This window comes from Salvelinus fontinalis, chromosome 24, assembly GCF_029448725.1.
Source record: "Salvelinus fontinalis isolate EN_2023a chromosome 24, ASM2944872v1, whole genome shotgun sequence".
Taxonomy (NCBI): Eukaryota; Metazoa; Chordata; class Actinopteri; order Salmoniformes; family Salmonidae; genus Salvelinus; species Salvelinus fontinalis.
Window position 1 is genome coordinate 40,114,740 of NC_074688.1, and position 71,849 is coordinate 40,186,588.

The following is a 71,849-nucleotide window of genomic DNA, read 5'->3' on the forward strand; positions in this document are numbered from 1 at the left end:
ATGTTGGATAAGGTGTCCTTAGTCCAGAATAGTCGTTGTTTTGATCTGGAACGGCAAATATCCCTCTTCATTTAGCATGGGCACTTGCCAAGTGACACGGATTACTCCAACGTCAACAAAGTTAGAGAACGGAACACGGCAAAACTCCCGAAAAAGTTTCAATAATCTGATTAAACTATATTGAAAAAACATCCGTTACGATGATATGGTGACATGTATGAAATAAAATCTAAGACGGAGATGTTCGTCGTTCATAACGACAGCTAAACAGAAGGCATATCCATGTCCTCTTTCGCGCGCTCCAGAAACAGGATATGGACGGTCACGTCAAACAAAGAGCTTTTATTCCACCTCAGACCAAGATAGACACGAAATTTCTTCTCTCACCAAATCCTGACAACCAGGGGAAGGCGTAGGAAGTGTTTGTAGACTCCTACGTAACACGCCCATGTATAGGCATGCAGTTGAACAGAGCATAGATTTCTGACATTTCACTTCCTGGTCAGGAAAAGTGCTGCAGAAGGATTTCTGTTTCACTCAGAGAAATAATTCAAACGTTTTTAGAAACTAGAGAGTGTTTTCTATCCAATTGTAATAATAATATGCATATTGTACGAGCAAGAATTGAGTACGACGCCGTTTGAAATGGGCACATATTATCTGGCTACTCAATACGCCCCCTGCAGCCATAAGAAGTTATGATGTTTTTCTAATATGTATCAAATAAAAACAAAGCCGGAGATATTAGCCGTGTATACAGAACGCTTATCAGAAGACAATAGGAAGGTCCTTCCCGCGCCTAGGTAGAGAAAGGAAATTGTGGACACGTCATTCCAAGAGCTCTTGTTCGACCTCAGATCAAGCTAGACACCCCATTCCACCTTCCACTGCCTGTTGACATCTAGTGGAAGGCGTATGCAGTGCATGCAAATCCTTAAATATAAAGCAATTCAATAGGCAGGCCCTGGAACAGAGCATCGTTTTCAGATTTTTCACTTCCTGTCTGGAAGTTTGCTGCCAAATGAGTTCTGTTTCACTCACAGATATACTTCAAAGAGTTTTAGAAACTTGAGAGTGTTGTCTATCCAATAGTAATAATAATATGCATATTGTACGATCTAGAATAGAGTACGAGGCCGTTTAAATCGGGAACGATTTTTTCCCAAAGTGAAAATAGCGCCCCTACACACTAACAGGTTAGTCACATCAGCCTACATTAGCTCAACCGTCCCACAGGGGACCCAGCAATCCTGAAGAAGTGAATATCTATTGTCAAAATGAATATATTGCCACGGCTGAATTTCTGTAGTTCAATGTTTCCCATGTTTCCCCTTCTGTCGATAGGGATAAAATGTGCGGTTTCAAAATTCATATAAAAAACGTACAAAGTTGGAAAGACGTAGGATCCGTAACAAACTTTAAAATGAATTTCCAGGCACTAGCATTTCACCCCATCCTAAATGGATTTAGACATGATTGTTCCTCCCTCTAGCTCAGTATATAGAGAAGTATGGTGTCTCCTGTTGCCTTGGAAGAGGTGGTCGCCACTGATATATCGCTTAACCCTTGAACCGCTGGGCCTCAATGGAACCCCCTTCACGCTAATGAGCAGTCATTCTAACCGTAACATTCTAACAGTGTAGATAATATATTTAATATACGCAATCGCAAACATAATAATTTGGTTGTGTTTATGAAGGCCTTGGTTAATATTAGAATACAATGATTGAGACCACTGTGTTTTTGGGGACCTTCAATGATGCAGAAATGTTTTGGTACCCTTCCCCAGATCTCTGCCTCAACGCAATCCTGTCTTGGAGCTGTATAGGCAATTCCTTCAACCTCATGGCTTGGTTATTGCTCTGACATGCACTGTCAACTGTGGGACCTTATATAGACAGGTGTGTGCCTTTCCAAATCATGTCCAATCAATTGAATTTACCACAGGTGGACTCCAATCAAGTTTAAGAACATTTTAAGGATGATCAATGGAAACAGAATGCACCTGAGTTTAATTTTGAGTCTCATAGCAAAGGCTCTGAATGCTTATGTAATAATAGTATTTCTGTTTTTATTTTATTTTTTAAATAAATCTGCTAAAATATCTAAAAACCTGTTTTCACTTCATCATTATGCGGTATTGTGATGTCATTATGGGGTATTGTGAGGTCATTATGGGGTATTGTCTGTAGATTGATGAGGAAAATATCTAATTTAATCTATTTTAGAAAAAGTCTGTAACATAACAACATGTGGAAAAAGTTAAGAGGTCTGAATGCTTTCCGAATGCACTGTATGACCATTTTATAAATGGTATAATTGCATGATGTGATAGTATTTTGCCAACCGCGCTTCCTGTCTCCCCAAGACAAAGGATTTTCACCACTGACCTTTTGCTTCACTCCACGCTCAACTGCTTTGGTGTCACATCAACAATTATCTTGACTAACCGTTGCACCCGCACATTGACTCTGTACCGGTACCCCCTGTATTTAGCCTCACTATTGTTATTTCACTACTGTTCATGCAGTCTACATGTAGAGGCAAGTCAGACAATTTTACCCTATAATGCAATAATATATTGTAGTGACCATCAATGGTCATGACATGACAAAAGTGATCCGCTCAAACGTGCCCAGGCTCTCTCTCTCTCTCTCCCTCTCTGTTCTTCTCACCACCAGTCCCCGTAATCTTCTCAGTCACAATTGAATGTTTTGCATTAATTTCCCCCAAAGGAAATTGCTGACAGTATTTCAACGTCATTTCATGTCCTAGAGAGGAGATTCACATGTAGGTTCCACCTCGAAAGAATGATGAAGGCTACTTATACATGTTCAGGGATTGGGTGTGGGAATTTTCACGTGTGGTGGTGTTGGAGGGGTTGAAAACAAATCTTACTTAGAACTCAGCACTGTATGTGTGTGTATATTGTACAATCAATAACTGAGAGAGAGCCACAATATCACATTCATTTGAAATGTTAGTGGCCGCATATGTCTCTTATTGGTCGGGACGGCCCTGCACATGTGCTGCGTTTGGTGTTTAATATGGGAGTTGGAGACATTATGAAGAACATCTGTTATAAACCACGGCAACGCTGCCATGTTGATCTGAAAACTATATCAGTGTCCGACTTCCGGCTGTCGCAGATGCAACCTCCAGCAACTTCTCTCTTCAACGTTCGTCTACAGTCGGCTGCTTTCTCCTTAAACACACCCATTTTCTTTCTCTAAACTTTCAGTTGTCTCTGAGCTGTACCAGTGAAAGCAGGTTATGGTGGGGGATAATTACATGTAATTGAAGAATGACTGTGACACTGAAGTTAATCACTGTAATTTCTACAGGCGCTGAGCACATGAGGTCACACAAGTCACCCTATTATCACTCTGGCCTCACGCATCACTCTGGTCTCTCTCATCACTCTGGCCTCTCCCATCACTCTGGTCTCTCTCATCACTCTGGCCTCTCCCATCACTCTGGTCTCTCTCATCACTCTGGCCTCTCATCACTCTGGTCTCTCTCATCACTCTGGCCTCTCTCATCAGTCTGGCCTCACTCATCACTCTGGCCTCTCCCATCACTCTGGTCTCTCTCATCACTCTGGCCTCTCTCATCACTCTGGTCTCTCTCATCACTCTGGCCTCTCTCATCACTCTGGCCTCTCTCATCACTCTGGCCTCACTCATCACTCTGGTCTCTCTCATCACTCTGGTCTCTCTCATCACTCTGGCCTCTCCCATCACTCTGGCCTCTCTCATCACTCTGGCCTCACTCATCACTCTGGTCTCTCTCATCACTCTGGTCCCTCTCATCACTCTGGTCCCTCTCATCACTCTGGTCCCTCTCATCACTCTGGCCTCACTCATCACTCTGGTCTCTCTCATCACTCTGGTCCCTCTCATCACTCTGGTCCCTCTCATCACTCTGGTCTCTCTCATCACTCTGGCCTCTCTCATCACTCTCCTGTGGTGATAACTGACTCTGAGGAGGGACAACAGCACACTCCTGTGGTAGATAATGGACTCTGAGTAGGGACAACAGCACACTCCTGTGGTAGATAAATGACTCTGAGGAGGGACAACAGCACTTTCCTGAGCATGGGTAAACCTCCCAAGATGTACACCCATTCGTTGAGAGAAGATGGTGATAATTGCCAGAGTGAGCCCATTGGTTGAACAGCAAGCGTGAGAATTGTGACTTGCTTATAGACTATAAGGTCAATAGGTGAATGACATTCAACACATGGCTAATAGGGAAGAGGAGAAACAAGACACTATGATTATGTATATTTTTTAAATGTAACCTTTATTTAACTAGGCAAGTCATTTAGGAACAAATACTTATTTACAATGATGGCCTACCCCGGACGTCACTGGGCCAATTGTGCGCCGCCCTACGGGACTCTCAATCCCAACCGGATGTGAACCAGGGACTGTAGTAACACCTCTTGCACTGAAATGCAGTACCTTAAACCCCTGCGCCACTCTGGAGAACATCATGATAATGATATGTTTGTATTCATTCTCACTGTGATGATGATACGCTTGTATTCATTCTCACTGTGATGATGATATGTTTGTATTCATTCCCACTATGCCCCTAGAATAGGAAACAAAAAGGTATGTTATGTTACACTTACTAGACATAGTTAAATGACCATTCATTTCCTGATTGAACTTCCTGAAACTACATTATAATTTCCACACAATCTAAATCAGGGAGGGGCCACAAAAAATCTGAACTCATGTGGGGCAACAGGAGCTCGCGGTCTGCCTACCCACATCCATACCCACACATGCAGAAGTATTTTTTTAGGGCCCTAAGTTACATTTAGTTGGGAGGCCCCCCCCCCCCCCACCTTGCGAGACAATTTGTATTTATTTTTCGACAGCAGAGAAAAAGTTTAATATATTTTGCCATTCGGCGTAGAGAAAATGGTGCAGTTTTAAAGCAAGTTTGCTGCAATTCTAAACATTTTAACATGTGGCAGAAGGAAGATTTAGCAATTTTACAGCTATTTTCCTGTAATTCCACACATTTTGCTATAGGTTGTAGAGAAGTGTTTGCAGTTTTCAATATGATATCTGAATGAGAGTGGTAATTTGACCAATTTTATGATAGCTGGCTAAAGCAATCTAGAAAATGTTAGCTGACATGGGCTAATTGAGAGACTGTCAGTGACTGACACAACAACAGGAAAATGCTGACACAGAACCACATTTCTAAATTTCACCTTGTGTATTCTACCATTCTTAATATTCAATATTAAGTTGATAACCCAAAATGTATCAGTTTTGTAAAATTGATCCGCTGGCCTACAAAAAGGGGGGGGGGGGGGGGTGTCAGTTGCCTGTCCCTGATATAAATGATAGACGTTGTAAGATCCACTAGAATGTCTTGTCAGGTGCAGACTTGGCCATGAGGTGTTTCCTGTTGTTCTTCTCAGGCTTCAGCAGAATGATGTAACATTTGGGCAGGAAGAGGCAGGTCAGCAGGCCGAAACTGGAGCCCAGGATGGCGAACACCTCCGTGGCCGTGGAGTACTTCCCAGGAGAGCTGACGTAGGCAGGGATGAAGGAGATCCACACGGCACAGAATATCAGCATGCTGAAGGTGATGTACTTGGCCTCGTTGAAGTTGTCTGGTAGTTTCCTGGCCAGGAAGGCTAAGAGGAGACAGAGGGAGGCCAGCAGGCCGATGTATCCCAGCACAAGGCAGAAGCCCAGGGCTGAGCCCTCATCACATAGGAGGATGACACAGGCACTCTCACGTGTCATCAGTCTGCGTGGGCTGGGAGGGGAAACAGCCAGCCACACAGCACAGATCACCACCTGGAGGAGGAAAATAATTATCATGTTGATAAGTCCAACAAGGGTGCATGATACGAAGAGAACAACTGGGTCAATGTTCCTACCTGGACCAGAGTACAGAGTGAGATGAAGGCTCTCTGCTGGAGAGGCCCAAACAATTTCATGACATTACTGGCTGGAAGTGTAGCCCTGAAGGCCATCAACACCACTATTGTTTTCCCCAGAACACAAGAGATGCAGAGGACGAAGGTGATCCCAAACGCTGTGTGACGCAGCATACAGGACCACTCAGAGGGCCGGCCAATGAAAGTAAGAGAACACAGAAAACACAGAGTCAAGGAGAAGAGCAGCAGGAAGCTCAGCTCAGAGTTGTTGGCCCTGACAATGGGGGTGGCGCGGTGACAGGCGAATATGAGGACGACTGTGGCAGTGCAGAAGGACCCCAGGAGGGCCACGGAGAGCAGAGCGATACCCATTGTGTCACCGTAGGACAGGAAGTCAACCTGCTTGGGGATGCAGGCTGTACACTCCTCATTGGACCAGAACTCAGGTAGGCAGCGAACACACTCTATAGCATCTGGGGAACATGGAGAAGACAAGACATATTTTCTGTAGTGAGGCTGGGTTATGACAACACACGCTCACATCCATACAGGCTGTAGACTGGCCTCACCTGTCTGATTGCTAATCTCCCCTGCTGTACAGACCACACAGTCAAAGCAGCAGATAGGGAAGTGAGGCCTGATGGCCCTCCGAGTGCCTGGATGACAGCTGCTACTGCATACTGACAGAGGGACCTGGGAGGGAGATCACACACTGCTTCAGTCAGAATTAAACATGAATGCGTAGGAACACACACGAGAGCAACAGAGATACAAAAATAAATACAAAATACAAATCCAACTTAATTAATGTATTATTTGACCATATTCCATGACCATGGAATTCAAAAGAATACATCTGAAAAGGAAAACTAAACTACTGAATGCAATTTCTTACAACAACAAAATAACTTTTAACAGACATCATAGTTGGATGCAGTTTAAGGAAATGAATGTTTTTTGTTGCATCCATCTCCTCCAGTTATTCTTTGTCTCCTCATTTTCTAAGAAATTAAATCTATTTTTTCCAAAGTAATCTAACTAGGACAGCATTTTTTTAAAGAATATTAAGAGATTAAAAGGTAAAAGTTCAGACATTTATGAGAGCCTTACTGTTGTCTGGTTTCCATTCCAAATGATGTCCGTTTTCTGGATGTATAGTTTCTTCCCGCCCAGGCTGGTAGTCTCGTCAAACCTCCCCACTGTGACAAACTCTACTTGGCCCTCTGCCCCTAACTGCCAGTTCACCAGGTCATACACAGCCACTGGGTCCCCGTTCACATCAAACTTAGTCTCATCACCAAAAGAGTTAGAGAACTCCACCTGCTTCAGGTAGTGCAGGAGCTGAGGAGAAAAAGACAATCGGGGCATACATTCAGAATGTTTCAAATGTAACCATTTGTTTTGTTTAAAACTATTTTTAAAAGTAACTACTTTTCTTTCTTAAAACAACATATGAAAGTAAAAAAAAATATTTGTCTAAAACTTTATTTAAAAGTAGAAAAATGTCTTGTTTAAAACATCAGTACATTTATCTGACCAGTACCAGTCCTGTACCTGCCATGGCTGTACGCTGTCAGTATTTGGGCAGGCATGCAGAGGAAAAGGTCCTCTTCCTGTCTCACAGCTCCTCATAGCATGCAGTGCGTGGGCGATGGCGTACACAGCCTTGTACACATTATAGGATATCCTCAACTGAGACACGTCAGAGTAGATATTCCGGACACTGCCCAGGTCCTCAGACCCAGAGCACAGAGGTTTACCCCCCTGACTATCTCCAACCCCATCACCCTGCAGGCTACACCTAAACACCTCCTCCCAGAAAGGGCGTAGGAACGGGTCCTTGGAGGCGTCTGGGCTGGAGGGGTGGAGACGCAGCAGGAACTCCTGTAGTCCAGGGATGTGCACAGCTCGGCGGATGGCAAAGCCCATGGAGCCCTGGAGGATGGGGAGGAAGCGGGGTGGGGTGGAGAGAACTGAGGCTGTACTCCAGGCTTCGCTGGCCAGCCACTGCACCCCTGTCAGACCCTGTCGCAGGGCCTCGTCAAACAAAGCTCCAGCATCCTGCTCCAGAGCAAACACCAGAACCACCCCAGTCCCGGAGGACCGAATACGGGCAACGATGGAGGCCATAGCCCCCTCCGCGTGGTTTTTGGGGATGATTTCATGGAGGGCCATGCAGGCACCGAGCTTCTGCACCTAGAAAGGTATACTATGGTCATTTAGCAGACACTTTAAGCCATAACACATTCACATTGTGTATTTATCCACACAGGAGAAAATGATACAGTATATCCCACAAACCTTCTCAGAAAATATTTGTGCTCCCCCACGACCATATGCATCGTCCCCGGCAACCACACCCACCCATTTCCAGCTGAAGTGCTGGACGAGCTGCACCAGAGCATCCACCTGGAATCAGACATGGATCAACCTTTTCCCAACAGTCAATTGGTACTAGAGTAGAGATTCGATAGGAATTAGATCAGAGAGAGAAAGTGGAGAAGTTAGTGAGTTACATGGAATGAGAAGTCACCTGGAAGAAGTCACTGGGCATGGTCCTGAGGAAGGCTGGGAACTCTGCCTTGTTACTGAGACATGCACAGCTAGAGAAATAACTGACCTGAGAGAGAGAGAGAGAGAGAGAGAGAGAGAGAGAGAGAGAGAGGAGAGAGAGAGAGAGAGAGAGAGAGAGAGAGAGAGAGAGAGAGAGAGAGAGAGAGAGAGAGAGAGAGAGAGAGAGAGAGAGAGAGAGAGAGAGAGAGAGAGAGAGAGAGAGAGAGAGACAGAGAGAGAGAGAGAGAGAGAGAGAGAGAGAGAGAGAGAGAGAGAGATGATTAGAGGAAAAAGTAACTCTTTAGCCAATGTACTTCTGTTAGTAACACCCTTAAACTGTGAAGAGTAGTGTTTACTGTTAAATGTAAGTGGTCAGTCTGCCTACCTGAGGTACTCTGAAGACTCCCAGGAAGCGAGCAACCACCAGAGACAGAGTGGAGCCTCCATCCCCGATGACAACCGGAACCTGGCCACGACAGAATCCCCCCTCCACCTCTCCTTCCCCTTCTCCCCCCATCAGTTCCACAGAAGCCCTCAAGGCGTGGTAAGGAGTACTGCACGAATCATATATCTTATATCCCAGAGTGAAATTGGGGAGCAGATGATCTTCTCTGTTGATCTCCTCGATGGCGAACATCATGGTCTGCATCCAGCGGAATGTCCGGAAGTTAAACCTGCGTGGGAGAGGAGAGGACGGAGGGATGAGTCTTACACCGAGGAGAGGACAGAGGGATGAGTCTTACACCGAGGAGAGGACGGAGGGATGAGTCTTACACCGAGGAGAGGACAGAGGGATCTGTCTTACACCGAGGAGAGGACAGAGGGATGAGTCTTACACCGAGGAGAGGACAGAGGGATGAGTCTTACACCGAGGAGAGGACAGAGGGATGAGTCTTACACCGAGGAGAGGACAGAGGGATGAGTCTTACACCGAGGAGAGGACAGAGGGATGGTGACGGCCATAGTCTAGAGAAGTAACTCAGACCCTCACCCGGTGCAGCGTGTGCTGGCTGGTTTGGAGGTGAAGGAGAGGACAGGCTGCAGCATCATGTCATGGAGGGAGAAGAGGCCCCCTAGCATCACATCCCCCTCCCTCTGTAGCATAGGCAGGGCAGAGGGAGCCGTCATCAGTCTACACTGCTGAAGCTTGGACTGAGGCTGGGAGGAGATGAGACAGAACAACTCCAAGCACAGCACTGTCACACAAAGGGACCCTGATCTCTTCATTGTCTCCACACTGCCACCATTTGCTTACATAAGTCAAAAATCTATATACCAGTTTATAACTTGTACATCCAACAAAGTCACACCAAGACTTTGACAGTTCCTACTGTACTATAATCCATAAGGACACATATAATTAAGCCATGCAGTAAAGAGAGTTGTTAACTCACTACAACAGCCTGCGTTCCCATGAAGAGAGATTCCTCCAGTTTTAGAAAACACACCCTACTAAACCGTAACATATTGCATATCCTCATAAAGTCCTAGAATACACCTGCCCAACTGCCAAAGACATACAGCCAAGCTGAACCCTCACAGACAGTACAGCACACAGACCCACACACATCCTCACCCACTCATTGTGGGGTCACGGCAAGAGCCCTCTTTATATGTTGCCTACCTGACTGCCCCCCCCCCTCCCTCCTCTCAGATCACCTCCTGTCAGATAGCTCTTATCTCCCCAGGGATACCGGTCAATGGAAAGACGAGAGCATCTGCCAGTTTCACAGCAAGACAGTGACAATAACAAACTTCTGCCATGCACATCGGGACCATAATGGAGTGAGACAGGAGACAAACACCATTTGCCATTCTGCCTGAGTGAACCAGCTGATCTTACAGCGATGTGAGGAGGTAGACGGCTCACCTCACCTCCCTGCAGACAGGTACCTGCTATAAGTCTCAGACCTCTAATTTACACACTCCTCAAGGAAGAATGTGTGTCTCATTGGAGTTATGACAAAATAATGATATAACACTGCTGTTGTCATGGCAGAATAGGAGCAAAACGGTAAGTTTTGTTGAAAGTCTTCCATGTGATATACAGTACGTATATGTTAATAAACAGTACCAGTCAAAAGTTTGGACACACCTACTCATTCAAGGGTTTTTCTTTATTGTTGCTATTTTCTACATTGTAGAATAATAGTGAAGACATCAAAACTATGAAATAACACATATGGAATCATGTAGTAACCAAAAAATTGTTAAACAAATTATTGAAAGTAGCCACCCTTTGCATTGATGACAGCTTTGCACACTCTTGGCATTCCCTCAACTAGCTTCATGAGGTAGTCACCTGGAATGCATTTCAATTAACAGGTGTGCCTTGTTAATTTGTGGAATTTATTTCCTTCTTAATGAGTTTGAGCCAATCAGTTGTGTTGTGAGAAGGTAGGGATGGTGTACAGAAGAAAGCCCTATTTGGTAAAAGACTAAGTACATAATATGGCCAAAACTGCTCAAATAAGAAAACAGAAATGATAGTCCATCATTAATTTAAGACAAAAAGGTCAATCAATCCGGAAAATTTCAAGAACGGAAAGTTTCTTCAAGTGATGTCGCAAAAACCATCATGTGCTATGATGAAACTGGCTCTCATGAGGACCGACACAGGAAAGGAAGACCCAGAGTTACCTCTGCTGCAGAGCATACGTTCATTAGAGTTACCAGCCTCAGACATCGGCAATTAAATGCACCTCAGAATGCAGCCCAAATAAATGCTTCATAGAGTTCAAGTAACAGACACATCTCAACATCAACTGTTCAGAGGAGACTGTGTGAATCAGGCCTTCATGATCGAATTGCTGCAAAGAAACCACTACTCAAGGACACCAAAAATAAGAAGAGATTTACTTGGGCCAAGAAACCTGAGCAATTGACAGACCGGTGGAAATCTGTCCTTTGGTCTGATGAGTCCAAATTTGAGATTTTTCCTCGCCGTGTCTTCGTGAGACGCAGAGTAGGTGAATGAATGATCTCCAGATGTGTGGTTCCCACCGTGTAGCATGGAGGATGAGATGGTGTGGGTGTGCTTTGCTGGCGACACTGTCTATGATTTATTTACATTTCAAGCTACACTTAACCAGCATTCTGCAGCGATAAGCCATCCCATCTGGTTGGCTTATCGCGGGATATAATTTGTGGGATATATATAATTTGTTTTTCAACAGGACAATAACCCAAAATACATCTCCAGGCTGTGTAAGGGCTATTTGACCAAGAAGGAGAGTGATGAGTGCTGCATCAGTTGACCTGGCCTCCACAATCACCCAACCTCAACCCAATTGCGATAGCTTTGGATGAGTTGGACTGCAGAGTGAAGGAAAAGCAGCCAACAAGTGCTCAGCATATGTGGGAACTCCTTCAAGACTGTTGGAAAATCTCTGGTTGAGACAATGCCAAGAGTGTACAAAGCTATCATCAAGGCAAAGGGTGGCTACTTTGAAACACTTTTTTGGTTACTTCATAATTCCATATATGTTATTTCAAAGTTGTGATGTCTTCCCTGTTCTACAATGTAGAAAATAGTGAAAATAAAGAAAAACCCTTGAATGAGTAGGTGTGTCCAAACTTTTGACTGGTACTGTAAACAGTGCATTCGGAAAGTATTCAGACCCTTTGACTTTTTCCACATGTTGTTACGTTATGGCCTTATTCTAAAATGGATTCAATAATTTTTTCCCCTCAACAATCTACACACAATACCCCATAATGACAACGCAAAAAAATATATATATTTTTTGCAAATGTATATTTAAAAAAAAAATGTATGAAATATCACATTTACATAAGTATTCCCTCTACTCAGTACTTTGTTGAAGCACCTTTGGCAACGATTACAACCTTGTGTCTTTGGTATGACGCTACAAGCTTGGCACACCTGTATTTAGGGAGTTTCTCCCATTCTTCTCTGCAGATCCTCTCAAGCTCTGTCAGGTTGGATGGGGAGCATCGCTGCACAGCTATTTTCAAGTCTCTCCAGAGATGTTGAATCGGGTTCAAGTCCGGGCTCTGGCTGGGCCACTCAAGGACATTCAGAGACTTGTTCCAAAACCACTCCTGCATTGTCTTGGCTGTGCACTTAGGGTCGTTGTCCTGTTGGAAGGTGAACCTTTGCTCAAGTCTGAGGTCCTGAGCGCTCTGGAGCAGGTTTTCATCAAGGAACTCTCTGTACATTACTCCATTCATCTTTGCCTTGATCCTGACTAGTCTCCCAGTCCCTGCTGCTGAAAAACATACCCACAGCATGATGCTGCTACCACTATGCTTCACTGTAGGGATGGTTGCATGTTTCCTCCAGATGTGACATTTGGCTTTCAGGCCAAAGAGTTCAATCTTGGTTTCATCAGACCAGAGAATTTTGTTTCTCATGGTCTGAGAGTCATTTAGGTGCCTTTTGGCAAACTCCAAGCGGGCTGTCATGTGCCTTTTACTGAGGCTTCCGTCTGGCCACTCTACCATAAAGGCCTGACTGGTGGAGTGCTGCAGAGATGGTTGTCCTTCTGGAAGGTTCACCCATCTCCACAGAAGAACTCTGGAGCTCTGTCAGAGTGACCATCGGGTTCTTGGTCACCTCCCTGACCAAGGTCCTTCTCCCTCAATTGCTGAGTTTGGCTGGGCGGCCAGCTCTAGGAAGAGTCTTGGTGGTTCCAAACTTCTTCCATTTAAGAATGATATAGGCCACTGTGTTCTCGGGGACCTTCATCGCTGCAGAATTTTTTGGGCACCATTCCCCAGATCTGTGCCTCGACACAACGCTGTCTCAGAGCTCTACGGACAATTCCTTCAACCTCATGGCTTGGTTTCTGCTCTGACATGCATTGTCAACTGTGGGACATTACATAGACAGGTGTGTGCCTTTCCAAATCATGTCCATTCAATTTGAATTTACTACAGATTGACTCGAATCAAGTTGTGGAAAAATCTCAAGGGTGATCAATGGAAACAGGATGCACCTGAACTCAATGTCGAGTCTCATAGCAAAGGTTCTAAATTCTTATGTAAATAAGGTATTCCTTATTTTATTTTTAATTAGCAAAAATGTCTAAAAGCCTGTTTTCGCTTCTGTTAATGAGGGGTATTGTGTGTAGATTGATGCGGACATTTTTTTGTTCAAACCATTTTAGAATAAGGCTGTAACTTAACAAAATGTGGAAAAAGTCAAGGGATCTGAGTACGATCTGAGTACTTTCCTAATGCACTGTACTGTACATGTGTAGCTGATTCATTCAGGACACAGTGTTGCTCTTTTCCCTTCATGCCAGCGCTGAGTCTCTTAGTGCAGTGAAGCATGCGTACATAGTATTTAGAGAGTTGGCACAACTTTTAGAGTTTTAAATATTGTTCTAATTATAGATATTGTCACGATCGTGTGGCGGATTAACGGACCAAAATGCAGCTTTTGGAAAATAAGCCATCTTCTTTTATTATAACACGAAGATGAACACGACACAAAAACACTTTAACAAAACAACCGTGAAGCTACAAACGTTGTGCACAAACATACAGGCTATCATACAGGACTGAGGGACTGCAGCTCCGGACTGAGGGACTGCAGCTCCGGACTGAGGGACGGCCCATGGCTGGCTGACAGATCTGGCTGCTCATGGCTGGCTAACGGATCTGGCTGCTCATGGCTGGCTAACTGATCTGGCTGCTCATGGCTGGCTGACGGATCTGGCTGCTCATGGCTGGCTGACTGATCTGGCTGCTCATAGCTGGCTGACGGATCTGGCTGCTCATGGCTGGCTGACGGATCTGGCTGCTCATGGCTAGCTGACGGATCTGGCTGCTCATGGCTAGCTGACGGATCTGGCTGCTCATGGCTAGCTGACGGATCTGGCTGCTCATGGCTAGCTGACGGATCTGGCTGCTCATGGCTAGCTGACGGATCTGGCTGCTCATGGCTAGCTGACGGATCTGGCTGCTCATGGCTAGCTGACGGATCTGGCTGCTCATGGCTAGCTGACGGATCTGGCTGCTCATGGCTAGCTGACGGATCTGGCTGCTCATGGCTGGCTGGCGGCTCTGGCAGATCCTGTCTGGTTGGCGGCTCTGGCAGATCCTGTCTGGTTGGCGGCTCTGGCAGATCCTGTCTGGTTGGCGGCTCTGGCAGATCCTGTCTGACGTACGGCTCTAGCGGCTCCTGTCTGGCTGGCGGCTCTAGCGGCTCCTGTCTGGCGGACGGCTCAGTGGGCTCATGGCAGACGGGCGGCTTTGCAGGCTCATGGCAGACGGGCGGCTTTGCAGGCTCATTGCAGACGGATGGCTCAGATGGCGCTGGGGAGACGGATGGCTCAGATGGCGCTGGGGAGACGGATGGCTCAGATGGCGCTGGGGAGACGGGCAGTTCAGTCATTGCTGTGCAGACGGCAGACTCCTGCCGGCTGAGGCGCACTGTAGGCCTGGTGCGTGGTGCCGGGACTGGTGGCACCGGGCTGGGGACACGCATCTCAGGGCTAGTGCGGGGAGCAGCAACAGGACGCACAGGACTCTGGGGACACACAGGAGGCTTGGTGCGTGGTTTAGACACTGGTGGTAAAGGGCTGGAGACACGCACCATATAGCTAGTGCGTGGAGGAGGCACTGGTGGTACTGGGTTGGGGCGGGGAGGTGGCGCCGGAAATACCGGACCGTGCAGGCGTACTGGCTCCCTTGAACGCCGAGCCTGCCCAACCTTACCTGGTTCTATGCTCCCCGTCGCCTGACCAGTGCGGGGAGGTGGAATAACCCGCACCGGCCTATGTAGGCGAACCGGGGACACCATGCATAAGGCTGGTGCCATGTACGCCGGCCCGAGGAGACGCACTGGTGACCAGATGCGTTGGGCCGGCTTCATGACATATGGCTCAACGCTCAGTCTAGCCCGGCCGATACGTGGAGCTGAAATGTACCGAACCGGGCTATGCACGCGTACAGGAGACACCGTGCGCTCTACTGCGTAACACGGTGTCTGCCCGTACTCTCGCTCTCCACGGTAAGTACAGGGAGTAGGCGCAGGTTTCCTACCTGACTTCGCCACACTCCCTTTAAGGCCCCCCCCAAGAAATTTTTGGGTTGTACTCACGGGCTTCCAGCCTTGTCTCCGTGCTGCCTCCTCATATCGCCTCCTCTCGGCTTTCGCTGCCTCCAGCTCTTCACGAGGGAGGCGATATTCTCCAGGTTGATCCCACGGCCCCTTACCATCCAGTATCTCCTCCCATGTCCAGAAATCCTTTGTGGGTAGGTCCTGTTGCCGCCTTCCATGCCGCTTGGTCCTATGGTGGGTAATTCTGTCACGATCGTGTGGCGGATTAACGGACCAAAATGCAGCTTTTGGAAAATAAGCCATCTTCTTTTATTATAACACGAAGATGAACACGACACAAAAACACTTTAACAAAACAACCGTGAAGCTACAAACGTTGTGCACAAACATACAGGCTACTAACGTTCTTACATAGACAATTACCCACAACCAATGAGAGCCTATGGCTACCCTAAATAAGGCTCCCAATCAGAGACAACCGAAATCAGCTGTCTCTAATTGGGAACTCATTCAGGTAACCATAGACTCTCCTAGATAACTAACCAACATAGACAACGCTAGACATATACACTCAACACAAAACCATCTACTACACCCCATAACCCCTTTACCAAATAAACACCCAAAACCAACAAAACATAAACATTACCCATGTCACACCCTGACCTAACTAAAATAATAAAGAAAACAAAGAATAATAAGGCCAGGGCGTGACAGATATTCAGTTACATTGCATTGTTTAAATATTCCCCGTGTCATGTTAATAGGGCGCTAACATGTCTGCCGTAGAATGTTGTGGTGTCATGGAAACGCATCATAACGCGAAAAACCTCAATGTCCAAACTCTCTAAATACAAATCTCTGCTGTAAACCTGTGGAGTAATGACTCATTAAGGCCCGCTTTGTGTAATAATGTGCTCTGGTGTTGGGGAACAGATCATTAAGACTAGTGCTGCAGGCTATGTGACACAGAAAGGAGGGCAGAGAGAGGAAGATGTAAACAGATAGAATGAGTGTTATGTCGCCTCAGGCTATAGTTTGGCTCCTCTTAACTAATTGCCTCCCTTTGTGAGAAAGAGAGGGGAGGGGGAGGATGGCGAGAGAGGAAGGGAGGGAGGGGGAGTGATGGAGAGGTGTGTTGTGGCGCTCGAGGTAACAGTTTCCCCTCCTCTCCACTAATATCTCCCTGAGACTACCTCTGCTTAGTAAGTAGGGTCATAACAAGATGTCCCAGGTTGCACCTCTCTCAGAGGAGGACCTGTTCAGATGATAATGAAAACAATGTGGTGAGAGCGAGAGCAACACTGAGAAAGTTGCTGTATCACTGAGCTCCTCCAGGGAACAGGCAGGAGAAAGAGAGCAGTAAGATTTAATCAGGCGGTGTACAGATGCGGTCAAATATATGTATATTGGCACTCTTGCATGATTCACAATTTCTTCTGAAAGAAGTTATATTTGAAAAAAAAATTATGCTAACACATGCTTTTGTTTGATTTACAACTGTGCAGGACCACCCCTAATTAAAATAAATAAACAAATAAATAAACACAATAATAATAACTAAACTGAATAAGATATGTTTAACTTCAAAGTAGAAAAAATGACTTGGACTAAATGATTCAACATTTCAATTCATTTGGTTGGAGGTAATGATTCTTGTTTACTGTGTAATTTATCTTACATAATGGTAAATTGCAGGTTCCTACAGGGTAAAAATAGCCATTCAACCAGTTTTGAAAAGAAAAAACAGAACATTATGGTCCATTGCACTCCATTGTAAAGTTAAAGGGTGACAATATATTAGCATCTGTAGGCTATGTCTAAATCCAGGACACTAATAAAAGGTTTGGTAGCTAACTCAGAACTTGACTTGATCAGCTGACATTACTGTTTATGACTTCTGTCATATCATCAATTTAACACTGATATGGACTAGGCATATAGAACACATAAAAAACACCTAGAAAAAATGTCTAACTGGCCTCTTGGAAAGAAGCCCTTTATATCCTTATCAGACAGCACCAAATATTCTGTAAACACCAGCCTGGGAGGCTTGTAGGAGGTGAAAACAAATATTCTGTAAACACCAGCCTGAGAGGCTTGTAGGAAGTGAAAACAAATATTCTGTAAACACCAGCCTGAGAGGCTTGTAGGAGGTGAAAAAAAATATTCTGTAAACACCAGCCTGAGAGGCTTGTAGGAAGTGAAAACAAATATTCTGTAAACACCAGCCTGAGAGGATTGTAGGAGGTGAAAACAAATATTCTGTAAACACCAGCCTGAGAGGCTTGTAGGAAGTGAAAATAAATATTCTGTAAACACCGGCCTGAGAGGCTGGTAGGAAGTGAAAACAAATGTTCTGTAAACACCAGCCTGAGAGGCTGGTAGGACGTGAAAACAAATATTATGTAAACACCAGCCTGAGAGGCTTGTAGGAAGTGAAAACAAATGTTCTGTAAACACCAGCCTGAGAGGCTGGTAGGAAGTGAAAACAAATATTCTGTAAACACCGGCCTGAGAGGCTGGTAGGAAGTGAAAACAAATGTTCTGTAAACACCAGCCTGAGAGGCTGGTAGGACGTGAAAACAAATATTATGTAAACACCAGCCTGAGAGGCTTGTAGGAAGTGAAAACAAATGTTCTGTAAACACCAGCCTGAGAGGCTGGTAGGACGTGAAAACAAATGTTCTGAAAACACCAGCCTGAGAGGCTGGTAGGACGTGAAAACAAATATTATGTAAACACCAGCCTGATACGCTTGTAGGAAGTGAAAACAAATATTATGTAAACACCAGCCTGAGAGGCTGGTAGGAAGTGAAAACAAATATTATGTAAACACCAGCCTGATGGGCTTGTAGGAAGTGAAAACAAATATTATGTAAACACCAGCCTGATAGGCTTGTAGGAAGTGAAAACAAACATTATGTAAACACCAGCCTGAGAGGCTGGTAAGAAGTGAAAACAAATGTTCTGAAAACACCAGCCTGAGAGGCTGGTAGGAAGTCAAGGCAAATGTTCTGTAAACACCAGCCTGAGAGGCTTGTAGGAGGTGAAAACAAATATTCTGTAAACACCAACCTGAGAGGCTTGTAGGAGGTGAAAACAAATATTATGTAAACACCAGCCTGATAGGCTTGTAGGAAGTGAAAACAAATATTCTGTAAACACCAGCCTGAGAGGCTTGTAGGAGGTGAAAACAAATATTATGTAAACACCAGCCTGAGAGGCTTGTAGGAAGTGAAAACAAATGTTCTGTAAACACCAGGCTGGTAGGACGTGAAAACAAATGTTCTGTAAACACCAGCCTGAGAGGCTGGTAGGACGTGAAAACAAATATTATGTAAACACCAGCCTGATAGGCTTGTAGGAAGTGAAAACAAATATTATGTAAACACCAGCCTGAGAGGCTTGTAGAAGTCAAAACAAACGTTCTGTAAACACCAGCCTGATAGGCTTGTAGGAAGTGAAAACAAATATTATGTAAACATCAGCGTGAGAGGCTTGTAGGAGGTGAAAACAAATATTATGTAAACACCAGCCTGATAGGCTGGTAGGAAGTGAAAACAAATGTTCTGAAAACACCAGCCTGAGAGGCTTGTAGGAGGTGAAAACAAACATTATGTAAACACCAGCCTGAGAGGCTTGGCCAGCAGCATACCACCCTGCATACCACTGCTGGCTTGCTTCTGAAGCTAAGCAGGGTTGGTCCTGGTCAGTCCCTGGATGGGAGACCAGATGCTGCTGGAAGTGTTGTTGGAGGGCCAGTAGGAGGCACTCTTTCCTCTGGTCTAAAAAATATCCCAATGCCCCAGGGCAGTGATTGGGGACACTGCCCTGTGTAGGGTGCCGTCTTTCGGATGGGACGTTAAACGGGTGTCCTGACTCTCTGAGGTCATTAAAGATCCCATGGCACTTATCGTAAGAGTAGGGGTGTTAACCCCGGTGTCCTGGCTAAATTCCCAATCTGGCCCTCAAACCATCATGGTCACCTAATAATCCCCAGTTTACAATTGGCTCATTCATCCCCCTCCTCTCCCCTGTAACTATTCCCCAGGTCGTTGCTGCAAATGAGAACGTTTTCTCAGTCAACTTACCTGGTAAAATAACGGTAAAATAAATAAAATAAATAAATTGTAGGAAGTGAAAACAAATGTTCTGAAAACACCAGCCTGGGAGGCTTGTAGAAGTCAAAACAAATGTTCTGTAAACACCAGCCCGAGAGGCTTGTAGGAATGTGAAAACAAAAAGAAAGTTACTTTTAGCTGCTACAGAATCCCACAGTATCTAGCGACAGTTCTCTATGGAAATATTCTCAAATCTGCATATACGTATATATATTTTTAATCCCTCCAGATTCATGTTTCCAGCAAACGTACCTGTTGTGGATAAAAGTCTGTGCTTGATGATGTAGTGCACATACAAATCACTTTCGTGGTTAAGATCCCACGTACTGAATAAAATACATAAGGTAAATGGTTTCCCATTGCATTTTCAAATCTGTCAATGGTTTTGTCACAAAAACTGTTGCGATGGACAGCAAACTTGCCCAATCTGGTTTTGGCCCGTGCTCTCTAGACAAGAGTCCGCTGATAAAGTGTGATGAGATATGGATAAGAGCTAAAGCTCGGATAATCATGTCATCAGCTTTCAAATAATAGCCTACCCTCGATATTTAGCCTATTGGAGATCTGCATGATCACTATGCGCTAACCACCATGTGTTGTTCATCATAATTTACTTCATCTGCCGATAAACTTTTCATGCTATTCCAAGTCGTGGTGGAAGGCCTACAATGTAACATATCATCACGTGACTACAACTTCTTTGATCTGATGGCTATTATATCAATACTTGCGCATAAAGGTGTTTCCACCGTCTTCTCTCGCATACTTAATTTTACTGTCAAAAACAAATCCCACCATGTCGAATGAACAAATTGTCTGTCGACATTTATGAAATTGTAACTGGGAATTCCTGTTTCTTTCAGCCCTGTCATTGCTTTTTTAATGCATAAGTAAAGTTATTCGCATGAAATGGTTGAATGGAAACCTGGTTACAGTTCACAGAATGTCATCAGTACAATATAACAGTGAATAATCGTTGTGTTGATCTATCACGCCCTGACCTTAGAGATCCTTATTATTCCCTATGTTTGGTTAGGTCAGGGTGTAACTCGGGTGGGATATTCTATGTTTTCTGTTTCTTTGTTTTTGGGCTAGTGTGGTTCCCAATCAGAGGCAGCTGTCTATCGTTGTCTCTGATTGGGGATCATACTTAGGCAGCCCTTTTTCCCACCATTAGGTTGTGGGATCTTGTTTTCTGTTTAGTTACTGTTGCCTGACAGAACTGTGCGATTTCGTTTTTGATTTTGTTATTTTGTTAGAGTTTTTTTAAAATTAAAATCATGAACACTTTCCAAGCTGCTCCAAGCCGTTACAGAAGATCCCACCAAAAACGGACCAAGCAGCGTGGCCAGGAGGAGTGGACATGGGAGTACATCCTGGATGGAGAAGGACCCTGGACGCAGGCCGGAGAGTATCGCCGTCCAAGGGAGCAGATGGAGGCAGTGAGAGAGAAACGGCGATGATACAAGGAGTTAAGTCAACGACGGAAGCCCAAAAGGCAGCTCCCAGTTTTTTTTTGAGGGGGGTACACGGGGTGATTGGCGGAGTCAGGGTTTAGACCTGAGCCAACTCCCCGTGCTTACCGTGGGGAGCGTGTGACCGGTCAGGCACCGTGTTATGCTGTGATGCGCACTGGAGACACAGTGCGCATTCACAGCCCGGAGCGCTCTGTGCCAGCTCCCCGCATTTGCCGTGCTAGAGTGGGCATCCAGCCAGGACGGATTGTGCCAGCTCAGTGCTCCTGGTCTCCGGTGCGTCTCTTCGGCCCAGGATATCCTGCGCCAACTCCGCACACTATGTCTCCGGTGCACCTTCAGAGCCCAGTGCGTCCTGTGCCAGCGCCCTGCAGTTGCCGGGCTAGAGTGATCATCCAGCCAGGATACGTTGTGCCAGCTCTACGCTCCAGACCTCCAGTCCGCCTCCACGGCCCAGTATATCCTGCGCCGGCCCAATGCACTACGCCTCCAGTGCATCTTCAAAGCCCAGTGCGTCCTGTGCCAGCGCCCCGCACTTGCCGGGCTAAAGTGAGCATCCAGCCAGGACAGGTTGTGCCAGCTCTGCGCTCCAGACCTCCGGTGCGTCTCCATGGCCCGAAGCCTCCAGTGACGATCCATGGCCCGAAGCTTCCTGTGACGATCCATGGCACGAAGCCTCCAGTGACGATCCATGGCCCGAAGCCTCCAGCAACGGGCCCCGGTCCGGAGCCTCCAGCGACGGTCCCCAGTCCAGAGCTTACAGTGGGGGTTCTTACCCTGGAGGCCCCGACGACGATATATGGTCCGGAGGCCCTGGCGACAATCTCCGCAACAGAGGCGCCTCAAGCGGAGCGGGGTCTGCGTCCCGCACCGGAGCCTCCACCGAGAGTAGATGCCCACCCGGAACCTCCCCTATAGGTTCAGGTTTGCGACCGGAGTCCGTACCTTTGGGGGGGGGGGGGGGGGGGGGGGGGGGGTACTGTCACGCCCTGACCTTAGAGATCCTTATTATTCTCAATGTTCGGTTAGGTCAGGGTGTGACTCGGGTGGGAAATTCTATGTTTTCTGTTTCCTTGTTTTTGGCCGAGTGTGGTTCCCAATCAGAGGCAGCTGTCTATTGTTGTCTCTGATTGGGGATTATACTTAGGCAGCCCTTTTTCCCACCATTAGGTTGTGGGATCTTGTTTTCTGTTTAGTTACTGTTGCCTGAAAAAACTGTGAGTTTTTAAAATTAAAATCACGAACACTTTCCACACTGCGCCTTGGTCTACTCTTTCTATCCCCAACAAGAGCCGTTACATGATCAGGGATCTTACATTTCCCTATTACAAATGGAAGCATTTTACATTTCTTCTACTCAGTTATTGCAATTGCACTGGGTCCACTGAGAGCGATAGTTGCCCTGTGACATGGATAGGGTTCTGAGAGATATTCATATATTATATGAAAGGTGAGGCCTGGCAGAAAAAGAGAGCAAGACCGAGGGGGGAGAATGTTGTAACACTGTACATTTACTTGGTTTAAAGTATATAGTATATATACAGCTGTATACCACACGTTAGCTCTAGAGTACGGGTAAACAAACAGCCCCCAACTTATTTTAAGGATGAGCTGTTATTATTTTTGACATTCAAAATCCCCCCTACCCTTTAATGAAAAGCATGTGGGTGGAGACGCCAACCATAAGATTTTCTCTCCCTGAGCTGCCACGGTTTCAGCTGAGGGACTCTAAGTGGAAAAAAAACACTAACTAGCAGACTGGCGAAGAAAAACAATTACAGAGAGGATTCCCTGGAGAGAGACAGGGAGGGTTGTTGTGAACTTAGAGAACCGGAAAATCACCTGTGTGCCTCTGCAACACCCCAGCCTTGCCTGGAGCGCTGTTTTAACAAGCCGCGTTAGGCCAGATGTAACGAAGCATGACAAAGACTCGATGAAGCGGTTAAACGTGGCGCTTAAGGATGGGCACCAGTGAGAACACCTTGCCCCAGACCTGCCAATTTACGATAAACCCAGGGGGTGCAGGAGGAACGGAGAGGCCGGGCGGGCAGGCGAGGGCAGGTAGGTGTTTCATACACAGGTGATGACATCAGGGCCGGGGGCGATGAAGCGAGGGTTCACCAGGTGTGGCGCAGAATCATAATCAGTCTCCAGGCCTGGCAGAGTAATGGGGGAAGTGATTAGGAGATGCATTAGCAGATGCAACAAGCTGGCAAGAGACATTCAGAGGGGTAACTGTTGCTCTATTCAATGATCAACACACTCATTAGTTATGGGCTGGAGCAGACTTGTTTTATTTATAAAATAAACAATGTTCTATGTGCTATAGAAATGGAGAGATGAAGTAACATTTTCTGAAGACATTGAAATAGTCATATCCTTACATGTTGCAAGTTAATAGAACAATACTGTGAGGATGACAGTCAGGTGTGTAATGATAGATTGCAATGACTGTGCTAGGCTGATGTACAGATTGGCCTGTGTAACAGATAGGGTCTTTCCAGGAACCAGGTCATCAATATGGGCTGAGGTAGCCTGCTGTACGAGCACGTATCTCAAAGTTAAGAATACATCTACCATTCACATCACTACACGATTTACTCACAAATTTTTCTAGTTAGGGATTGACCCTCTCTATCTTAAAGGGCCAATCTGTAGGTGACACGATAGCAAAGTGCTTACACCGCCACTTTTTTGGTAAAAAGCTGAGGGATAGGCCTGGAGAAATGTAACCACTCTCAGATGAATAGACAGAGAGATGGAGGCAAAGACTGACCATCCAGGATATTAAAATGATAGTTTTAACCATGTTTTTTTTTTACATTTACATAGTTTACAAATATTGGAATAAAATAAGTTTATATTTTTTTCTGATGTGGTAAAACTATATTCTTCAAGAATCAATTGGAATATATCAGTACTTTATGACCCAAAAAATGGATGTAGCAATTGCAGATTTCCCCTAACCTTTTACTGCCGTAGGCTAAATCAGGGTCACAAAAGTATACGCCTCACACACATGGTTATGGGCTTAAAGAAAATTAGACACCTGTACCATGTCAGATATAGATTTGAAATGTATTACATTTTGAGTTTGCATCCCAATATTACACTTTATATACATCAAAGAAGACTGAAATGTAACAAAACTGTTTGACATAGAAAAACCACATTTCTGCAGTTTCTGTTTCATAATAATGTTTATTAATGATGAAATGATGAAAAATATTAATCATTTTCCACCCATGAGGCCACTAGAGGGCGATTTGGTCAGTTGATTGCAGGAAAGGGTTTTAACCGAGACTTGGCAAATAATGTTGAGAATGTTAATGCACCAAAGACTGTCCATCCAGAGTAGACTTAGATACAAACCTGGGAGAACATCATCATTTGTTGTAATAATCAAGTTAATAATAGTGATTAAAATAACATTTATTTCCCACCCGATTAGGAAACTACAACCCCTGCTAAATTATATGCCAGATAGTATAACCTGCAGTCAACGTCAGATTGATGGAGAGGATGCTTCTGCATGTTGTCATTGACTAATAGTGATCTATAGAGGCTGCTCCCAGTCAACACAGTCAGTGGAGGGAGACAGAGTCCATGATAAGGCCCTCTATTCCTCTCTGTCACACTGGGATAGTAGTCAACACCTGTGTCTAGGCAGAGAGGCTCATACATACTCTGAAACCAACACCTAACCCCTAGTCCATGCCAGAATGGACATATGAAAGGATTGGATGGGTTAGGTTTAAGTAATATGGTGGAAACTCCATCAGGTCTGCTGAGGTGTATTTCATGTTGCTTACATTCAATCTATTTTCCTTTCATAGAGTCCAGGGATAGTGGTAAGAAGTATGACTGTCCCATTGTCTAAGAGCAATCCAATACTGTCCCATTGTCTTACAACAGTCCAAGACTGTCCCATTGTCTAAGAGCAATCCAATACTGTCCCATTGTCTTACAACAGTCCAAAACTGTTCCATTGTCTAAGAGCAATCCAATACTGTCCCATTGTCTTACAACAGTCCAAGACTGTCCCATTGTCTAAGAGCAATCCAATACTGTCCCATTGTCTTACAACAGTCCAAGACTGTCCCATTGTATTAGAACAGTCCAAGACTGTCCCATTGTCTTACAACAGTCCAAGACTGTCCCATTGTATTAGAACAGTCCAATACTGTCCCATTGTCTTACAACAGTCCAAGACTGTCCCATTGTATTAAAACAGTCCAATACTGTCCCAGTGTCTTACAACAGTCCAAGACTGTCCCATTGTATTAAAACAGTCCAATACTGTCCCAGTGTCTTACAACAGTCCAAGACTGTCCCAATGTCTTACAACAGTCCAAGACTGTCCCATTGTCTTACAACAGTCCAAGACTGTCCCATTGTCTTACAACAGTCCAAGACTGTCCCATTGTCTAACAACAGTCCAAGACTGTCCCATTGTATTAGAACAGTCCAATACTGTCCCATTGTCTTACAACAGTCCAAGACTGTCCCATTGTATTAGAACAGTCCAATACTGTCCCAGTGTCTTACAACAGTCCAAGACTGTCCCATTGTATTAGAACAGTCCAAGACTGTCCAATGTCTTACAACAGTCCAAGATTGTCCCATTGTCTTACAACAGTCCAAGACTGTCCCATTGTATTACAAAAGTTTCAAGACTGTCCCAATCTCTTACAGCAGTCCAAGACGGTCCCATTGTCTTACAACAGTCCAAGACTGTCCCAATGTCTTACGACAGTCCAAGACTGTCCCAATGTCTTACAGCAGTCCAATACTGTCCCATTGTATTACAACAGTCCAATACTGTCCAAATGTCTTACAACAGTCCAAGACTGTGTCATTGGCATATCTGTTCACTATCCCACGTAAACCATAATGTAATCAATCACATAGCTACAGCACCCGATGACACAGGAAGGCCAAAAAAATCATCAAGAACATCAACCACCTGAGCCACTGATTGTTCACTCCACTATCATCCAGAAGGCGAGGTCAGTACAGGTGCACCAAAGCTGGGATCGAGAGACTGAAAAACAGCTTCTATCTCAAGGCTACCAGACTGTTAAACAGCCATCACTCACAGCCAGCTACCACCCGGTTACTCAACCCTGCACCTTAGAGGCTGCTGCCCTATATACATAGACATGGAATCACTGGCCACTGTAATAATGGAACACTGGACACTTTAATATTGTTTACATACTGCTTTACTCATTTCATATGTATATACTGTACTGTATTTTGGTTAATGCCACTCCGACATTGTTCATCCTAATATTTATATATTTCTTAATTCCATTATTTTACTTTTAGATGTGTGTGTATTGTTGTAAATTGTTAGATACTACTGCACTGTTGGATCTAGGAATACAAGCATTTCGTTACACTCGCAATAACATCTGCTAAATATGTGTATGTGACCAATACAAATCAATTTGATTTGATTTAGCTACATTGTTGATGATAACATTCTGGAAAATGTTCATTACTTGAATAGGTATTGCAACTTTTTGTATTGCAACTCTATGTGTTACAACTCTATGTATTGCAACTCTATGTATTGCAACTCCATGTATTCCAACTCTATGTATTCCAACTCTATGCATTGCAACTCTATGTATTGCAACTCTATGTATTGCAACTCTATGTTTTGCAACTCTATGTATTGCAACTCTATGTATTCAAACTCTATGTATTCCAAATCTATGTATTGCAACTATGCATTGCATCTCTATGCATTGCAACTCTATGTATTCCAACTCTATGCATTGCAACTCTATGTATTCCAACTATATGTATCCAACTCTATGTATTCCAATTCTTGTATTGCAACTCTATGTATTACAACTCTATGTATTGAAACTCTATGTATTGCAATTCTGTGTATTGCAACTCTATGTATTGCAACTCTATGTATTCCAACTCTATGTATTGAAACTCTATGTATTGCAATTCTGTGTATTACAACTCTATGTATTGAAACTCTATGTATTCCAACTCTATGTATTGAAACTCTATGTGAGCCTTACAATGGGCTCAGTGTTATTTAGCAGAGATGCTGAAAGTTTGGTGTTTTTTAGCAGGGAGGCTGAAAGCTCTGTGTTATTTAGTAGGGAGGCTGAAAGCTCTTTGTTATTTAGTAGGGAGGCTGAAAGCTTAGTGTTATTTAGCAGGGAGGCTGAAAGCTCTGTGTTATTTAGCAGGGAGGCTGAAAGCTCTGTGTTATTTAGCAGGGAGGCTGAAAGCTCTGTGTTATTTAGCAGGGAGGCTGAAAGCTCTGTGTTATTTAGCAGGGAGGCTGAAAGCTCCGTGTTATTTAGCAGGGAGGCTGAAAGCTCTGTGTTATTTAGCAGGGAGGCTGAAAGCTCCGTGTTATTTAGTAGGGAGGCTGAAAGCTTAGTGTTATTTAGCAGGGAGGCTGAAAGCTCCGTGTTATTTAGTAGGGAGGCTGAAATTCTGTGTTATTTAGCAGGGAGGCTGAAAGCTCCGTGTTATTTAGCAGGGAGGCTGAAAGCTCTGTGTTATCTAGTAGGGATGCTGAAAGCTCCGTGTTATTTAGCAGGGAGGCTGAAAGCTCCGTGTTATTTAGCAGGGAGGCTGAAAGCTCCGTGTTATTTAGCAGGGAGGATGAAAGCTCTGTGTTATTTAGCAGGGAGGCTGAAAGCTCTGTGTTATTTAGCAGGGAGCCTGAAAGCTCTGTGTTATTTAGCAGGGAGGCTGAAAGCTCCGTGTTATTTAGCAGGGAGGCTGAAAGCTCTGTGTTATTTAGCAGGGAGGCTGAAAGCTCCGTGTTATTTAGCAGGGAGGATGAAAGCTCTGTGTTATTTAGCAGGGAGGCTGAAAGCTCCGTGTTATTTAGCAGGGAGGCTGAAAGCTCTGTGTTATTTAGCAGGGAGGCTGAAAGCTCTGTGTTATTTAGCAGGGAGGCTGAAAGCTCCGTGTTATTTAGCAGGGAGGCTGAAAGCTCTGTGTTATTTAGCAGGGAGGCTGAAAGCTCCGTGTTATTTAGGAGGGAGGCTGAATGTTTGAAAGTTAGTATTGCGTTTGTGATTAGAAAGTGCTGTTTCTCTGTCCAGTCTGTATTGGCCACATGGTGTTGACCACTGTCAATGCCACAATGGTCCAGGAACAGGCCATGACTTCCTCTGAATGAGCCAGGTGGGAGGCAGTGAAGGGGAACTCAGAGTCAAGGGGGAGTTCTGTCAGTAAGTCAGGAGGCTTGTCAGAAGGCGACGCCTACCTGGGGTCTGAGGGGAACCAGAAGGAACCACGGAGGGGGTGGGGGGACATGGGGCAGGCCTCAGGCTTCTCCATCTCAACACATGTGTTCTTGAGCTCAGATCTAACTCCCCGACGGACGGCCCTCAGAAGGGCACTCGCCTGGAAAACGATCTGACAGGCATCTGCACAAACACACAACACAAACAACCCAGGTTTTTAATTGAACCTGGCCTCAGAGCCATATCATAAGATCATTAAACAACCACAGGGCTGGAAAAAATCAGCACAACAAATTGAACAGAGCACACTTCAATGCCTCGCTAAATCACGCTGAATTAACTGTTAATTTAGTGTGACTGTCAAAAGTATTATTTTAATATCCTTATCTAGATGATTATGATGGGCCTAAATTGCGAAGGAATGAGGTGATGTGAAGATTAGTAATGGAAGTGAATACATCAAATAAAATTACTGCAATCTGCCAAAATTACACAAACATAAACAAATATACTGTCTGCCAGACATGTGTAAACACATACAATGACTCACTCACGGATGCAGTGGCTCTGTTCGAGAGCATCAAAACTGTGATGTATCATGGGTAAATTGTGACTGCCTGACTGATCTACAAATAATATTCAATACATGTACTGTACTGTTTATAAGAATATGAAAATGTACTGTACTGTATATAAGAATATGACATTGTACTGCACTGTATATGTGAATAGTGTGTGAATTGTATTTATGTTGTCTCTTGGTGTCTTTCCTTTATATAACTCTTATTTTATATTTATGTTCAATTTAATGTCATATCTTATGTTGTTTTTGTCTAGTACTATTGTGTACTTTGTCATGTATTTGTTTGTTTTATGTGAAACCCAGGAAGAGGATCTGCCGCATGCGCAGTAGCTAATGCAGATGATACTTAACTGAACTCCTGAGCAGCACATTAGTGCAGACAGCATTCTAATCAGGAATCTCATCAGGAATCGTTAACGAGGACACCATCTCAACAGTCACAGGTACAGACAAATGTTAATGAAATACTGCCCTTGAACTTCACACCAAATTTGACAGCAAAACAAAATGTATAGCCCAAAGCTATCTAACATCACAGTTATTCAACCATCAGCTCTGACAATCAGCTTTGAGACTCTGACCTGGCCCTTCTAGAGCTTCAGGGCCTAAGCTCCCATGAGCCCTGACCCCACACTCTAGGCCTAAGGCAGACCACCCACTCAGCTCCACAGCTGACACCACAGACTCTAGGCTTAGGACAGAACACCCACTCAGCTCCACAGCTGACCCCACAGACTCTAGGCTTAGGACAGACCACCCAATCAGCTCCACAGCTGACCCCACAGACTCTAGGCTTAGGACAGACCACCCAATCAGCTCCACAGCTGACCCCACAGACTCTAGGCTTAGGACAGACCACCCAATCAGCTCCACAGCTGACCCCACAGACTCTAGGCTTAGGGTAGACCACCAACTCAGCTCCACAGCTGACCCCACAGACTCTAGGCTTAGGGTAGACCACCCACTCAGCTCCACAGCTGACCCCACAGACTCTAGGCTTAGGGTAGCTCCACAACTGAACCTACCCTATAGTCACTAGATGCATCTCCTTGCCTTATCCGTTCCCTCTTCTGCACTGATGTAAAAAAAAAAAAAAAAAAAAATGAAAGCAAATTGCCTTCTTTCATTCAAAAGTGCTGTGTTTTTTTAATCAGTGCAGATGAAAGAGGAGTAGACGAGGAGACACGTTCATGTCAGAGTATTGAGATGTATCAATTCCGTCCTGAATCCCTGGAGCTCTACTGCACAGCTGAAGTCCTGGAGCTCTACAACACAGTTGAAGTCCTGGAGCTCTACAACACAGCTGAAGTCTTGGAGCTCTACAACACAGCTGAAGTCCTGGAGCTCTACAGCACAGCTGAAGTCCTGGAGCTCTACAACACAGCTGAAGTCCAGGAGCTCTACAACACAACTGAAGTCCTGGAGCTCTACGAAACAGCTGAAGTCCAGGAGCTCTACAACACGGCTGAAGTCCTGGAGCTCTACCACACAGCTGAAGCCCTGGAGCTCTACCACACAGCTGAAGTCCTGGAGCTCTACAACACAGCTGAAGTCCTGGAGCTCTACAACACAGCTGAAGTCATGGAGCTCTACAACACAGCTGAAGTCCTGGAGCTCTACGAAACAGCTGAAGTCCTGGAGCTCTAGCAGACAGCTGAAGCCATGGAGCTCTACCACACAGCTGAAGTCCTGGAGCTCTACCACACAGCTGAAGCCCCGGAGCTCTACAACACAGCTGAAGCCCTGGAGCTCTACGACACAGCTGAAGTCCTGTAGCTCTACAACACAGCTGAAGTCCCGGAGCTCTACTGCACAGCTGAAGCCCTGGAGCTCTAGCACACAGCTGAAGTCCTGGAGCTCTACAACACAGCTGAAGCCCTGGAGCTCTACAACACAGCTGAAGTCCTGGAGCTCTACGACACAGCTGAATCCTTGGAGCTCTACCACACAGCTGAAGCCCTGGAGCTCTACAACACAGTTGAATCCTTGGAGCTATACAACACAGCTGAAGTCCCGGAGCTCTACTGCACAGCTGAATCCCTGGATCTCTATAACACAGCTGAAGCCCTGGAGCTCTACGACACAGCTGAATCCTTGGAGCTCTACAACACAGCTGAATCCCTGGAGCTCTAGCACACAGCTGAAGCCCTGGAGCTCTACCTCAGAGCTATGGCCAAACTGTGAAAGAGGACATTCCCCGTCAACATGCTATTGACCTACAGGATATTGTAATATAATATAGTAGATAGTACCCACCCCCCCACCCCCAGAATATTGATGATCACTGATGATGTCCCTCATGCACTAAAAAGCCATCCTGTTTTCAAAGCAGCACAGTGATGATACATTATTTCAATAGAAGCAATAATATCCACAGTCCCATCACGCCTGTCTCTGATTGGATAACTCTAGTCCACCAAACCCTGCAGCTTTACACCACTCCAAAACGTGTTTCCACTGCTCCAGTCCAATGGCGGTGAGCTTTACACCACTCCAGAACGTGTTTCCACTGCTCCAGTCCAATGGCGGTGAGCTTTACACCACTCCAGAACGTGTTTCCACTGCTCCAGTCCAATGGCGGTGAGCTTTACACCACTCCAGAACGTGTTTCCACTGCTCCAGTCCAATGGCTGTGAGCTTTACACCACTCCAGAACGTGTTTCCACTGCTCCAGTCCAATGGCGGTGAGCTTTACACCACTCCAGAACGTGTTTCCACTGCTCCAGTCCAATGGCTGTGAGCTTTACACCACTCCAGAACACGTTTCCACTGCTCCAGTCCAATGGCTGTGAGCTTTACACCACTCCAGAACACGTTTCCACTGCTCCAGTCCAATGGCGGTGAGCTTTACACCACTCCAGAACGTGTTTCCACTGCTCCAGTCCAATGGCGGTGAGCTTTACACCACTCCAGAACGTGTTTCCACTGCTCCAGTCCAATGGCGGTGAGCTTTACACCACTCCAGAACGTGTTTCCACTGCTCCAGTCCAATGGCTGTGAGCTTTACACCACTCCAGAACGTGTTTCCACTGCTCCAGTCCAATGGCGGTGAGCTTTACACCACTCCAGAACGTGTTTCCACTGCTCCAGTCCAATGGCTGTGAGCTTTACACCACTCCAGAATGTGTTTCCACTGCTCCAGTCCAATGGCTGTGAGCTTTACACCACTCCAGAACCTGTTTCCACTGCTACAGTCCAATGGCGGTGAGCTTTACACCACTCCAGAACGTGTTTCCACTGCTCCAGTCCAATGGCTGTGAGCTTTACACCACTCCAGAACACGTTTCCACTGCTCCAGTCCAATGGCTGTGAGCTTTACACCACTCCAGAACACGTTTCCACTGCTCCAGTCCAATGGCGGTGAGCTTTACACCACTCCAGAACGTGTTTCCACTGCTCCAGTCCAATGGCGGTGAGCTTTACACCACTCCAGAACGTGTTTCCACTGCTCCAGTCCAATGGCGGTGAGCTTTACACCACTCCAGAACACGTTTCCACTGCTCCAGTCCAATGGCGGTGAGCTTTACACCACTCCAGAACACGTTTCCACTGCTCCAGTCCAATGGCGGTGAGCTTTACACCACTCCAGAATGTGTTTCCACTGCTACAGTCCAATGTCGGTGAGAAAAAGTGTTGACGAACTGACTTGTTGGAAAGGTGGTATCCTGTAAGGACATTCTACTGCCATTGTTTGTCTATGGAGATTGTATGTCTTTTATACTCCTGTCAGCAACGGGTGTGGCTGAAATAGCCGAATCCAGTCGTTTGAAGGGGTGTCCAAATATGTTTTTTTATATATAGTGTACAACACAGAAAACTGAAGTATAACAAAACTGTTTGACATAGAAACACTGGATTTTTGTCCCCACAAAAAACAAAAACATTATTAATTATGAAATTATGAAAAAGATTTGTAACAGTCCACCCATGTGGCCAAAGAGCGTGATTTGGCAATTGACTGCAGGAAAGAGCTACCCCTATTTTGCTCCATGGCTGGCCCTGTAAAACCACACCTATTTGTTTTTTGTTTTTTATTTATTTCACCTTTATTTGATATGGATATGCTTTTTTTAACCAGGTAGGCTAGTTGAGAACAAGTTCTCATTTGCAACTGCAACATGGCCAAGATAAAGCATAGAAATTCAACACATACAACAACACAGAGTTACACATGGAATAAACAAAACATACAGTCAATAATACAGTAGAAAAATAAGTCTATATACAATGTGAGCAAATGAGGTGAGATAAGGGAGGTAAAGGCAAAAAAAGGCCATGTTGGCGAGGTAAATACAATATAGCAAGTAAAACACTGGGATGGTAGATTTGCAGTGGAAGAATGTGCAAAGTAGAAATATAAATAATGGGGTGCAAAGGAGCAAAATAAAAAATAAAAAATACAGTATAGGAAAGGGAGTTGTTTGGGCTAAATTATAGATGGGCTATGTAAAGGTGCAGTAATCTGTGAGCTGCTCTGACAGCTGGTGCTTAAAGCTAGTGATGGAGATAAGTGTTTCCAGCTTCAGAGATTTTTGCAGTTCGTTCCAGTCAATAACACAGTAGAGAAGTCTATATATATACACTGTGTGCAAACGAGGTAAGACTAGGGAGGTAAGGCAATAAATAGGCCGTGGTTGCGAAGTAATCACAATTTGGCAATTAAACACAGTGTCCAAAGAGGGGCCAGAAGTATACAGAATGGTGTCGTCTGCGTAGAGCTGTATCAGAGAATCACCAGCAGCAAGAGCAACATCAATGATGTACACAGAGAAGAGAGTTGGCCCGAAGATTGAACCCTGTGGCACCCCCAAAGAGACTGCCAGAGGTCCGGACAACAGGCCCTCCGATTTGACACACTGAACTCTATCAGAGAAATAGTTGGTAAACCAGGCGAGGCAATAATTTGAGAAACCAAGGCTGTAGAGTTTGTCAATAAGAATGTGGTGATTGACAGAGTCGAAAGCCTTGGCTAGGTCGATGAATATGCCTGCGCAGTAATATCTCTTATTGATGGTGGTTATGATGTCATTTAGGACCTTGAGGGTGGTTGAGGTGCACCCATGACCAGTTCTGAAACCAGATTGCATGGCGGAGAAGGTACGATGAAATTCGAAATGGTCGGTAATCTGTTTGTTAACTTAGCTTTCGAAGACCTTAGAAAGACAGGGTAGGATGGATTTAGGTCTGTAGCAGTTTGGGTCTAGAGTGTCACCCCCTTTGAAGAGAGGGATAACCGCGGCAGCTTTCCAATCTTTAGGATTCTCAGACGACACGAAAGAGAGATTGAGCAGGCTAGTAATAGGGGGTGCAAATATTTTGGCAGATAATTTTAGAAAGAGAGGGTCCAGATTGTCTACCCCGGCTGACTTGTAGGGGTCCAAATTTTGCAGCTCTTTCAGAACATCAGCTATCTGTATTTAGGTGAAGGGGAAATGGTGGGGGATTTGGCGGGTTGCTGTGGAGGGTGCCGGGCAGTTGACCGGGGTAGGGGTAGCCAGGTGGAAAGCATGGCCAGCCGTAGAGAAATGCTTATTGAAATTCTCAATTATCGTGGATTTATCGGTGGTGACAGTGTTTCCTAGCCTCGATGCAGTTGGCAGCTGGGAGGAGGTGCTCTTATTCTCCATGGACTTTACAGTGTCCCAGAACATTTTTGAGTTAGTACTACAGGATGCAAATTTCTGTTTGAAAAAGCTAGCCTTAGCTTTCCTAACTGTCTGTGTATATTTGTTCCTAACTTCCCTTAAAAGTTGCTAATGCAGAACGCCACAGGATGTTTTTGTGCTGGTCAAGGGCAGTCAGGTCTGGAGTGAACCAAGGACTATATCTACTCCTAGTTCTACATTTTTTGATTGGGGCATGCTTATTTAAGATGATGTAGAAGGCACTTTTAAAGAATAGCCAGGCATCATCTACTGACGGGATGAAGTCAATGTCATTCCAGGATACCCCGGCCAGGTGGATTAGAAAGGCCTGCTCGCAGAAGTGTTTTAGGGAGCGTTTGACAGTGATGAGGGGTGGTCGTTCGTTCGCAGACCCATTACGGATGCATGCAATGAGCCAGTGATCGCTGAGATCCTGATTGAAAACAGCAGATGTGTATTTGGAGGGCGAGTTAGTTAGGATGACATCTATGAGGGTGCCCGTCTTCACGGATTTGGAGTTGTACCTGATAGGTTCATTGATAATTTATGTGAGATTGAGGGCATCAAGCTTAGATTGTAGGATGGCCGGGATGTTAAGCATGTCCCAGTTTAGGTCACCTAGTAGCACGAGCTCAGAAGATAGATGGGGGGCAATCAATTCACATATGGTATCGAGGGCACAGCTGGGGGCAGAGGGAGGTCTATAGCAAGCGGCAACAGTGAGAGACTTGCTTCTGGAAAGTGAATTTTTAGAAGTAGAAGCTCGAATTGTTTGGGTACAGACTTGGATAGTAATACAGAACTCTGCAGGATATTTTTGCAGTAGATTGCATCACCGCCCCCTTTGGCAGTTCTATGTTGGCGGAAAATGTTATAGTTAGCGATGGAGATTTCAGTGTTTTTGGTGATTTTCCTAAGCCAGGATTCAGACACGGCTAAGACATCCGGGTTGGCAGAGTATGCTAAAGCAGTAAGTAAAACAAACTTAGGGAGTAGGCTTCTAATGTTAACATGCATGAAACCAAGGCTATTACGGTTACAGAAGTCAACAAATGACAGCACCTGGGGAATGGGAGTGGAGCTAGGAATTGCAGGGCCTGGATTAACCTCTACATCACCGGAGGAACAGAGGAGAAGTAGGATAAGGGTATGGCTAAATGCTATACGAACTGGACGTTTAGCACGTTCGGAACAAAGATTAAAAGGAGCCGGTTTTCTGGGCTCGATAGCATAGATTCAAGGCATAGTGTTCAGACAAAGGTAAGGTAGGATGTGAGTACTTTGGAGGTTAAACCTAGGCATTAAGTAATGATAAGAGAGATATAGTCTCTAGAGACGTTTAAACCAGATGATGTCATCGCATATGTGGGAGGTGGAACAACATGGTTGGTTAAGGCATATTGAGCAGGGCTTGAGGCTCTACATTGAAAAAAGACAGGAATCACTAACCAGGACAGTAATGGACGAGGCATATTGATATTAGAGAGAGGCATGCGTAGCCAAGTAAACATATGGGTCCAGTGAGAGGTTGGGCTGAGTGGGGACACGGCGATTCAGACAGTTAGCAGGCCGATGCTAACAAGCTAACAGTTAGTAGGCTGGGGCTAAACAAACTAGCAGTTAGCGGACTGGGTTAGCAAGCAAGCAGTTAGCAGGGGCTAGTAGTTAGCAGACCGGGGAAGGCAAGCTAGCAGTTGGCAGACCGTGGCAGGCAAGCTAGCAGTTAGCAGACCGGGGCTAGCAAGTTAGCCTTTGGGGGACGTCGCGATGGGGGTAAGTCTGTTTTTGGTTCTTCTTGCGGTAACGTCGATAGACCAGTCGTGAAATTAGTAGGGTTCCAGGTAGCTCTAAGTAGCTAGTAGGCCTAGCAGGTTAGCAGAATGGGCCTTCAGCGGTCGTTGCGCTTGAGGGGCCAGTTGGATTCCTCGGGCAGATTATGTAGGTATTCCAGTAATAGAGGATCGGCGGGGTTCCGTGCCCCGTACCGGCAGTAGAAAGGGTCCGGATATTGTAGCCTCGGAGTGGGCTTCGGTGGTAGCACAGGAGCCCTGGCCGGGCTAGCTTCAGGCTAATTGGTGCTTGCTCCGGGATGGAAACGCTAGCCAGGAGTGGTCACCCGGGATTGCGGTTAGCTAGTTGCGAACATCCAGATGAAAATGTTCAGAGTTTGCGGTAGGAATCCGGGGATATGAAGAGAAATAGGTCCGTTATGCTCTGGTTTGAGTCACGTTGTTCGAACTGGTGAAAGCTTTCCGAGCTAAAGGTTAGCTGATGACCGCTGGCAATGGTTTGCTAACTGATTGCTGGTAGGTAGGTAGTTAGCTTCAGTTGGCTAGCTTCAGTTGAGGGATTCCAGATACGAAGTAAATAGAAAAACTTTTGAAAAAAGCAGATCCACGCCACATTGGGTGAGGCGGGTTGCAGGAGAGTATTTAGAAGTTGAGGTTTAGGAAAATATTTTAAAATGATATGCGAAGAAAAAGATGTAAAAAGATATATACAAGGGACATGACAGGACAAAGACAAAGACGTCTGACTGCTACGCCATTTTGGATCAAACAGTGTGTATGTGCCAATACAACTTCCTTTCCTTCCCTAATGTGTGGCTCATTATTGCAATTGAAAACATTTATGTAACAAACCCTGCTGAAGTAAAACATGTAACATTTAGAGTAAACCATGTCTACTCTCTGTCCCCTAAAGATAACTGTGTCAGTGTGCAGTGAGAGAGGCTGTACATAATGGAAAGCCTGTATGCTGTTATGACTGTGTCACATGTGCAGAGGGAAAGATTAGCAATGCTACAGGTACCACAAGCCCAACAACCAACAAACACAGAACTACAATTGCTCTCTGTGTGTTCTAATCCATTTTTTTTAAGGATTCAATTCCTGATTAATGTAATGTCTAGATTATGACATCATGCCTTCTACTTCAACTACTAATCCGATTGAGCTGACAAATGAAGTGTTTACCATGAATGCAGTCTCCGCGAACACAGGAATATTGCCATTAAATTTCAATTGCTATATAATGCAGATCTTCCACGATACTTCTGCGATACAGATTGAATCCAGCCCTAAGAATTCTAGCTTTATTTGCCAAAAAAAGTAACATGTTTGACCGTAACAAGAATGATGACTTCATCTTAAATCAGCCATGAGTCCCCTTCTGACAGGGGGAATGGAAGCTTATAGTGGTAGGGAGGGGCAATTGAATGCAAACTTCACAAAATAAATGCAGTTGTTAAAACATTTATAGCCTATCTGTCTATGGGTAATAGGGTCAATGTGTAACGATTTACACACTCAGTTTTTCAACACAAAATACCAGAAAATTGCCAAAAAACGATAGTTTCCCCATTATTAAAACGAGAGTCCAGTTCATGTAACAGGGTTTGCCTTACAATGAGGAAGTTTTATTTTTCCTTCAAATAAAAATTCACTAATCACATGAAATAAATAATAATTATCAACAAAATAACAGGGGATTTAAAATGATGGTGAACAGACATTTCGGGGTTAAGTTGATTGAAATCTGCCGGGAAGCCACAGTGTGCACAGAGGGACATGTGAAAATGCTGAATTTTTACACTTTAACAAGTCTTACACATAAAAAAAAATCTTCATAAAAAAATATCATGTTCATTTAATAGAACAGGCTTTTGAAATGCAATATTGGTGCACAATTTCTACTTAAAATATTAAAGGGATGCAAATGGGACCCTACTGCTCATCAGATGCACAGCCTAAATTAAACTAGTAAGTCAACATCAGACATATTTCAGTTTGAAGTTTGTTAGGAATGCACTCCCATATCCCATAAAAAATATGTGATCAAGGTGTGTGAATATCTGTTTTCTAATAAGGTTTGGTGATTAGGGTGTGCACTGAGAGATTACATCTGGAGGTCAAGGTGTAGGTAAACATGCAGGGTTGAGAGGGAAGCACAACTATACACACAAAGGACTTGAATCTGACACCTTCATCCACCTGTATACTGTGTGCTGGCATTAGCGGTCCTAAAACACACAGAACCTGTATTCGTTATGACTCACTAGGAAAACGTGTATAACAACATTGGTCAAACTTAAATATGCAGGAGTTTAAACATGTAATACAGGGTATTTGTTATAAAACAGTTGTGTTGTGTATTTTGGCAGTAGCACAGCCAAAACACAGCCCTTATGACCTCATCCTTCTCTGATTTGCTTAGAAGAAAGCGTCACAGTCTTCAGCATGTATAAACCCAGACATTTTAGGGGGTGGAGGTCAGGTCTTCCCTGATTCAGTTAGGAGGCCTCTTACAGAGTGTGTGAAAGAGTGTGATGCAGCTGCTGTGGGTGGTAGTGATGGGGGTGTTAGGAGCCTTTTGGGCAGAGGGAGAGGAGGCTCTCTGTCGGATACTGGGGAGCCCAGAGTTCCCTATGCTGTCCAAGGAAGGAGACGTGACTATAGGAGGAGCCTTCTCCATCCACACCAAAATCTCAGAGCCCCGGCTCTCCTTCACAGACACACCACCTCCTCTCACCTGCTCCAGGTAAGCTCTCCTTCACAGACACACCACCTCCTCTCACCTGCTCCAGGTAAGCTCTTTCACAGTCACCCAGTCTCTGTGATGGATTTGTGTGTCATTGACTTGACAATTTTTTTGGGACGAATAGAAAAGAAGATTGGAATCTTAAGATTCAAAGAAGAACTAAACCTGACAATGAAATCAGACCATGGTCATTTCTGCAGTTTCACATCTTCTACCAGACGAACCTAATGCAATGCTATTTTTACCCATTTTGTTTCCGCAGCATGAACCTCTTAGATTTTCATTTAGCTCAGACCATGATCTTCGCCATCGAAGAGATCAATAACAGCAGTTCTCTGCTCCCCAACATCTCTATTGGCTACAGGATATATGATAGTTGTGGCTCGACTCTTTCCTCCATGCGTGCGGTTATGGCTCTGATGAACGGTCAGGAGAGGACGGTGGGAAAGACCTGCTCTGGCCAATCAGCAGTCCACGCCATCATCGGTGCCTCTGATTCTTCCTCCACTATTGTGATGTCACGATCCACAGGAGCTTTTCAAATACCAGTGGTAATGAAGTCACACATAAAGTTGAACAATACTGGCTGATGAAAAATGATTACTATTGTCTTATTCCTCCTGTTCTATCTAGATCAGTCACTTTGCCACCTGTGCGTGTCTGAGTAACAGAAAGGAGTTCCCCTCCTTCTTCAGAACCATCCCCAGTGACTTCTACCAGAGTAGAGCCCTGGCCCAACTGGTCAAATACTTTGGTTGGACCTGGGTGGGGGCTGTTAGAAGTGACAACGCCTACGGCAACAACGGCATGGCGACCTTCGTGGAGGCTGCCGGTCTGGAGGGTGTGTGTATAGAGTACTCTGAGGCTATCTTATGGAACAACCCCAGGGAGCAGATAGCCAGGGTGGTTGAGGTGATCAGCAGGGCCAGCTCCAAGGTTGTGGTGGCTTTTCTGTCCCAGTGGGAGATGGATGTTCTGCTGGAAGAGGCACTGGCCCAGAACCTGACCGGGCTGCAGTGGGTGGGCAGTGAGTCCTGGATAACTATTGATCGCCTGGCCACTAGGAGGAGCTCTGCTGTCCTCAGCGGCACTCTGGGATTCACCATCAGTAAGTCTAAGATCCCAGGCCTCAGAGAGTTCCTGCTCCGGGTCGGTCCAGCCCAGGATCCAAACAACACCCTGCTCAGAGAGTTCTGGGAGATCACGTTCAGTTGCAGGTTTTCCCCTCAGCAGGAGAAAGATGGTGGGCCTAGGCAGAGTCAATGCTCTGGGTCTGAGAGCCTGGAGGAAATCAGTAACCCCTTTACTGACACTTCCGCGCTGAGGTTCTCTAATAATGTGTATAAGGCAGTGTATGCTGTGGCCCACTCCATACATGACCTGCTGACCTGCAGGCACGGCGAAGGCCAAGGTTGGAATAGGAACTGTGCACACAGAGACAGCATTGAGCCAGGACAGGTGACCAAAAGTAAATTTTGTTAAACTGATTTGATTATTGACTGACAGGTTTTATGAAAATGCCAAATATTTACAGTCAGACAATGTTATTTCTAAAGTACTTTAATTCCACAGTCTTAGAAAAAAGGTGCTATGTAGAACCTAAAGGGTTCTTCAGCTGTCCTCATAGGAGAACCCTTTGAGGAACCCTTTTTGGTTGCAAGTAGAACCATTTTGGATTCCATATAAAACCTTTTCCATAGAGGGTTCTACATGGAACCCAAAGGGTTCTATCTGGAGCCAAAAATGAACCAAAAATGAACCTTGAACCAAAAAGCTTTCTCCTATGGGGACAGTGTTGTGTATGTATTTTACTCTATAAGTACATGTTGATTATTTTAACTCATGCAGGTGCTGAGATACCTGCGAGACGTAAACTTCACCATGAAGTCTGGGGAGAGAGTTTATTTTGATGAGAACGGAGACCCCACAGCCATCTATGAGCTGGTGAACTGGCAGAGAGACCAGGCAGGAGAGATTGTGTTTGTCACCGTGGGGAATTACAATGCTTCTCTCCCTAAAGGAGACCAGTTTGCCATGAATGGAATACAGATAGTATGGGCTGGCAATCCCTTAAAGGTACACAGTTACACAGAAAACACATGGTTGCAAGTACAGGTACTTTAAAAAAAATACAGATAATGACATTAAATATATTTTAATTGATGGGAGAAATCTCTTGACACAAACTGTGAGAATGAATTGAATGATTGTGTAACCAATGGGTTTAATAATGTGAGTGAAGGATTAAAGAGAGAGAGAGACAGGGAGAGGGAGTGAGCAGGTGTTGTATTGTGTTTCAGAGGCCTCGGTCTGTGTGCAGTGACAGCTGCCTCCCAGGGTTCCGCCAAGCAGAGATCAAAGGAATGCCAGTCTGCTGTTTTTCCTGTATTCCCTGTGCTGCTGGAGAGATCAGCAACCTAACAGGTGAGACAACTGATACCACCGCCAGCCCTATACTCTTAGAAAAAAGGGTTCCAAAAGGGTTCTTCGGGTGTCCCCATAGGATAACCCTTTTTGGATCCAGGTAGAACCTTTTTGGTTCCAGGTAGAACTATTTTGTGTTCCATGTAGAACCCGCTATGGAAAAGGTTTTAAATGGAACCCAAAATGGTTCTACCTGGAACCAAAAATGGTTCTTGAAAGGGTTCTCCTATAGGGACCGACGAAAAGTCCCTTTAGGATCTAGGTAGCATGATTTTTCTAAGAGTGTAGCCTTCTGGGAGCCCTAAGCAACATTTATTTTTGTTCTGGGGAACACTAGCGGCCTCTGATGTCGCTCTGACTGATACTAACCAAATCCATTGACCAAAAAGATACATCAAATGTAGAATGTGTTAACTTCTAGAATATATTACACGACTTGACTATAGATCAGGGTTCTAACATTAGTGTTTTCCTTGTAGATTCAGCTAAATGCACACAGTGTTCCCTGGAATACTGGTCCAACGGAGACAAGAGTCGCTGTGTCCCAAAGGTGGTGGAATTTCTCTCATTTGACGAAACCATGGGAATCCTTCTGGCTGCAATCTCATTGGTCGGAGCGTGTTTAACCATAGTGGTGTCATTGGTCTTTTTTTGCTTCCGAGAGACTCCGATCGTCAAGGCCAGCAACTCTGAGCTGAGCTTCCTGCTGCTCTTCTCCTTGACTCTGTGTTTTCTTTGTTCTCTTACTTTCATTGGCCGGCCCTCTGAGTGGTCCTGTATGCTGCGCCACACAGCGTTTGGGATAACCTTTGCTCTGTGTATGTCCTGCGTCCTGGCGAAGACCATAGCGGTGGTGATAGCTTTCCAGGCCACAATGCCAGGCAATACAGTTCCCCAGTGCTCTATTCCTCTCCAGAGAATCAGTGTGTTCAGCTGTACCCTCCTACAGGTGGTTATATGTGTCCTCTGGTTAGCTCTCGCCCCTTCAGTCCCAGTCAAAAACACAGCCCACGCCACTGAAAAGGTCATTCTAGAGTGTGATGTGGGTTCAGCTATTGGTTTCTGGGCTGTGTTGGGGTATATAGGACTCCTGGCTCTCTTGTGCTTTGTGCTGGCTTTTCTGGCTCGAAAGCTGCCTGATAACTTCAGTGAGGCAAAATTCATCACCTTCAGCATGCTCATATTCTGTGCAGTCTGGATCACCTTTATCCCAGCTTATGTCAGCTCTCCTGGGAAGTTCACTGTAGCTGTGGAGATATTTGCCATTTTGGCCTCCAGTTTTGGGTTGCTTTTCTGTATATTTGGTCCAAAGTGTTATATCATATTACTTAAACCAGAGAAAAATACAAAAAAACACATATTGGGGAAAAGTCATGCAAAATCACAATAATGTAATTTACGGAAGGGGGACTTGGAGGAAAAAGGTTTCAATTTATTTCAGGGGGAGGTTTTAGTATTTTTTTTATCTAGTCCAGAAGAGGGTCATGTAATTTGTAATTGTTGACATTTCAATATTTTTAATTGTTTTAGAATGAGTTGCTTATTAGGCTATATCTCCATGTGTGCCCGATGCCTAATCCTCATCTCTGATTATCCACACTGCGCGCAACATCAAGTGCGTCTATAGGCTGTTTAGTGTGGTCTCAATCAAATGATCCACACCGTAGGCTATAGTCCTAGGCTATACAAAGTTCATGCTCGGAGAAGCACAGTTATTTATTTTTATATAGAAGCACTGTGGCTAGGAAAAACTCCCTAGAAAGGCCAGAACCAAGTCAACCTAGAGAGGAACCAGGCTCTGAGGGGTGGAAAGTCCTCTTCTGGCTGTGCCGGATTGAGATTATAAGAGTACATGGCCATATAGGCCAGATGGTTCTTCAAGATGTTCAAATGTTCATAGATGACCAGCAGGTCAAATAATAATCAGTGTTTGTAGAGGGTGAAAAATTCAGCACCTCAGGAGTAAATGTCAGATTGCTTTTTATAGCCGAGCTTTCAGAGGTTGAGACAGCAGGTGCGGTAGAGAAAGAGAGAGAGAGAGAGAGAGTCCAAAACAGCAGGTCCGGGACAAGGTAGAACGTCCGGTGAACAGGTCAGGGTTCCATAGCCACAGGCAGAACAGTTGAAACTGGAGCAGCAGCACGACCAGGTGGACTAGGAACAGCCAGGAGTCATCAGGTCATCAGGTGGTCCTGAGGCATGGTCCAAGGGCTCAGGTCCCCCAGGAGGGGAGAGAGAGAGATGGGAAAATTAGACACCAGATAAGACAGGAGAATTTCACCAGATAGGACAGACTGAACCTAGCCTCCCAGCACATAAACTATTGCAGCATAGATATTGGAAGCTGAGACAGGCCGGGTGAGGGAAACACTGTGGCCCTGTCCTACGATACCCTGTGATTTTCACAGACAGCGGTACCAAACCCCTTTATCATGCAAAACCCGGGAGTTTTTCTCCTGCGCTGCGTATGAGAGAATGGATTAAGATAAGGCTAGCGCTCTGTCAAATTGAACAGGCCCTGAGTGGTACAACCCTGCCAGGCTATGCATTGGAAGAGCTTGTGTGCGGGCGCAGTGATTTTAAAGCCATAAGGATCTCTTCAATGGTGTATAGCCCCGACTCCAAAGTGACAATTTTAGCATGTGAACAATTTGATAGTACAAATGCGACCAAGTCTGTCAGCTCATATGTGTTTTCCTAAGCCTGCAAGGAAGTACACTTTTTAATGCCAGTGTTTAGCTTTAAATGGATTGATTACCTTATATTCATAACCCTGATGAATAAGCTAGACAGTCTTTTTCAAAATCGTGAACAATTACATCGCTGGCTGCTTCTATCCTTAAGCCATACCCCGGGTCTACATGCATAACTTACGGAGCCTTGAGGGAGCGTGTGTGGGATATCCTGCGAGCAAGAGAGTCTGTCTTGACGATGGTGAATTGGAGACGGATGGATGTATAAACATATAGCCGGGCCCTTTATCTGTAATAAAGGAATAGTAAACATTTTTACATAATTATAGCATGTTTTAAAAGGTCTGTTTAAAAGGGTATTAATGCTTTATCTCACCCCTTAATGAACGGGAATCTCTCGTTTTCGCCCCGGTCTGTCGCAGAGAAATGCAATGACTTAAAAAAAATCTATGTCTTATTTTATACGAATACAGACTTTCCTACAACAGCATGTTATAAACATTTAAAGGTTATTAAAAGTTTAGTACTGTGTCTGGTAATGATGTATAACTGTTGTACATCCAATGTTTATACATAAAACATACATGCATGTTTCAATATTGCGCAGTAAAATTGTTTAACTAATTATAACATGTTTTAAAAAGGTCTGTACTAAATATTATGAATTAAATAAATGGTTTTAAAGCGGTATCTCACCTTTAACGAAGGGGCTCTGTGTAACGATCATCCTGGGAAGAAGGTGACCAAAACGCAGCTTGGTAAGTGTTCATATTATAATTTAATTCAAAACTGAACACTAAACAAAATACCAATGAGAAAGAACGAAAATGAAACAGTTCTGTTAGGTGAAGACACACAAAACAGAAAACAACTACCCACAAACACAGGTGGGAACAAGATACCTAAGTATGGTTCTCAATCAGAGACAACGATAGACAGCTGCCTCTGATTGAGAACCACACCCGGCCAAACACATAGAAAAGGACAACATAGAACAAAACATAGAATGCCCACCCCAACTCACGCCCTGACCAAACCAAAATAGAGACATAAAAAGGAACTAAGGTCTGGGCGTGACCCCGGACTAGGGACTAGGGACCCTTGCAGTGGGCCCCGGACAGGAGGGCGACTCTTGCAGCTCCGGACAGGAGGGCGACTCTGGCAGCTCCGGACAGGATTTTTAATAAATCAAAACTCACTGATCAAAACAACAAACAACCAAACGAAACATGAAGCTACTGATGTGCACTAAGGCAATAATACACAGACAAGATCCCATAACACAAATGAGGAAAATGGCTACCTTAATATGATCCCCAATCAGAGACAACGATAAACAGCTGTCTCTGATTGGGGAACCATACCAAGCCAACATAGACATACAAAACCCCTAGACATTCAAAAACCCTAGACATACAAAACCCTGGACATGCATAACTAGCGTACCCACCCTAGTCACACCCTGACCTAACCAAAATATATAGAAAAACAGAGATATCTAAGGTCAGGGTGTGACAAATCAGCGTTTGTAGGGTATCCATCCTTTACCCAGTTTCTCCAGGGAATAAATGATTTGGAACAGCCTTCGTTAGAAGGGGATTCAGCGGGGCAAAACGCGTGCAGCCAATCCTCATCACAATATTGTCGACGTAAGTCCAATAATAAAATCCATAACAATATTTATACATTAAAAACAAAAAGTGTGCACCCTATATTAAAAACTATTTTTGTGTTTACAGCTGACAGACCGCAAAGATGAATCCCGCCGGCAATATGGACTCCGAACGACTACAGCGGAGACGATGACATAGATGCTATTCTCCAGTTATGGACGAACGTGTTTTCAAACAAACTGAGAACCGAGGCTATAACCTACATCAACTCCCCCGGGAAACTCCACCCACACGTTCCATATTCCAGACCCAAACAAGCAACGCACAACTTATGCGCAAGTACATTGCGCAGATTCACCCAAGCCCGAAAAGTGTTACTGGGCCGGAAACTTACTGCTTTAACCTTTACCGCTCCAGCGTTCCGCCAGCGGAACTCCTCCAACATTCCACTGAAAAGGCAGAGCGCGAAATTGAAAAGATATTTTTTAGAAATATTTAACTTTCACACATTAACAAGTCCAACACAGCAAATGAAAGATACACATCTTGTGAATCCAGCGAACATGTCCGATTTTTAAAATATTTTACAGCGAAAACACCACATATATTTTTGTTAGCTCACCACCAAATACAAAAAAGGACAGACATTTTTCACAGCACAGGTAGCATGCACAAAGCCAACCTAACTAACCAAGAACCAACCAAACTAACCAAGAAACAACTTCATCAGATGACAGTCTTATAACATGTTATTCAATAAATCTATGTTTTGTTCGAAAAATGTGCATATTTGAGGTATAAATCAGTTTTACATTGCAGCTACCATCACAGCTACCGTCAGAAATAGAACCGAAGCAGCCAGAGTAATTACAGACATCAACGTCAAATACCTAAATACTCATCATAAAGCATTTCTGAAAAATCGATGGTGTACAGCAAATTAAAGACAAACATCTTGTGAATCCAGCCAATATTTCCGATTTTTTAAGTGTTTTACAGCGAAAACACAATATAGCATTATATTAGCTTACTACAATAGCCTACCACACTACCGCATTCATTCATCAAGGCACGTTAGCGATAGCAATAGGCACGTTAGCGATAGGGAATAAACCAGCAAAAGATATTAATTTTCACTCACCTTCATAAACCTTCATCAGATGACAGTCCTATAACATCAGGTTATACATACACTTATGTTTTTTTCGAAAAGGTGCATATTTAGAGCTGAAATCAGTGGTTATACATTGTGCTAACGTAGCATCTTTTTCCCAGAATGTGCGGATATTTTTACGACACTCAACTATTCTGACCAAATAACTATTCATAAACGTTACTAGAAAATACATGTTGTATAGGAAATGATAGATACACTAGTTCTTAATGCAATCGCCGTGTTAGAATTCTAAAAATAGAGTATAGAGTACCCAAAATCTGGGCGCAAACGACTATTTCACATGTTCGACAGATATATGAAATAGCATCATAAAATGGATCCTACTTTTGATGATCTTTCATCAGAATGTTGTACAAGGGGTCCTTTGTCCAGAACAATCGTTGTTTGGATTTAGAATGTCCTCTTCTCCAGTCAATTAGCACGGAAAGCTAGCAAAGTAGCACAAAGCTCTCCTTCCTGAACAAAGGCACACAACGCAACACGCCTAACGTCACGAAAAAATTTCAATAATCTAATAAAACTATATTGAAAAAACATACTTTACGATGATATTGTCACATGTATCAAATAAAATCAAAGCCGGAGATATTAGTCGTCTATAACGGCAGCTTTTAAGAAGGCAAAACCAGGTCCCTTCACGCGCTCTCCAGAAAACAGGAAACTGGTGACACGTCATACAAAGCGCTTTTATTCGACCCCAGATCAAGTTATACACTCCATTTCTTCTCTCACTGCCTGTCGATATCTAGTGGAAGACGTATGAAGTGCATGTATACTGATATATATGAAGCCCATTTATAGGCAGGCCCTAGAACAGAGCATCGATTTCAGATTTTCCACTTCCTGTCAGGAAGTTTGCTCCAACTTGAGTTCTGTTTTACTCACAGATATAATTCAAACGGTTTTAGAAACTAGAGAGGGTTTTCTATCCAATAGTAATAATAATATGCGTATTGTACGAGCAAGAATTGAGTACGAGGCCGTTTAAATATGGCACGATTTTCCCCAAAAGTGAAAACAGCGCCCTCTGTCCTCAACAGGTTAACCTACCTACCTTATTTAACCTCTACCGCTTCTCCCTCCCGGATCCGGGATCCTGCTCATCAAAAAAGCTGACTAGCATAGCCTAGCCTAGCGCCACAGGGATATCATATAATATAATTTCATGAAATCACAAGTCCAATACAGCAAATGAAAGATAAACATCCAGCCATCATTTCCGATTTTTTTATTGTTTTACAGCGAAAACACAATATATATTTATATTAGCTCACCACAATAGCCAAACACACAACGCCATGTTTTCACCATGTTTTCACCGCCAACATAGCTTTCACAAAACTCACAAATAGAGATAAAATTAATCACTAACCTTGAACAACTTCATCAGATGACAGTGTTATAACATCATGTTATACTATACATTTATGTTTTGTTCGAAAATGTGCATATTTAGAGGTATAAATCGTAGCTTTACATTGCAGCCACCGTCACAAGTAGCACCAAAACAGCTAGAATAATTACAGAGAGCAACGTGAAATACATAAATACTCATCATAAAACATTTATGAAAAATACATGTTGTACAGCAAATGAAGATAAACATCTTGTGAATACAGCCAATATTTCTGATTTTTTTAGTGTTTTACAGCGAAAACACAATAAATATTTATATTAGCTCACCACAATAGCCAAACACACAAAGCCATTTATTCACCGCCAACATAGCTTTCACAAAACCTACAAATAGAGATAAAATTAATCACTAACCTTTGAACAACTTCATCAGATGACAGTCTTATAACATCATGTTATACAATACATTTATGTTTTGTTCAAACATTTGCATATTTAGAGCTACAAATCATGGTTTTACATTGTGAATACGTAGCCATAATGCACCAAATTGTCCGGAGAAATTTTGGACAGTCACGTAATCTAACCAAAAAACTCATCATAAACTTTACTAAAAAATACATGTTGTAGAGCAAATGAAAGATACACTGGTTCTTAACTTCTTGTCAAAATTGGGGCGCTGTTTCCACTTTGGAAAAAATCGTACCCAATTTAAACGGCCTCGTACTCTTTTCTAGATTGTACAATATGCATATTATTATTACTATTGGATAGAAAACACTCTCAAGTTTCTAAAACTGTTTGAATTATATCTGTGAGTAAAACAGAACTCATTTGGCAGCAAACTTCCAGATAGGAAGTGAAAAATCTGAAAACGATGCTCTGTTCCAGGGCCTGCCTATTCAATTGCCTAATTTCTATGGATTTGCCTGCACTGCAAACGCCTTCCACTAGATGTCAACAGGCAGTGGAAGGTGGAATGGGGTGTCTAGCTTGATCTGAGGTCGAACAAGAGCTCTTGGAATGACGTGACCACAATTTCCTTTCTCTACCTAGGCGCGGAAGGACATCAAGCTTCTATCCTTCTATCCTGTCTTCCAAGACGGCGTAGCAGTGTAGACGTCTTTGTCCTGTCGTGTCCCGTGTCCCTTGTATATATCTTTTTACATATTTTTCTTCGCATATCTTTTAAAAATACTTTCTTAAACCTCAACTTCTAAATACTCAACTGCAACCCGCCTCACCCAATGTGGCGTGGATCTGCTTTTTTCTAAAGTATTTCTATTTACTTCTGATCTGGAATCCATCTACTGAAGATAGCCAGCTAACTGCCTACCAGCTATCAGTTAGCAAACCATTGCTAGCGGTCATCAGCTAACCTTTAGCTCGGAAAGCTCTCGCTAGTTCGAACAACGTGACTAAAACCAGAGCATAACGGACCTATTTCTCTCCATATCCCCGGATTCCTACCGCAAACTCTGAACATTTTCATCTGGATCTTCGCAACTAGCTAACCACAATCCCGGGTGACCACTCCTGGCTAGCGTCTCCATCCCGGAGCAGGCACCGGAGCAGGCACCAATTAGCCTGAAGCTAATTAGCCTGAAGCTAGGGCTCCTGTGCTACCACTGAAGCCCACTCCTGGGCTACAAGACCCGGACCCATTTACTGCCGGTACGGAGCACGGAACCCCGCCTATCCTCTACGACTGGAATACCGACATAATCTGCCCGGGGACTCCAACAGGCCCCTCAGGCGTGACGCCCGCTGAAGGCCAATTCTGCTAACCTACTAGGCCTGTTAGCTACCTAGAGCTACCTGGAACACTACTAATTCCACGACTGGTCTATCGACGTCACCGCACGAAGAGGCAAAAACAGACTTCCCCCCCCATCGCGACGTCCCCCAAAGGCTAACTTGCCTGCCCCGGTCTGCTAACTGCTAGCTTATCTTGCAGCTAGCGCAGCCAGGAGCACAATTCTATAATTCACAACCTCTCTTTCGCCATCGCTATCCGGCTTGGATTCTCTGTCGACACGACCACGTCTGGTTTGCAGACGTGCCCTCAACCGGTGCCCTCAACCGGCCTCCGTCTGAGCAGACCCCCTCCGTCTGAGCAGACCACCCCCCCGGGCTACTAACTTTAAACGCGTGCTAGCTTAGTGGAGGCCTCACTACTCCATCTACGGCTGCCCCCTGGACACTATGATCACTTGGCTACATAGCTGATGCCTGCTTGACTGTCCATTAATTCACGGTACTCCATTCTGTTTATTTGTGTTTTATCTGTCGGCTCTGTGCCTTAACTCAGGATCTGTGTGTAGTTAATCCGACCCTCTCTGCCCAGTCGTCGCCATTTTTACCTTCTGTTGCTGTGTTAGCTGACTAGCTGCTGTTATTTCACCTGCTGTTTTAGCTAGCTCTCCCAATCATGACCTGCAATCACTTTATGCCTTATTGTATGTCTCTCTCTAATATCAATATGCCTTACATACTGTTGTTCAGGCTAGTTATCATTGTTTTGGTTTGCAATGGACCCCGTAGTTCCACTCTCCGTACCTCTGATACCTCCTTTGTCCCACCCCCCACACATGCGGTGACCTCACCCATTGAGACCAGCATGTCCAGAGATACAACCTCTCTTATCATCACCCAGTGCCTGGGCTTGCCTCCGCTGTACCCGTGCCCCACCATACCCTGGTCTGCACATTATGCCCAGAATCTATTCTACCACGCCCATAAATCTGCCCCTTTTATTCCTTGTCCCCAACGCTCTAGGCGACCAGTTTTGATAGCCTTTAGCCGCACCCTCATCCTACTACTCCTCTGTTCCTCGGGTGATGTGGAGGTAAACCCAGGCCCTGCATGTCCCCAGTCACCCTCATTTGTTGACTTCTGTGATCGAAAAAGCCTTGGCCTCATGCATGTCAACATCAGAAGCCTCCTCCCCAAGTTTGCCTTACTCACCGCTTTAGCACACTCTGCCAACCCTGATGTCCTTGCCGTGTCTGAATCCTGGCTTAGTAAGGCCACCAAAAACTCTGAGATTTCCATACCCAACTATAACACTTTCCGTCAAGATAGAACTGCCAAAGGGGGAGGAGTTGCAATCTACTGCAGAGATAGCCTGCAAAGTTCTGTCATACTTTCCAAGTCTATGCCCAAACAGTTCGAACTTCTAATTTTAAAAATTAATCTCTCCAGAAATAAGTCTCTCACTGTTGCCGCCTGCTACCGACCCCCCTCAGCTCCCAGCTGTGCCCTAGACACCATCTGTGAATTGATCGCTCCCCATCTAGCTTCAGAGTTTGTTCTGTTAGGTGACCTAAACTGGGATATGCTTAACACCCCGGCAGTCCTACAATCTAAGCTTGATGCCCTCAATCTCACACAAATCATCAAGGAACCCACCAGGTACAACCCTAAATCCGTAAACATGGGCACCCTAATAGACATTATCCTGACCAACTTGCCCTCTAAATACACCTCTGCTGTCTTCAATCAAGATCTCAGCGATCACTGCCTCATTGCCTGTATCCGCCACGGGTCCACGGTCAAACGACCACCCCTCATCACTGTCAAACGCTCCCTGAAACACTTCTGCGAGCAGGCCTTTCTAATCGACCTGGCCCGGGTACCCTGGAAGGATATTGACCTCATCCCGTCAGTTGAGGATGCCTGGTCATTCTTTAAAAGTTACTTCCTCACCATATTAGACAAGCACGCTCCGTTCAAAAAATGCAGAACCAAGAACAGATATAGCCCTTGGTTCACTCCAGACCTGACTGCCCTCGACCAGCACAAAAACATCCTGTGGCGAACTGCAATAGCATCGAAGAGCCCCCGTGATATGGAACTGTTCAGGGAAATCAGGAACCAATACACGCAGTCAGTCAGGAAAGCAAAGGCCAGCTTTTTCAAGCAGAAATTTGCATCCTGTAGCTCTAACTCCAAAAAGTTTTGGGATACTGTAAAGTCCATGGAAAACAAGAGCACCTCCTCCCAGCTGCCCACTGCACTGAGGCTAGATAACACGGTCACCACTGATAAGTCCGTGATAATCGAAAACTTCAACAAACATTTCTCAATGGCTGGCCATGCCTTCCACCTGGCGACTCCAACCTTGGCCAACAGCCCCGCCCCCTCCGCTGCTACTCGCCCAAGCCTCCCCAGCTTCTCCTTTACCCATATCCAGATAGCAGATGTTCTGAAAGCTGGAAAACCTGGACCCATACAAATCAGCTGGGCTTGACAATCTGGGCCCCCTATTTCTGAAACTGTCCGCTGCCATTGTCGCACCCCCTATTACCAGCCTGTTCAACCTCTCCTTCGTATCATCTGAGATCCCCAAGGACTGGAAAGCTGCCGCTGTCATCCCCCTCTTCAAAGGGGGAGACACCCTGGACCCAAACTGTTACAGACCTATATCCATCCTGCCCTGCCTAGCTAAGGTCTTCGAAAGCCAAGTCAACAAACAGATCACTGACCATCTCGAATCCCACCGTACCTTCTCCGCTGTGCAATCCGGTTTCCGAGCCGGTCACGGGTGCACCTCAGCCACGCTCAAGGTACTAAACGATATCATAACCGCCATCGATAAAAGACATTACTGTGCAGCCGTCTTCATCGACCTGGCCAAGGCCTTCGACTCTGTCAATCACCATATTGTTATCGGCAGACTCAATAGCCTCGGTTTTTCTAATGACAGCCTTGCCTGGTTCACCAACTACTTTGCAGACAGAGTTCAGTGTGTCAAATCGGAGGGCATGTTGTCCGGTCCTCTGGCAGTCTCTATGGGGGTACCACAGGGTTCAATTCTCGGGCCGACTCTTTTCTCTGTATACATCAATGATGTTGCTCTTGCTGCGGGCGATTCCCTGATCCACCTCTACGCAGACGACACCATTCTGTATACTTCCGGCCCTTCCCTGGACACTGTGCTCTCTAACCTCCAAACGAGCTTCAATGCCATACAACACTCCTTCCGTGGCCTCCAACTGCTCTTAAACGCTAGTAAAACCAAATGCATGCTTTTCAACCGTTCGCTGCCTGCACCCGCACGCCCGACTAGCATCACCACCCTGGACGGTTCCGACCTAGAATATGTGGACATCTATAAGTACCTAGGTGTCTGGCTAGACTGCAAACTCTCCTTCCAGACTCATATCAAACATCTCCAATCCAAAATCAAATCTAGAGTCGGCTTTCTATTCCGGAACAAAGCCCCCTTCACTCACGCCGCCAAACTTACCCTAGTAAAACTGACTATCCTACCGATCCTCGACTTCGGAGATGTCATCTACAAAATAGCTTCCAATACTCTACTCAGCAAACTGGATGCAGTTTATCACAGTGCCATCCGTTTTGTTACTAAAGCACCTTATACGACACCACCACTGCGACCTGTATGCCCTAGTCGGCTGGCCCTCGCTACATGTTCGTCGTCAGACCCACTGGCTCCAGGTCATCTACAAGGCTATGCTAGGCAAAGTGCCGCATTATCTCAGTTCACTGGTCACGATGGCTACACCCACCCGTAGCACGCGCTCCAGCAGGTGTATCTCACTGATCATCCCTAAAGCCAAAACCTCATTTGGACGCCTTTCCTTCCAGTTCTCTGCTGCCTGCGACTGGAACGAATTGCAAAAATCTCTGAAGTTGGAGACTTTTATCTCCCTCAACAACTTTAAAAATCTGCTATCCGAGCAGCTAACCGATCGCTGCAGCTGTACATAGTCCATCTGTAAACTACCCACCCAATTTACCTACCTCACCCCCATACTGCTTTTATTTATTTACTTTTCTGCTCTTTTGCACACCAGTATCTCTTCTTGCACATGATCGTCTGATGATTTATCACTCCAGTGTTAATCTGCTAAATTGTAATTATTCGATTTATTGCCTACCTCATACCTTTTGCACACATTGTATATAGATTCTCTTTTTTCTACCATGTTATTGACTTGTCTATTGTTTACTCCATGTGTAACTCTGTGTTGTTGTCTGTTCACACTGCTATGCTTTATCTTGGCCAGGTCGCAGTTGCAAATGAGAACTTGTTCTCAACTAGCCTACCTGGTTAAATAAAGGTGAAATAAATAAAAAATAAAAAAAATCAGCATTGGCTTCTGAAAAGCGTTCGGTATAGACGGTGGATGTCTCCGGCTCTATTTGATAGATGTGATAGAAACATCATAAATTCATTTTTTTCAACCGAATTGTACAGTTTATTCAACATTTATTGCGAGTTTTGGAATTTTCCTTTCTTTGCTCAGGAGAATTTGGGCATGTTCGCGCCACATGGCTAGCTAATGTTGCTAATTCGACAGGAGAATAGGACATTCTAAAACCAAACAACAATTTATTCTGGACAAAGGACTCCTTGTACAAGATTCTGATGGAAGCTCAGCAAAAGTAAGAACCATTTATGATGTTATTTCGTATTTCTGTGGAAAATGTTAGTCCTATTTTCCTTCCTTTTTGTGGGCGCTGTCTCGCTATAACGTAAGCTGTTTGTTATGGTAAAGTTATTTTTTTTAAATCTAACACGGCGATTGCATTAACCTGTTGGGGATGGGGGCGCTGTTTAGACTATTTATGCTAATGTGGCTAATTTTTTAAACGGCTTCCCACAAAATCCTTGATCGTACAATATGCATATTATTATTATTATTGGATAGAAAACAGTATAGTTTCTATAGGAGTTGAAATTTTGTCTCTAAGTGGAACAGAGCCCATTCTACAGCAATTTCCCTGACATGGAGTCAGATTTGAGAAATGTTGGCCACTTTTCTGAAGTCAGTTAAAAGGGCACTGTCGTTGCTATGACTATACGGACACTTCTTACGTCTTCCCCTGGATGCCTTTACGTGATGACGATTCCAACGGGCTCGATTGCTCGTTCACAGGCCCTACAAATGAAAAAACCCTGAAGCTAGTCATTCTTTTGGAGCTGCGTAACGCGCGTGCTGGACACCGACCCGCTCCTGTTCCAAGCGTTAGTTTAGCCTGTTATATTTCTCCGGTCATCTTTTCACTCGTTATAGGAGTTACAAACATCATAAAGTAGTTAATTTAAAGCGTTTTATAGCAATTTATATCCGTTTAGTGCGATTTTGGGACATTTATTTTTGCAACGATGTGAAAAGTTGGGCACGCTTTTCAGTTCATCCCGAACGTAGTTGACATTTCCACATGGCAAGAGGACAGCTTTCCACCAAAAGACGATTTCTCCCAAGAAAGGATCCTTTGCCCAAGATACTGATGGAAGAACAGCTCAAGGTAGGACATTTTTATTATGATAAATCGTGTTTCTGTCGAAACATTTTAGTGGCTTAGGACGCCATGTTTTTTGACGTAGCTTCGCTTGGCGCAAACTGTATTGAAAAGTAAGGATAAATTAAAAAATGTAATAACGCAATTGTATTAAGAATTAAATTGTCTATCAATCCCTGTCCACCCTATATTTTTTAGTCACGTTTATGAGTATTTATGTATAAGAGTAGATCACTGTCTAAGTGGCGCAAGGACAAATTCTGACCAGCTGAGTTACATTTCACATTGTCTAACCATGATTTTGGTGGCTAAATATAAACATTTTCGATCAAACTGTATATGCATGTTGTAATGTGATGTTACAGGAGTGTCATCGGAAGAATTCTGAGAAGGTTAGTGAAAAAATTAATATCTTTTGGCGATGTTGACTTTTATCGCTCACTTTGGCTAGAATCAATGCTGGGCTGCTAATTGCTATGTGCTAAGCTAATATAACGATTTATTGTGTTTTCGCTGTAAGACACTTAGAAAATCTGAAATATTGTCTGTATTCACAGGATCTGTGTCTTTCGATTCGTGTATGCTGTGTATTTTTACGAAATGTTTGATGATTAGTAGTTAGGTAAACACGTTGCTCATTGTAATTATTCTAGTCCATTTGTGATGGTGGGTGCAATTGTAAACTATGCCATCTACCTGAAATATGCACTTTTTTCTAACAAAACCTATCCCATACCATAAATATGTTATCAGACTGTCATCTAATGAGTTTTTTTGTTGGTTAGGGGCTATAAATATCTTAGTTTAGCCGAATTGGTGATGGCTACTGGTGTTGGTGGACAAATAAAAGATGGTGGATTATGCTAATGTGTTTTTAGGTAATAGATGTACATCTTTACATATTGTGTCTTCCCTGTAAAACATTTTAAAAATCGGAAATGTTGACTGGATTCACAAGATCTGTGTCTTTCATTAGCTGTATTGGACTTTAATGTGTGAAAGTTAAATATTTTAAAAATATATATTTTTTGAATTTCGCGGCACTGGTTTTTCAGTGGGGGGGGGGGGGGTGTGCCGCTAGCGCCACGCTGATCCTAGACAGGTTAAGAACTAGTGTATCTTTCATTTGCTGTCCAACATGTATTTTTTAGTAAAGTTTATGATGAGTTCTTTGATTAGATTAGGTGACTGTCCAAAATATCTCCGGAGAATTTTATGCATTTTGGCTACGTATTCACAATGTAAAACCACGATTTGTACCTCTAAATATGCACATTTTCGAACAAAACATATATGTATTGTGTAAGATGATGTTATAAGACTGTCATCTGATGAAGTTGGTCAAGGTTAGTGATTCATTTTATATCTTTTGCTGTTTTTTGCGACTGCTATCTATGCGGTGAATAAATGCTGTTGTGTGTTTGGCTATTGTGGTAAGCTAATATATTTCTATATTGTGTTTTTGCTGTAAAACACTTAAAAATCGGAAATATTGGCTGAATTCACAAGATGTTTATCTTTCATTTGCTGTACACCATCGTCGCATTTGTACTATCAAATTGTTCACATGCTAAAATTGTCACTTTGGAGTCGGTGCTATATGCCATTGAAGAGATCCTTATGGGCCTTATTTATAATGCGTCTGCCGCCAACACAATACCCCCCCGGACATTCCTGATTCGTAGACAACAACCCTAAGGGCAATAAAATAGGGTGGGCGTGAGTCATGGAGTGTCTGGCATGGTGCATACCATGGAGCCCTTTCACATACCAATGGCTGTGAGCTTTACATCAGTCCAGAACGTGTTTCCACTGCTCCAGTCCAATGGCGGTGAGTTTTACACCACTCCAGAACGTGTTTCCACTGCTACAGTCCAATGGCTGTAAGCTTTACACCACTCCAGAACGTGTTTCCACTGCTCCAGTCCAATGGCGGTGAGTTTTACACCATTCCAGAACGTGTTTCCACTGCTCCAGTCCAATGGCGGTGAGCTTTACACCACTCCAGAACGTGTTTCCACTGCTCCAGTCCAATGGCGGTGAGCTTTACACCACTCCAGAACTTGTTTCCACTGCTCCAGTCCAATGGCGGTGAGTTTTACACCACTCCAGAACGTGTTTCCACTGCTCCAGTCCAATGGCGGTGAGCTCTACACCACTCCAGAACATGTTTCCACTGCTCCAGTCCAATGGCGGTGAGCTTTACATCACTCCAGAACATGTTTCCACTGCTCCAGTCCAATGGCGGTGAGCTCTACACCACTCCAGCTGACACTTGGCATTGCACATGGTGAACTTAGGCTTGTGTGAAACTGCTCAGCCATAGCAGCATTTCATGAAGCTCCCGACGAACAGTTATTGTGCTGACGTTGCTTCCAGAGGCAGTTTGGAACTTGGTAGTGAGTGTTGCAACTAAGGACAGACAATTTTTACGTGCTACGCTCTTCAGCACTGGGCGGTACCGTTCTGTGAGCTTGTGTGGCCTACCACTTCGTGGCTGAGCTGTTATTACTACCAGATGTTTCCTCCTCACAATAAGAGCATTTACAGTTGACTGGGGTAGCTCTAGCAGGGCAGAAATTTGACAAACTGACTTGTTGGAAAGGTGGTATCCTGTGACGGTACTACATTGAAAGTCACTTAGCTCTTCAGTAAGGCCATTCTACAGCTAACGTTTGTCTATGGAGATTGTATGTCTTTCATACACCTAATCCAGTCATTTGAAGGGGTGTCCACATATTTTTTTATATATAGTGTACAACACAGAAAACTGAAGTATAACAAAACTGTTTGCCATAGAAACACTGGATTTTTGTCCACCCCAAAAAACAAAAACATTATTAATTATGAAATTAAGATTTGTAACATTCCACCCATGAGGCCAAAGAGGGTGATTTGGCCATTGACTGCAGGAAAGAGCTACCCCTAATTTGCTCCATGGGCGCTGTACTACCATGGATGGCCCTGTATAGCAACACATTTCACCACACCTATTTGGTGTATGTGCCAATAAAACATCCTTTCCTTCCTTAATGTGTGGCTCAATATTGCAATTGAAAACCTTTATGTAATAAACCCTGCTATAGTAAAACATGTAACATTTAGAGTAAACCATGTCTACTCTCTGTCCCCTAAAGATAACTGTGTCAGTGTGCAGTGAGAGAGGCTGTACATAATGGAAAGCCTGTATGCTGTTATGACTGTGTCACATGTGCAGAGGGAAAGATTAGCAATGCTACAGGTACCACAAGCCCAACAACCAACAAACACAGAATTGCTCTCTGTGTGTCCTAATCCATTTTTTTTCAGGATTCAATTGCTGATTATGTTATGCTGATTACGGCTGTCTAATTCCTCCTCCTCGAATGAGGAGAAGGAGTAAGGGTCGGACCAAAACGCAGCGTTGAATGAAGACATAATGAATATTTATTAACGAGAAGACGAACACGAAAAAACACTTGGAAAATACAAAACAACCAAACGACGTAGACAGACCTGCACTTGAGAACTTCTCATATACACGAAGGAAGCATGAACAGGTACAGACTACACAAACGAACGAAAACACGAAACAATCCCGTGTGGTAGACACAGACACAGGAACAATCACCCACAAACAAACAGTGAGAACAGCCTACCTTAATATGGTTCTCAATCAGAGGAAACGTCAAACACCTGCCTCTAATTGAGAACCATATCAGGCAACACATTTAACCCAACATAGAAACACATAACATAGAATGCCCACCCCAACTCATGCCCTGACCAACTAAACACATACAAAAACAAGGAAAACAGGTCAGGAACGTGACAGATTATTAATGTAATGTCTAGATTATGACATCATGCCTTCTACTTCAACTACTAATCATAGTAATCATGATTTCCGATTGAGCTGACAAATAAAGTGTTTACCATGAATGCAGTCTCCGCGAACACAGGAATATTGCCCTTAAATTTCAATTGCTTTATAATGCAGATCTTCCACGATACTTCTGCGATACAGATTGAATCCAGCCCTAAGAATTCTAGCTTTATTTGCCAAAAAAAGTAACATGTTTGACCGTAACAGGAATGATGACTTCGTCTTAAATCAGCCATGAGTCCCCTTCTGACAGGGGGAATGGAAGCTTATAGTGGTAGGGAGGGGCAATTGAATGCAAACTTCACAAAATAAATGCAGTTGTTAAAACATTTATAGCCTATCTGTCTATGGGTAATAGGGTCGATGTGTAATGATTTACCCACTCAGTTTTTCACCACAAAATACCAGAAAATTGCCAAAAAACTATAGTTTCCCATTATTAAAACGAGAGTCCAGTTCATGTAACAGGGTTGACCTTACAATGAGGAAGTTTTATTTTTCCTTCAAATAAAAATTCACTAATCACATGAAATAAATAATAATTATCAACAAAATAACAGGGGATTTAAAATTATGGTGAACAGACATTTGGTTAAGTTGGTTGAAATCTGCCGAGAATCCACAGAGTGCACAGAGGGACATGTGAAAATGCTGAATTGCAAAAGGTACTCATTTCGTGGAACGACGCTACTGCTCGTCAGAGACACAGCCTAAATTAAACTAGTAAGTCAACATCAGACATATTTCAGTTTTGAGTTTGTTAGGAATGCACTCCCATATCCCATAAAAACCTATGAGCAAGGTGTGTGAATATCTGTTTTCAAATAAGATTTGGTGATTAGGGTGTACACTGAGAGATCTGGAGGCTAAGGTTTAGGGAAACATGCAGAGTTGAGAGGGAAGCACAACAATCCACACAAAGGACTTGAATCTGACACCTTCATCCACCTGTATATGCTTGCATTAGCGGTCCTCAAACACACAAAAAAAAACACACAGAACCTGTATTCGTTATCACTCACTAGGAAAATGTGTATAACAACATTGGTCAAACTTAAATATGCAGGAGTTTAAATATGTAATACAGGGTATTTGTTATAAAACAGTTGTGTTGTGTATTTTGGAAGTAGCACAGCCAAAACACAGCCCTTATGACCTCATCCTTCTCTGATTTGCTTAGAAGAAAGCGTCACAGTCTCCAGCATGTATAAACCCAGACATTTTAGGGGGTGGAGGTCAGGTCTTCCATGATTCAGTTAGGAGGCCTCTTACAGGGTGTGTGAGAGAGTGTGATGCAGCTGCTGTGGGTGGTATTGATGGGGGTGTTAGGAGCCTTTTGGGCAGAGGGAGAGGAGGCTCTCTGTCGGATACTGGGGAGCCCAGAGTTCCCTATGCTGTCCAAAGAAGGAGACGTGACTATAGGAGGAGCCTTTACCATCCACACCGAAATCTCAGAGCCCCGGCTCTCCTTCACAGACACACCACCTCCTCTCACCTGCTACAGGTAAGCTCTCCTTCACAGACACACCACCTCCTCTCACCTGCTCCAGGTAAGCTCTCTTTCACAGACACACCACCTCCTCTCACCTGCTCCAGGTAAGCTCTTTCACAGTCACCCAGTCTCTGTGATGGATTTGTGTGTCATTGACTTGACCATTTTTTTTTTGACAAATAGAAAAGAAGATTGGAATCTTAAGATTCAAAGAAGAACTAAACCTGACAATGAAATCAGACCATGGTCATTTCTGCAGTTTCACATCTTCAACCAGACGAACCTAATGCAATGCTATTTTTACCCATTTTGTTTCCGCAGCATGAACCTCATAGATTTTCATTTAGCTCACACCATGATCTTCGCCATCGAAGAGATCAATAACAGCAGTTCTCTGCTCCCCAACATCTCTATTGGCTACAGGATATATGATAGTTGTGGCTCGACTCTGTCCTCCATGCGTGCGGTTATGGCTCTGATGAACGGTCAGGAGAGGACGGTGGGAAAGACCTGCTCTGGCCAATCAGCAGTCCACGCCATCATCGGTGCCTCTGATTCTTCCTCCACTATTGTGATGTCACGATCCACAGGAGCTTTTCAAATACCAGTGGTAATGAAGTCACACATAAAGTTGAACAATACTGGCTGATGAAAAATGATTACTATTGTCTTATTCCTCCTGTTCTATCTAGATCAGTCACTTAGCCACCTGTGCGTGTCTGAGTAACAGAAAGGAGTTCCCCTCCTTCTTCAGAACCATCCCCAGTGACTTCTACCAGAGTAGAGCCCTGGCCCAACTGGTCAAATACTTTGGTTGGACCTGGGTGGGGGCTGTTAGAAGTGACAACGCCTACGGCAACAACGGCATGGCGACCTTCGTGGAGGCTGCCGGTCTGGAGGGTGTGTGTATAGAGTACTCTGAGGCTATCTTATGGAACAACCCCAGGGAGCAGATAGCCAGGGTGGTTGAGGTGATCAGCAAGGCCAGCTCCAAGGTTGTGGTGGCTTTTCTGTCCCAGTTGGACATGGATTTATTGCTGGAGGAGGCACTGGCCCAGAACCTGACCGGGCTGCAGTGGGTGGGCAGTGAGTCCTGGATAAGTATTGATCGCCTGGCCACTAGGAGGAGCTCTGCTGTCCTCAGCGGCACTCTGGGATTCACCATCAGTAAGTCTAAGATCCCAGGCCTCAGAGAGTTCCTGCTCCGGGTCGGTCCAGCCCAGGATCCAAACAACACCCTGCTCAGAGAGTTCTGGGAGACCACGTTCAGTTGCAGGTTTTCCCCTCAGCAGGAGAAAGACGGTGTGCCTAGGCAGAATCAGTGCTCTGGGTCTGAGAGACTGGAGGAAGTCAGTAACCCCTTTACTGACACTTCCGAGCTGAGGTTCTCTAATAATGTGTATAAGGCAGTGTATGCTGTGGCCCACTCCATACATGACCTGCTGACCTGCAGGCACGGTGAAAGCCAAGGTGGGAATAGGAACTGTGCACACAGAGACAGCATTGAGCCAGGACAGGTGAGCGGCTACCTCTATCGGCCATCAACAATTAATTTTGTTAAACTGATTTGATAGTTGACTGACAGGTTTTATGAAAATGCCAAATAAATACAATCACACAATGTTATTTCTAAAGTACTTGAATTCTACAGTCTTAGAAAAAAGGTGCTATCTAGAACCTAAAGGGTTATTCAGCTGTCCCCATAGGAGAACCCTTTGAGGAACACTTTTTGGTTTCAAGTAGAATACTTTGGGTTCCAGGTAGAACCATTTTGGGTTCCAGGTAGAACCATTTTGGGTTCCATATAAAACATTTTCCATAGAGGGTTCTACATGGAACCCAAAGGTTTCTAGCTGGAACCAAAAATGATTCTAACCTTGAACCAAAAAGCATTCTCCTATGGGGACAGTGATGCCTATGTATTTTACACTATAAGTACATGTGATTATTTTACCTCTTGCAGGTGTTGAGATACCTGCGAGACGTAAACTTCACCATGAAGTCTGGGGAGAGAGTTTATTTTGATGAGAACGGAGACCCCACAGCCATCTATGAGCTGGTGAACTGGCAGAGAGACCAGGCAGGAGAGATTGTGTTTGTCACCGTGGGGAATTACAATGCTTCTCTCCCTAAAGGAAACCAGTTTGCCATGAATGGGATACAGATAGTATGGGCTGGCAATCCCTTAAAGGTACACAGTTACACAGAAAACACATGGTAGCAAGTACAGGTACTTTAAAAAAAATACAGATAATGACATTAAATATATTTTAATTGATGGGAGAAATCTGTTGGCACATACTGTGAGAATGAAATGAATGATTGTGTAACCAATGGGTTTAATAATGTGAGTGAAGGATTAAGGAGAGAGAGAGACAGGGAGAGGGAGTGAGCAGGTGTTGTATTGTGTTTCAGAGGCCTCGGTCTGTGTGCAGTGACAGCTGCCTCCCAGGGTTCCGCCAAGCAGAGATCAAAGGAATGCCAGTCTGCTGTTTTTCCTGTATTCCGTGTGCTGCTGGAGAGATCAGCAACCTAACAGGTGAGACAACTGATACCACCGCCAGCCCTATACTCTTAGAAAAAAGGGTTCCAAAAGGGTTCTTCGGGTGTCCCCATAGGATAACCCTTTTTGGATCCAGGTAGAACCTTTTTGGTTCCAAGGTAGAACTATTTTGTGTTCCATGTAGAACCCTCTATGGAAAAGGTTTTATATGGAACCCAAAATGGTTCTACCTGGAACCAAAAAGGGTTCTTGAAAGGGTTCTCCTATGGGGACCGCCGAAGAATCCCTTTAGAGAATAGATATTATGTTTTTTCCAAGAGTGTAGCCTTCTGGGAGCCCTAAGCAACATTTATTTTTGTTCTGGGGAACACTAGCGGCCTCTGATGTCGCTCTGACTGATACTAACTAAATCCACTGACCAAAAAGATACATCAAATGTAGAATGTGTTAACTTCTAGAATATATTACACGACTTGACTATAGATCAGGGTTCTGACATTAGTGTTTTCCTTGTAGATTCAGCTAAATGCACACAGTGTTCCCTGGAATACTGGTCCAACGGAGACAAGAGTCGCTGTGTCCCAAAGGTGGTGGAATTTCTCTCATTTGACGAAACCATGGGAATCCTCCTGGCTGCAATCTCATTGGTCGGAGCGTGTTTAACCATAGTGGTGTCATTGATCTTCTTTTGCTTCCGAGAGACTCCGCTCGTCAAGGCCAGCAACTCTGAGCTGAGCTTCCTGCTGCTCTTCTCCTTGACTCTGTGTTTTCTTTGTTCTCTTACTTTCATTGGCCGGCCCTCTGAGTGGTCCTGTATGCTACGCCACACAGCGTTTGGGATAACCTTTGCTCTGTGTATGTCCTGCGTCCTGGCGAAGACCATAGCGGTGGTGATAGCTTTCCAGGCCACAATGCCAGGCAATACAGTTCCCCAGTGCTCTATTCCTCTCCAGAGAATCAGTGTGTTCAGCTGTACCCTCCTACAGGTGGTTATATGTGTCCTCTGGTTAGCTCTCGCCCCTTCAGTCCCAGTCAAAAACACAGCCCACGCCACTGAAAAGGTCATTCTAGAGTGTGATGTGGGTTCAGCTATTGGTTTCTGGGCTGTGTTGGGGTATATAGGACTCCTGGCTCTCTTGTGCTTTGTGCTGGCTTTTATGGCTCGAAAGCTGCCTGATAACTTCAATGAGGCCAAATTCATCACCTTCAGCATGCTCATATTCTGTGCAGTCTGGATCACCTTTATCCCAGCTTATGTCAGCTCTCCTGGGAAGTTCACTGTAGCTGTGGAGATATTTGCCATTTTGGCCTCCAGTTTTGGGTTGCTTTTCTGTATATTTGGTCCAAAGTGTTATATCATATTACTTAAACCAGAGAAAAATACAAAAAAACACATAATGGGGAAAAGTCATGCAAAATCACAATAATGTAATTTATGGAACGGGGATCTGGTGGAAAAAGGTTTAAATTTAATTCAAGGGGAGGTTTTAGTATTTTTTTTGTCTAGTCCAGAAGAGGGTCCTGTAATTTGTTATTGTTGACAATATTTGTAGATGTTTTAGAATGAGTTGCTTATTAGGCTATATCTCCATGTGTGCCCGATGCCGCCCCTCATCTCTGATTCTCTGCACTGCGCGCAACAGCAAGTGTGTCTATAGGCTGTTTAGTGTGGTCTCAATCAAATGATCCATACTGTAGGCTATAATCCTAGGCTATACGAAGTGCATGCTTGGAGAAGCACAGTTATTTATTTTTATATAGAAGCAGCGTGGCTAGGAAAAACTCCCTAGCAAGGCAAATCCCTAGTAAACCTAGAGAGGAACCAGGCTCTGAGGGGTGGACAGTGCTCTTCTGGCTGTGCCGGATTGAGATTATAAGAGTACATGGCCATTAAGGCCAGATGGTTCTTCAAGATGTTCAAATGTTCATAGATGACCAGCAGGGTCAAATAATAATCAGTGGTTGTAGAGGGTGCAACAGGTCAGCACCTCAGGAGTAAATGTCAGATTGCTTTTCATAGTCGATCTTTCATAGATTGAGACTGCAGGTGCGTTAGAGAAAGAGAGAGAGAGTCCAAAACAGCAGGTCCGGGAAAAGGTACAATGTTCGGTGAACAGGTCAGGGTTCCATAGCCGCAGGCAGAACAGTTGAAACTGGAGCAGCAGCACGACCAGGTGGACTAGGGACAGCCAGGAGTCATCGGGCCAGGTAGTTCTGAGGCATGGTCCAAGGGCTCAGGTCCTCCGGGAGGGGAGTGAAGAGAGAGAGAGAGAGAGAGAGAGAGATCGGAGAATTAGACATCAGATAAGACAGGAGAATTTCACCAGATAGGACAGACTGAACCTAGCCCCCCAGCACATAGACTATTGCAGCATAGATACTGGAGGCTGAGACAGGCCGGGTGATGGGAACACTGTGGCCCTGTCCTACGATACCCCCGGACAGGGCCAACCAGACAGGATTTGACCCCACCTGCTTTGCCAAAGCATAGCACCCACACTACGAGAGGGATAATCTCCTAGAGCATCACACCCATCATTAACGGTAACATAGAAAGAGGTCCAGATGGAGGGCTGTCAGGACCCTAACATGTGAGACACCGCAGCTGGAAGAACTCCTGGTGATCACTCCACTAACAGTCACAGCTAAGGCTGGGGAGCCTGTGTGCAGACCTTATGGAACAATATAACTGTCACAGTTCTCAAAGGAGGGAGACATCAACATAGGAGACATTTTCTCCTTTCACCAAAACCCAGTCAGTGTGAATCCAACTCTGCAGGTCAACCCAGGAAACTTCCAGTGTGAACGGTAAGAAAGTGTTGAAAAACAGTTATTGCTTTAACGTCTCTTTTTCACATATACAAACATGTATGATCACAGAGTAAGACTAATCACATTTTAAAAAGTGTTGAAAACCATCTGTATCTGCCTGGGATTTCACTGCCTAAAACTGAAGTGACAGTACTAGATCTCCTCTTTGCAGGCTGGACCCAGGTGAGCTCCAGTACAACCTGAACATGATCTTTGCCATAGTGGAGATCAATAACAGCTCAGAGCTGCTGCCAGGGTTGTCTCTGGCCTACAGGATCCTTTTAACTCGTGCCTCGCCCTCTGTGCGGGCGTCCCTGGCTCTGATAAACGGATATGAGGAGGGGCCACAGAGCTGAACCAAGCCCGACCACCGTACACGCTGTCATAGGGGAGAGCACCACCTCCAAAATAGGCATGGCACGCACCGTGGAGCCCTTCCTCATACCAGTGGTGAGTCAGGGAGTGTCTGGCATGGTGCATACCATGGAACCCTTCCACATACCAGTGGTGAGTCAGGGAGTGTCTGTCTATATGCATTACTACGAGAGAAGGGCATAGATGATACTATGTGAAAATACTGTCTTGCCTATGTGCTGGAATTAAAATGAACTGTCTTGTGTTTTTTTTTTTGTCTTCCAGCTCAGTCATTCAGCCAGCTGTGCTTGTCTGAGTAACAGAAGGCAATACCCTTCATACTTAAGAACCATTTCTAGTGACCTCTATATGAGCAGGGCCGTGGCCCAGCTGGTCAAACACTTTGGCTGGACTTGCGTGGGGGCCATCAGAACCAACAGTGACTATGGTAACAAAGCCAAAAAATTACACCTTTAGCCTGAAACTCTGTGGCTGTCACACCCTGATCTGTTTCACCTGTCTTTGTGATTGTCTCCACCCCCCTCCAGGTGTCGTCCACCTTCCCCATTATCCCCTGTGTATTTATACCTGTGTTCTCTGTTTGTATCTTGCCAGTTCGTCTTGTTTGTCAAGTCAACCAGCATTTTAGGTCTCAGCTCCTGCTTTTCCCAGTCTCTTTTTTTCTCGCCCTCCTGGTTTTGACCCTTGCCTGTCCTGACTCTGATCCCGCCTGCCTGACAACTCTGCCTGTCCCTTAGCCTGCCTGTCGACCTGTACCTTTGCCCCACCTCTGGATTATTGACCTCTGCCTACCCTGACCCTGAGCCTGCCTGCCATCCGGTACCGTTGCCCCACCTCTTGTTTACTGACCCCTGCCTGACTTTACCAGCCTATTGCCTGCCCCTCTGGATTAATAAACCATTGTTAATTCGGCGTGTCTGCATCTGGGTCTTACCTTCATACCTGAGAGTTGATTTACTAAACCAACAAATAACACCTGTAGCCTGTAAATCTGTGGCTTTACTAAGCCAACAAATAACGTCTGTAGCCTGTGAAACTGTGGCTTTACTAAACCAACAAATAATGTCTGTAGCCTGTAACACTGTGGCTTTACTAAGACAATAAATAACACCTGTAGCCTGTGTTGCGAGGTCAGTGGAAAAAGCAAGATTGTGTTTAAAAGACCTCCAGGTGTTGCATTACCTCACCCAGGTGAATTTCACCACTAAGCATGGTGAGAGGGTGTTATTTGATGGCTACACCCTGGTCAGGAAGGTGAGAGGGTGTTATTTGATGGTTACGGCCTGGTCAGCAAGGTGAGAGGGTGTTATTTGATGGCTAAGGCCTGGTCAGCAAGGTGAGAGGGTGTTATTTGATGGCTAAGGCCTGGTCAGCAAGGTGAGAGGGTGTTATTTGATGGCTAAGGCCTGGTCAGCAAGGTGAGAGGGTGTTATTTGATGGTTACGGCCTGGGCAGCATGGTGAGAGGGTGTTATTTGATGGCTAAGGCCTGGTCAGCAAGGTGAGAGGGTGTTATTTGATGGCTAAGGCCTGGTCAGGAAGGTGAGAGGGTGTTATTTGATGGCTAAGGCCTGGTCAGGAAGGTGAGAGGGTGTTATTTGATGGCTAAGGCCTGGTCAGCAAGGTGAGAGGTTGTTATTTGATGGCTAAGGCCTGGTCAGCAAGGTGAGAGGGTGTTATTTGATGGCTAAGGCCTGGTCAGCAAGGTGAGAGGGTGTTATTTGATGGCTAAGGCCTGGTCAGGAAGGTGAGAGGGTGGTATTTGATGTCTACACCCTGGTCAGCAAGGTGAGAGGGTGTTATTGACGGATACGTCCTGGTCAGCAAGGTGAGAGGGTGTTATTTGATGGCTAAGGCCTGGTCAGCAAGGTGAGAGGGTGTTATTTGATGGTTATGTCCTGGTCAGCAAGGTGAGAGGGTGTTATTTGATGGCTAAGGCCTGGTCAGCAAGGTGAGAGGGTGTTATTTGATGGTTACGTCCTGGTCAGCAAGGTGAGAGGCTGTTATTTGATGGTTACGTCCTGGTCAGCAAGGTGAGAGGGTGTTATTTGATGGCTAAGGCCTGGTCAGCAAGGTGAGAGGGTGTTATTTGATGGTTACGTCCTGGTCAGCAAGGTGAGAGGCTGTTATTTGATGGTTACGTCCTGGTCAGCAAGGTGAGAGGGTGTTATTTGATGGCTAAGGCCTGGTCAGCAAGGTGAGAGGCTGTTATTTGATGGTTACGTCCTGGTCAGCAAGGTGAGAGGCTGTTATTTGATGGTTACGTCCTGGTCAGCATGGTGAGAGGGTGTTATTTGATGGCTAAGGCCTGGTCAGCAAGGTGAGAGGCTGTTATTGATGTCTACGTCCTGGTCAGCAAGGTGAGAGGGTGTTATTTGATGGCTAAGGCCTGGTCAGTAAGGTGAGAGGGTGTTATTTGATGGCTAAGGCCTGGTCAGTAAGGTGAGAGGGTGTTATTGATGTCTACGTCCTGGTCAGCAAGGTGAGAGGGTGTAATTTGATGGCTAAGGCCTGGTCAGCAAGGTGAGAGGCTGTTATTTGATGATTACGTCCTGGTCAGCAAGGTGAGAGGGTGTTATTTGATGGCTACGTCTTGGTCAGCAAGGTGAGAGGGTGTTATTTGATGGCTAAGGCCTGGTCAGCAAGGTGAGAGGGTGTTATTTGATGGCTACGTCCTGGTCATCAAGGTGAGAGGGTGTTATTTGATGGCTACGTCCTGGTCATCAAGGTGAGAGGGTGTTATTTGATGGTTACGTCCTGGTCAGTAAGGTGAGAGGGTGTTATTTGATGTGCAGGGGGACCCATCGGAGGTCTACGCCCTGGTCAACTGGCAGATGGATAACATAGGGTACATCTTGTTTGAGACCATTGGCTACTATGACACCTCACAGCTAGAGAGCCAGCAGTTTGAGTGCTGTCTGGGCAGGCCATTGGCATGAGGTAAGGACCTGTTAGGGAGATGGTCTGTGTAACTGTTCTGAATGGCTTTGTGTGTAACTGTGCTCCTTTAGGCCAGGTCTATTTACAGTGAACGTTTTGTATTAAAGAATAATGTATGGTTGTGTGTGATTGTGACTAAATATGAGGGATCCCTTGGTTTAAAGTGTGTCTGTGTGTTCCATTTACCCAGGTCTATCTGCAGGGAGAGCTGTCTGCCAGGGACCAGCAGGGCCTTCGTTAAGAAGAAACCTGTCTGCTGCTTCAACTGCATCGCCTGTGCCGACTGATCAGCAACAACACAAGTGAGACCTCAGGACTCATAGCTTTTATGCTAGCCTTCATCATGTTTATGTTGGGAAAAATCTCAGTCAGCACTTTACTGGTCTATCTAAAGATGTACTCACTGTACATAATACAATTGTTAATGCGTTCAGATGCAGTGACATGTGCAAAAAGTCAAACGAAGAGGGGGATAACTGCAATTTGAAAGGGATGGAATACATCACCATCAGCGAACTCAAGGTTATACTTTGGTAGCCTTATCTGTGTTTGGTGGGTGTCTGACAATGACAATAGCACTGATATTCTTCCAATACAGACATACTCGCATCGTCAGACCCAAACACCTCTGAGCTGAGCTTCGTGCTGCTCTTCTCCTTGACGCTGTGTTTTATGTGTTCTCTTACTTTCATTGGCCGGCCCTCTGAGTGGTCCTGTGTGCTGCGTCAAACAGCGTTTGGCATCACCTTCGTCCTCTGCATCTCTTGTGTACTGGGGAAAACAATAGTAGTGTTGATGGCCTTCAGAGCTACACTTCCAGCCAGTAATGTCATGAAATGGTTTGGTCCTCCACAGCAGAGACTCAGTGTTCTGGCATTCACTTTCATACAGGTCCTGATCTGTGTTCTTTGGTTAACCTGTTTGGGCTGCAGGGGAATATTGAGTAGCCAGATAAAAGGTGCCCATTTCAAACGGCCTCGTACTCAATTCTTGCTCATACAATATGCATATTATTATTACTATTGGATAGAAAACACTCTCTAGTTTCTAAAACCGTTTGAATTATATCTGTGAGTCAAACAGAACTCATTTGGCCCTAACTTCCTGACCAGGAAGTGGAAAATCTGAAAACAATGCTCTGTTCTACTTCCTGCCTATAAATGGGCATGATACGTATGAGTATACATGCACGTCATACACCTTCCCCTGGATGTCAAGAGGCGGTGAGAGAAGAAATTTAGTGTTTATCTTGGTCTGAAGTGGAATACAAGCTCTTTGTATGACGTGTCCCCCATTTCCGGTTTTCTGGAGAGCGCGAGGCGGTACCTGGATTTGCCTTCTGTTTAGCTGCCGTTATAGGCGACTACTATCTCCGGCTTTGATTTTATTTGATACATGTGACCATATCATCGTAAAGTATGTTTTTTCAATATAGTTTAATCAGATTATTGAAATTTTTTCGGGAGTTTTGACGTGTTCCGTTCTCTGACTTTGTTGACGATGGAGCGATTCATGCCACTTGGCTAGTGCGCTTGCTAAATCGAGAGGGAAAGTGGCTGTTCTAAATCCAAACAACGACTGTTCTGGACAAAGGACCCCTTGTCCAACATTCTGATGAAAGATCAGCAAAAGTAAGAAACATTTTATGATGCTATTTCATATATCTGTCGTGCATGTGAACTAGTCGTCGGCGCCCAACGTTTGGGTACTCATCTATACCGAAGCTGGATGTCGTAATTAAGTTATTTTTTAGAATTCTAACACTGCGATTTCATTAAGAACTAATGGATCTATCATTTCCTATACAACATGTATTTTTTAGTTATGTTTATGAATAGCTATTTGGTCAGAATATGTATGTCAGAAAAAGTGTCAGAAAAATATCCGAACGTTGTGGGAAATAGTAGCTACGTTAGCGGAATGTATAACCATGTCACGCCCTGGCCTTAGTATTCTTTGTTTTCTTTATTATTTTAGTTAGGTCAGGGTGTGACACGGGGGAATGTTTTGTGTTTTGTCGGTTTTAGGTGGTTATATGGTAAAGGGGGTGTTGGGTGTAGTGTATGGGTTAGTGTTGAGTGAATGTGTCTAGCTGTGTCTATGTTGGGTGTAGTTGTCTAGGAAAGTCTATGGTTGCCTGAATGGGTTCCCAATTAGAGACAGCTGATTTCTGTTGTCTCTGATTGGGAGCCATATTTAAGGTAGCCATAGGCTTTAGTTTG

The 71,849-nt window shown here is 44.6% G+C and overlaps 3 protein-coding genes across 3 annotated transcripts; 2 read left to right on the forward strand and 1 right to left on the reverse strand.

Moving 5' to 3' along the window:
* Positions 1–5,387: 5,387 nt before the first annotated feature.
* Positions 5,388–9,514, reverse strand: LOC129822670 (extracellular calcium-sensing receptor-like). The gene is made up of 10 exons (XM_055881028.1): positions 9,459–9,514; positions 8,853–9,141; positions 8,448–8,534; positions 8,216–8,323; positions 7,928–8,110; positions 7,469–7,849; positions 7,025–7,255; positions 6,484–6,607; positions 5,915–6,387; positions 5,388–5,831 (listed from the first exon to the last, which is right to left on the reverse strand). Exons 1-10 carry the CDS (start codon positions 9,512–9,514, stop codon positions 5,388–5,390), a joined length of 2,376 nt encoding a protein of 791 aa, XP_055737003.1.
* A 29,378-nt stretch (positions 9,515–38,892) lies between these two features.
* On the forward strand, positions 38,893–42,918 carry LOC129822671 (extracellular calcium-sensing receptor-like). The gene is made up of 6 exons (XM_055881029.1): positions 38,893–39,104; positions 39,367–39,655; positions 39,738–40,562; positions 40,953–41,180; positions 41,405–41,528; positions 42,008–42,918. The coding sequence occupies exons 1-6, from the start codon at positions 38,893–38,895 to the stop codon at positions 42,916–42,918; spliced, it is 2,589 nt and encodes an 862-aa protein (XP_055737004.1).
* Positions 42,919–60,799: 17,881 nt separating this feature from the next.
* LOC129822672 (extracellular calcium-sensing receptor-like) lies at positions 60,800–65,093 on the forward strand. The gene is made up of 6 exons (XM_055881030.1): positions 60,800–61,011; positions 61,321–61,609; positions 61,692–62,516; positions 62,963–63,190; positions 63,415–63,538; positions 64,019–65,093. The coding sequence occupies exons 1-6, from the start codon at positions 60,800–60,802 to the stop codon at positions 64,927–64,929; spliced, it is 2,589 nt and encodes an 862-aa protein (XP_055737005.1). The 3' UTR covers positions 64,930–65,093.
* The last annotated feature ends 6,756 nt before the right edge of the window (positions 65,094–71,849 follow it).

What these genes read in the sequence shown, in the direction of transcription:
- LOC129822670 (XM_055881028.1), bottom strand. Translation starts at nt 9,514, where the DNA reads ATGCTGCAGCCTGTCCTCTCCTTCACCTCCAAACCAGCCAGCACACGC. An exon ending in CACAAATATTTTCTGAGAAG is followed by an intron (nt 8,111 to 8,215) that starts GTTTGTGGGATA and finishes ATACCTTTCTAG; the next exon opens with GTGCAGAAGCTCGGTGCCTG. An exon ending in GGAGATTAGCAATCAGACAG is followed by an intron (nt 6,388 to 6,483) that starts GTGAGGCCAGTC and finishes CATGTTCCCCAG; the next exon opens with ATGCTATAGAGTGTGTTCGC.
- LOC129822671 (XM_055881029.1), top strand. Translation starts at nt 38,893, where the DNA reads ATGCAGCTGCTGTGGGTGGTAGTGATGGGGGTGTTAGGAGCCTTTTGG. An exon ending in GGGCTGGCAATCCCTTAAAG is followed by an intron (nt 41,181 to 41,404) that starts GTACACAGTTAC and finishes ATTGTGTTTCAG; the next exon opens with AGGCCTCGGTCTGTGTGCAG. An exon ending in AGAGATCAGCAACCTAACAG is followed by an intron (nt 41,529 to 42,007) that starts GTGAGACAACTG and finishes TTTTCCTTGTAG; the next exon opens with ATTCAGCTAAATGCACACAG.
- LOC129822672 (XM_055881030.1), top strand. Translation starts at nt 60,800, where the DNA reads ATGCAGCTGCTGTGGGTGGTATTGATGGGGGTGTTAGGAGCCTTTTGG. An exon ending in CCTCCTCTCACCTGCTACAG is followed by an intron (nt 61,012 to 61,320) that starts GTAAGCTCTCCT and finishes TTGTTTCCGCAG; the next exon opens with CATGAACCTCATAGATTTTC. An exon ending in AGAGATCAGCAACCTAACAG is followed by an intron (nt 63,539 to 64,018) that starts GTGAGACAACTG and finishes TTTTCCTTGTAG; the next exon opens with ATTCAGCTAAATGCACACAG.